A 55518-nucleotide genomic window follows, 5' to 3' on the forward strand; every position below is an offset into this window, starting at 1 on the left:
GATGTTTATTTACTCCCAAAAATGCGCTCAGGAGTGTGGCTCCTCCAGAACTCTCGGCCAAAACAGCAGCCACTCAATTAGTCTATGGGATCATTTCTACACCAACATAATCCAGCAACAGTATTTTTTGGACAGCAGAGACAATGTGCTGTGTCTTCCACACAGAAATGACTAGCACACTATGACTCCCCAGAAAACTGTTATTGGGGGATTCTATTCCTGATTTATAAACTTTCACGCACTCCCTCCCTCCCGATTCTCTCCTCTAACACAATGTAGAGAGGCTTCTCACCAAACTGAAGACGTTCCCTTCTACACCTGCTGTTTGTTTTGGAGGACTGGTGGTTAAGTGGTCCAACGCTAACTACAAGGTCAGCAGTTCAAACCTACTCACTACTCCAGAAGAGGAGGCAGTGATTTGCTGCCCTAATGAGGACAGCCTTCGGGACCCGGCAGGCTCGGTCCACTCGGTCCTACTGGGCCCTGCGACTGAGGAACTGACTTGACAGTGATGAGTTTCATATAGTTTTCTTTCGGATGTGACACATGATTCTTTGTGTGTATTTTTTAATTTGACTCGGGTAGGATTTTTGGTATCTATGTTCATACAAATTTTCTTTTTTGTTAACTTTTCTTTTTTGTTTCTGTCTGGTTTTATTAAAAGACAACACTGTCCTCAGAAAATGAGTTGAAAGTGCTCCGTCCTCTTCTGTTTTCTAGAAGGGGCATGTAGAATTGGTGTCATTTCTTTGAAAGATTCAGAGAATTCTGCAGTGAACTGTCTCAGTCTGGAGATTTAACACCAATTCCAAACAGTCTCTTTGAAAAACACATACTGCACTGAAACAGATGAGGGACTGAATAATTTAAAAGCTATGTATGATGGGGTATTACGGTTATCATAAGAGTCCACAATTAAGGTTGCATAGGGGAATGTACTTGGGGCGGTGGGAGGGGTGCGGGGGGATTGTGTACCAGGGAGGGAGTCTTTCTTCTACTTTTGAAAGAGAGGAGTGAACTGGGGGGCGAGGGGAGAGGGTTGGGAGGGTAGAGAAGTGCAGCAATGAATGAATGGAAATCCAAATTCTCTGTAAATGTTTATTAAAATTATCAAAAAAGAAAAACACAAGCTGGAAAAAAAATTCCAAGTATTCGATAGGAAGTGCAACCAAGACGCTCTTTAGAGGCCAGGAGGGTGAAACTAGGTCTCACACATTGTATGTTATTAGAAGGGGTCAGTCCCTGGAAGGGGACATCATGCGAGGAAAGAAAGAGGACCTGAGATAGACAGAAGACAGTAAGAGGGACAGATCCAGTGACTGTAACAGAAAGCGTATCAGAGATGACGAGGGAGAGGTCTAGAGCTGCTGTTCACAGAGTAACTATGAGTCGCAGTCGACACAAGGGCACCTAGCAACTCACATTATATAAGGAGCCCTGGTAGCAGAGTGGATAATGTGCTGGCCTATCAACCAAATGGTCAGCAATTCAAAGCCACCATCACCTCCTAGAGAGAAAGATGGGCAATCCCTTGTGGTAAACATTTACAACGTCAAAAAACCTACTGGAAGGTTCCAGGAAGTCAGAAGTGACTGAGGACATGATGTGCGTGGGTACAGGTTATTTAGAAAAAAGAACAGAAAGATAAAAAAAAAGTCTTAACCATATAACTGCATCAATGTACTAGAAAAAACTCTATCAGGGAGTTGGGTATCCTCATGTGCATGTATCATGGGTGGGTTTTATAGCACGTGAAGCACACCTTAATAGAACGTTCCTTCTCTAAAACAACATAAGCATATTGGAACTGGAACTCTCCAGAAGCTTCCTGAAGCTCTCTTACCTGAGACTCCTTCAGGGCTTGCTTTCCCCACCAAATGGGGTTGGTATCAACTATGATGACGAGAAGATTCAATTCATCTTCTGAAATTAGGAACAACACAGAAAGAACTAACTTAGAGCTTATAAAAGCAAATCAAGGCTAACATTCCCAATTAGTAGTACAACATATCCAGAGCAAGCACCAATATATGCCTTTATGTGTCTTATCAACCTGCAACTAGAAACTACAATTAGAAAGGTCATTTCTTTTTAAGATTAAAAGCAGTTAAGTGCCTAGAAGCAGTACTGAACTGCCGACCCACAGGGGCTCTCTCCTCCAGCCACACGCCCTCATCTTTAGCCTTATATCTGATCAAGCCTCACCTCACAAATATGAGGACCACTGGCTGGTTCATGAGCCACTACAAAGATGCTGAGAAAAAGCACAGAAGCTTGTGTGGAAAGCTCTATGATTGGCACATCTGAAATGTCTGTGTAACTGTCCTTGAAAAGACTTTATAAAATAAACTCTCCCCCCAGATAAATAAGTCAGATGTCACTTCTTTGCTTTAATCTGTAGCTTGAGCTACAAGCTTCCAGTTCCTCCTCTGTCCACAGGGACAAGTTTAGAGAAGCGTGGGCAACTTTTACAGCTTCACGAAGGTTCTCTTGCTCCCACTGTTCATTTACACAGTAGCCAAAATGATCACTGATAAAACCTTCAAGACTATAGTCATTAACCAAAACTCATCCCCCTGGTGCTGTGATCAGTCCACACATACAAGCCTGTAACATGATCAACCACACCAGGGAGGGGATGAGTCCTTGGACTAGCCAGCCACATTGAGCAAAGGGCAGCATCTGCACAAGGATAAAGCCCTGAAGGAAAGAGGGGATAGGACTGAAACTGGGTAAAGGGTACTGAAGGTATTAAAGTTATTAAACAAAAGGAGTACAAAAGGATTGAATGAAAAAACACTGTTTTGTGAACTTTCCTGAAAATCACTTTAAGGGGCGTGTGTTAATCTTGGAGACACCTGTTTCCATAACCAGTCCCAACCCACCACTATCACTAGGTTTCTCCCTTCTGTCTTCGCTGTGTAACTTGGTGGTTCAACCTTCAACAGGCCCTTTGAAACTACGATACACTCACTCCCCCCACCCCAGTAACTTCGCAGTAGAGTTACCAAGTCTTGTTTAAACATCAATCCTCCCTGGACTAGTTCCTGTTGGCTCACCAGCTAGGTACAATCTACCACACAATATTTTCTTGAAAACCTTTGCATTTACTTATTTATTGCCTATTTCGTTCACTAGAGTACAGCACCCTGAGAGCTGGGATCATGCTCCCTTCTGTATGCAGAGCATATAAAATAATGTCTGGCACGCAGCAGGTAGTCAATATTTACTCAGAGAACGAATGAATGAATGAATGAAGCAATTCTCTACTCCTCTAAAGACCAAATACATTCTTCAAAGCAAAATAAAAAAACAAGCACGCAAAATACAAAAGGCCCTTCATCGGGTTTCTGAGGCTGTAAACCTGCACAGGTGACTGAATGCCTAGCTTTGTCCTGCGGAACCGCCGACCTGGGTGCAGCGGTGCAACACCTAACGCACCAGGGCTCCTGAGGGTCATCCTCCCCAGCCCCAAAGCTACACTCCATCTGACCGGTCCTGAGCTGACAGCTCGGCTCAATGCTCACCGTCAGAGACCATGGCGACCACAGAACCTTCCGCAGCGAGAGACAGTACCCGCAGTCTAGCGAGAGCTCAAGCCGCTCAAGACCACTTCCGGCGCCACCTAATGACGTAGGGCTGGTGGGGCCCGGGCGGCGCGCCGTACCGGAGATCCCGCCCCTGTGCGCCGGAAGTGGAGTGTGGGCGAGCAAGAGGCGCTAGTCAAGCGAGAGAGAGCTGTCTGCGCGCGCCAACTTCCGGCACCACCTAGTGATGTAGCGGCATCATACAGGAAGTCCCGCCCTTAGGCGCCGGAAGTGGGGTGTTTAAGCGCACCGGGCGCTGTGCGTCTTGGTGACTCGCAGCCCACACTTTGCAACCATCCACCGGGACATCGCAGGCTGCTCTGGGCTTCTCGGGCCCTCAGTCCACAGCGCACCATGGACGACAAGGGTAAAGCGGGCGGAGCGGGGCTGCTGGGCCTGAAGCGAGCGGTTCACTTCTTACGCCCGATCTGAGTGTAGCATAGTTCATGCAGTGTACTCCTGTAATGTTTTTCGAGATGGTTTATTAAGTGAAAACAAATAGCACGCTCAAATACATAGCTCATTTCATGTTAAAAACAAAGAATTAGTGGTGGAATCCTGCATACTCGTGTATAGAGACAGTCCTCGGATTACGAAGGAGTGCGATTCCTAAATCGGCCATTAATTTACATCAGTTACAGTTCATGGCTGTCATTTCTTAGTCTGATTTTTTTGTTTATATTATACCCTTGCATATACAGAAAAGACATTAAAGAAATATTTCCGTATACACCAAATCATCTTTAACGTAATAGTACAATGCTAATGTATTTGATGCAAATCCAAAAAGTAGCACCTATTATCTAATTAGGATCTGTTGGATAGATAGATACACTTTTTAATATAGGTTGTACAAGGGTTACTTTGTAACTACAAGTTGCAAACAGCACCTATGTAACCCAGTGGCTGCCTACCTATGTATATATGTATGTTTGATTGTTTCTAGAAGAATAGAAGAGAAAACAGACAATTATAGTTGACCCACAGTCCTCACCAGATTGGGGGTCAAGCATAGAAGAGAGAATGATGTTTTGCAATATGATCAGCGCTTACGTTTTACACCACTGAACGTGGACAGGGAGGAAAGGCTGCAAGCCGTAGAGGAGCCTTTCTGTTTCCATTTTCATACCTTCTGTCCTCCAAAGTTTGCTTTTAGCCAAAACCTTGGAAAGAAAGTATTGTTTTATTTCCTAAGGTGATTGCTGTTGGATGCCTCAAGTGGATGTCCATCCACACTGACATTGTGACAGAACTGAATTGCTCCAGAGGGCTTCCTAAGGTGTCCTCCACACAGAAGTAGATGGGCAGGCTTTCTTCACGGAGCCGCTGGCTGAGTCTGAAATACTAGCTCTTGACTTTGAGCACTCAGCTCTGCACCAGCGCACCACTTAGGTTAATGATCGTTAATAACCCTCTGGCCTTACAGCCTCCAGAATGAGTTTGATGCATCTCCCCCCACCTTTTTTTTTATCCTCCCTTGCCAGAGTTAATTGGATACTTTAAGTCACAGATGAAAGAAGACCCAGATGTGGCCTCAGCAGTGGCTGCCATCCGGACCTTGCTGGAGTTCTTGAAGAGAGATACAGGTAAAGAGAGAGCATCGCCAAGCACACTGGTCCCGAGGGGAGCCCTCTGAGAACTGTTGGGAGGGGGCAGAAGTGAGAGGGGCGTATGTGCCTGCAGGCTGGGTAGCTCCAAGCTCACCTTTTTCCTTCATTGATGCTTTCCTTTTAATCCTGAGAACTTCCTCACTCTGTCATCAAAGGCCTTTCCACAATTTCCCCTTATTGTTCATCTCTGAATATTGGCAGTGTTCTTTCTTTCCAGTTCTTTTTTTATTTACTTCCATTATTTTGAGAATATACACAGCGAAATGTACCCGAGGTCACCAGATTCTACATGGGTGGTTCAGGGACACTGATTATATTCAAGTTTTGTTGCTTCTGTTGTTCCTCACGCTTCACCATGTATTTCCTGGCAGAGGAGCTCCTTTTATAAGGACAACAACCTCCCAGTCAAAACAACCATCTTATCGTATAGTCAATCAGAAAGTGGAAAATGTAGCAGTAGCTCAGTATTACACATTTTTAAAAAAAAAAATCTTTATTATGATTTTAATGAGTTTACAGAAAAGTTGGGATTTTCATTCATTCATTGTTCCTCCCTCTCCCCCAGTTTACTTTTTTTATTTATCATTTGTTGTTTTTGTTGCCCGTTTTCTCCTCTCCCTCCCCTCCCCCTTCCCCATCTCACCCAGCAGTGCACCTCTTGTTCCAGGTTGATGTTATATGAATACTGTACATTTTTTAATATTCACCCTACGGCAGATTCTGCCCAGTGAGGAAATTAATTCTGGTGCTAAGGTCAGGTATTAATGTCATGGCCTGTGAGCTATTCAGGAATCCTAATGTAAGCTCTTGGGTGTGACGTGACATCTTGTGCCAGCCAGAAAATATAAAATTTTTTTTTTGCCAGCCAGAATTTTTTAAAAAGCTCTCCAGTAAGCTGACCTCAAGACATGCATGGCGAACACGACCCTGAGTTGCCTTCTTCACTGTACAGTCACAGACAGACCCCCGAGCCTCCTCTCTTCCGCCTTGTGTACCTCCTCTGCCTCTGGACTAACACCCTCCCACACGTCCCCCACTGAACTGTGCTTCAGCCAGGCCGGCCGCTCTCTATTTCTTGGACCGAGTGTATTCCCATCTCTGAGACTTTGCATTAATTACAATCTAAAACTCGCAGCCTGTCTCACTACATCCTGATTGCACGGGTTCGTCTCTTTGTCTGGGCTCAGATCAAATGCAGCCCCTTCCGGGAGGCCTCCCCTCTTCACTGTCTAAAGCGGCCCCTCTTTTCTCATCATTCTGCTTTTTCCGGGCCCCATCACAGTCTGTAATTAACTGACCTATTGATGTACACGCTTGTTCATTTCCTGCTCCCTCCGTCAGGCAGGGAGTCCCGTGGGAGCAGGGCGCCCCGTGTCTCATTGGCTGATCCGTCCTCAGGGTATAGGGTATAGAATTCTCGCTGTGTGCATGAATGCATCTCAGTCCCACCCGGGGCTAAAATGCACGTGTGACCATTCCAGGGGAGACAATCCAGGGTCTGCGAGCAAATCTCACCAGCGCCATAGAAACCCTGGGCGGCGTGGACTCCTCCGTGGCCGTGTCCTCGGGCGGGGAGCTCTTCCTTCGCTTCATCACGCTGACCTCCCTGGAGTATTCTGTAAGCCCTGCCCCCACCCACCCGTCTGTGTGTGCGCACGTGCATGCACTGCCAAGCTCACAAGAACACGTTGTTGTTGTTGTAGTTGTGTGCCATCGCATCAGAACCAACCCATAGCTGACTCTCCAGTGGGCTTTCAGAGATAGTAAGTCGCATGGGAGGAGACTGCCCCACTGCAGAGAAATTGCCAGAATGACCAAAGCGTGGCTCAGGGACACAAAATGGGCACGTGCTGTTAATAATCTGGGTCCAGTGGATTTGTGTAATGCAGGTGTCCACACATCTTCTGTTTAAAAAGTAGACTAACCCGAATCTGTGAGCAAAACGTGGTTCGCGTGGGTTTTCTCGCCCAGCTGAGCCCTCGCCTCTGCGTGGGCTCGCCTGCCCCTGCTCTCAGTTTGTTCTTCTGTCCCCAGGATTACTCCAAATGTAAAAAAATAATGATCGAGCGAGGAGAACTGTTTCTCAGGAGGATATCGCTGTCGAGAACGAAGATCGCGGACCTGTGCCACAGCTTCATCAAGGACGGGGCTGTGAGTAGACGTCTGACCCTTGCTGTGTGGCCTGGGCGAGCTCGCACCGTCAGATCGAGGAGCCCAGCGCCAGGCTGTGAGGCTTCAGTGAGAACGTGTCTGGAAAGGGCTTGGGAAGGAGCCAGGCGCGTCCTAAGACTCCATAAGTGTAGGTGTTTGTCATCGACGGCAGGAGCCCGAGTGGTGCGGGAGGTACGGACTCAGCTGTTAACTGAATGTTAGCAATCTGAACTCCGTTCCCAAGTCTGAGAGAGGAAGCTGCGGCCGGCCGCTTCCACGCCCACACGCAGCCTTGGGCGCTCAGGGACGGTTCCCTCCTGTTCTGCGAGTTCACTGTGAGTCACAACCACGTCAGCAGCGATTTTGCTCTTGACACGCAGGCTGCCAGAGTTCTGGGCCACAACAGGGCTGCTGCTTGACTTAGTCAGGTCAGAACTGACGCACGGCTGACCTTCCAGGGAGTTTACAGTTAATGACGGGAGTAGAGTGTCCGTATTTCTCCCAAGGAGCAGCTGGTGGATTCGAACCTTGGACCTTTGGGTTGGCAGTGTAACTTTCTACCCACTAAGCCATCCAAGCTCCCTTTTACTAAAGCTTCTTTATTCTTGGACCCACATTCCATGATCTGTGTGGAGTCAGCCCCTGCAGCTCCTGTACCTGGTTGATGCTGGACATCCCCCTGGGGAAGTGACGGGGTTGAGGCTTGCTTTTTCCTCTCCTGTCACATTTTACTGCAGAGACGCAGAGCTGCGAGCCAAGCTGGTCGTGAGCCAGGCCAATAAAGCTTTAATCACACCTCTCCCACGGGCAGACGCCCTGCTGGCCGCCCAGGCCTCCCTGACCACAAATCACTGGTTTGCATTTGATGCTTATGCCCTGTCTTCTGATTTATTACCCTTGTCCCAGCCTTTGAAGTAGAGTTTTAAGTCAGTGATGTGGGTGACATGAGTGGAACGCATACAAAACACAGTGGCGAACAGAGCTGCTTTTGCCTGGGTGGGGACTGCTCTGCGGGCTCCCCAGCAGCCCCCCTGCACCGTCCACCGGGCGGCTGGCGCTCACCGGCCTCCTGGAGGCCACTGTACTAGTACTGACTTAGGCTGTTTAAGGAGTCCTGCTGGTGCAGCAGGTTACATGTTGGAGTGTTAAATCCAGCAGACACTCATAGAAGAAGGATGAAAGACTGATTTCACGGCCAAGTGGGAAGTGTACACATGAAAGATTGATTTAATAGATAAAAGCAGTCTATGCTGCATGAAAAAGAAATTTAAAAAAAAAAAAATAGTGCAAATTTTTAAAACCCCCAGTCCGTGTTAACACTTTGCTGATCAGAAAGTACAATGATGGTGATGTCATTAAGGCAGCCCAATTATTTGTTAAAAAAACCCCGATTCATGGCCTTGAAAGCCCATGGAGGGTGGCTGTGGGTCAGAACTGACTTGACGGCAGTGGGTCTTGGTTTCCAGATCGGGTTGTATTTACAGCAGAGCCTGAATTCCTGGGTAGTGCAGACAGCTACAAACCAAAAGGCTGGAGGTTCAAGGCCTGATGATGGACTTGCAGAACACTCAGCCCTTGAAGCCCTGAGAACACAGTCCTGTTGCAACATGGGGGGGTCGCCGGGAGGGCTGGGTCAGTGTTTAAAACTTGACCGTGCAGGTGAATCATCTGGGGACGTTGTGAATGCCGAGTCTGGGGCAGTGGGTCCAGGGCAAAGCCCGAGAAGCTGTGTTTCTGACCAGCTATCAGGTGGACGCTCACATCTGTCCCATGTGGCGTTACACACAGCTGTTCTCCGTCCTTGGGAGCGAGGGTGTGCGTTAATCCACTGCAGGTCACCTGATGGCACAGATGTTGGGTTGGGTTTATCCCAGTTTATAAAACTCATAAAAATGAGTTGTCAGATGCCATCACACTGTCTCATGTCTGTGACTCTGGACTCCCGAAATCTTACCTGTTCTCAGTCATTGCCGTTGGGGTTCAGGGGGGTAGCCCCTCTGGCAGTCTGTCCCATCAAGGGCCTGCCCCTTCTCTCTAGTCTGGCCCTTCCTGGACACACGTCCAAAGTCCCAGAGACAAAGGCTCCCTGTCCTGGCAGAGCCCTGGCTTCCAGGGGGTCTCCCTGCTCAGATTCCAGCCCAGAGGAGTTTGTTCCGGCAGCCCAGGGTGTGTGTGGTGGAATCCCTGCTCCCCGAGAAGGCAGACTCTCGGGCTCATCGTGAAACTGCTGTCAGTGAGGCTCTTAGCATAGTTGTGGTTGTTGTGTGTCGGAACCATCTCACAGCTGATACTCCAGCAGGTTTTTAGAGGTGGTCAGCTGCAAGACAGGACACTGCCCATCTTTTTCCCACGGAGCAGCTGGTGGATTTGAACCGCATGCCTTTGGGATGTCAGCTCCGCTTCTTGCTACGAGGCCCCCTCCTTAGCAGAGGAATCCTGAGTTTCTGGCTTCTCCCTGCCCTCTGCAGCCCACCCCTCCTGCCTCACTTCGCACATCAGTGTTACCTGCCTGTCGCCTGCCCACCAAGATTAGCTGTGTCTTAAGCTGTGTCAAATCCCGCCCTCAGGAATGGGGAGGCCCCCCCCCCCGCTACAAAGGCCCTGGGGTCTTGTGAGCCTCGCTTAGCGGAGGGTCCACGTGTGCACCTGCAGTGAGGGGGGCAGGCCCCAGGAGGGTCATTTGGCAGAAGCTTTGTCCACTTGTCTGTGACTTGGACAGGAAGCTGGTGGGGAGAAGCCTCGCCCCGGGAACCGACACGGCCGAGGCCGATGGTGAGGGCAGGGACTGGGAAGCCGCCTTCTGACACCCTGTCCCTTCACAGAGGATCCTGACTCACGCCTACTCCAGGGTGGTCCTCAGAGTCCTGGAGGCGGCTGTGGCGGCCAAGAAGCGCTTCAGTGTGTACGTCACGGAGTCACAGCCGGATCTGTCTGGGCAAGTACCTTTCAGCTCTGTTAATGTGCCCAGTAGACACCTCAGAGGGTAAACTGAGGGTTAGAGCCCATCGTAAAAGGTGCAAGAGAGGGCCTCCCCGTGCCAGGCCGCCAGCACCGCCGTGGACCCCTCCCTGCCCAGGGAGGAACAGTCACTGTGAATTCATTCTAGATCCAAGTCGTTAAATTGAATGGAAGAGTGTTTGGAAGGTTATTTTTATCAAGGGTTCCTTTAACTCACAACTCCATCGACCCAGAATAAAAGTAGAACCTTCTTGTGCAACAATGAATGAATGGAAATCCAAAGTCTCTCTAAATTTTCATTGAAATTAATAATAATAAAAAAAAATAGAACCTTCTTTATCCACAATTCTGTTTCTTCTCTGGAGACTCCAAGGATATTTTCCTAAAATACCCACTGCCTTGTGATGAACCCAAATTCTTATTTTCCTAGTCCAAAGTCTTGGCGTTCACCCCTCTACTCATCAGTACAAAGTTAAATTTCAGCCTGTCATCGCGGTCCAGATTAAGTGACTTGCTCAAATTAAATGTCACTGTGGGACTGGGCGAGTTTGTCTAACGCCCTTAATGTCGTCTCCAGCAAGAAAATGGCCAAGGCGCTGTGCCACCTCAACGTCCCTGTCACCGTGGTCCTGGACGCCGCTGTGGGGTAAGTGCCAGGCCTTCCCTCCAAGTCCCCTTTCCGAGACAGGGATGAACCACATTGCTAGAGCTGCACCCACGGCGTCCTTCATGGGTGGGGTAAGGCCACAGGCCTGTCCTAACTTACACCCTGATAACACGCAGACAGGGCTGCAGGAGGGAGAACAGGTGTGGCAGGCACCAGGAGTAAAGGGGCTCCTGCATTTTAAAAGCAAGAGGCTATGGTCACCCTAGGATCCAGAGGCATGGGTGGCACTTGCTCTGCATCCAGAAGCAAGAGCTGACCCGAGGCCACCAGCGGTTGTTTATTTGCCCAGCCTCTTTTCTGAGACCAAGGTCAGCCCGTCTCTGGATGGCCAGTGCATCTCACAGGGAAGCTGGGACAGCGTTCCAGCCGACAGGCTTGAGGAATTCCATGAATTGTCCTTTGTAAAAGGCAAATCTGACTTTGCCCCGCTAGCAGGGCTCTAAAATTGCAAGATAAGCTTTTTAACTTCTATGTGAGAATATGTGAGCACTTTGTAGTGTGTCAAATAGAAAACAAACCACGCCACACCTGGTGAGGGTGAATACACCTGCTTCTCGCTCAGCTACTGTCTCGTTTTCCACATTTGTATTTATGGCCTTGGTGAAAACTTTACTTTCTGACCAGTTTGCACATTAACAACATCCCGCTGGCTGTAACCAGTGCCGGGGTGCGAAGGGAGGGTCAGTGGCCGTCACAGTCCTGGGTCAGCTTGGCCATGCCTCTCTGTGGTTTGGCAGGGATGTAACATGCCCTGTGGCATTTATGTGATGACGGAGGCATCCTCTACAGACAGTCCTCCTTTTAGCATAACCACCACCTCGTTGGAACCTTTGTGGATAAATCGACAGGTGTCCCGCTTCAGTTACGCACATACGCAGGCGTTGACGTGTAACACTGATAGGCACCGTACTGTACTGTGCTCTTTTGAAAAACGGTTCTCAGGAGTTCAGCATGATGGATACTGTAATTTCAGTGATGGTGTGAACAAGAACCAAGATAAAAGAACATCAACCTTTTTTCCACTTTCCTTAGCTATATCATGGAAAAGGCAGATCTTGTCATCGTTGGTGCTGAAGGAGTTGTTGAAAACGGAGGAATTATTAACAAGGTAGGAGTGTGTGCGTTTGGGTAATTTTTGCTCAAACGTGGCAATGCTGTACGGATGTGGGCTGACCAAACGGGGTCCCACACTGATGTCACAGCCCGTCCCCTGCCTTGGCCAGCTTCAGGGCCTGATGTGGGTGGGATGCACTGTCTTCCAGCTCCTATAAGCCAGGACAATGGCCAATCGAGAGAAACTTCATTTTTGTTTCTTTCCTTCTGCATTAGAGGCTGCTCTGTGGACGTCACAGAAGTAGTTTGTATCTCCTCAGAACAAGCATCTGTTTGGAGCTGGAGTGTTGTTTTCAGTTTGGGGGGGATTTGGTGAACATAGCTGATCTAAAGCACGCTTATTCTTTCATTTTCTCCATCCAGTGCTTATGTTGGTTAGGTTTTGTGCAGCCTGTTGTCAGTTGTCTGAAAGGGTCTCTAATTCCACATCTGGTGTGTTCATTGATCACATCCTTGCCCGTTTGGGTGTTTTTCTTCCCCCAACTTCCCAGATTGGAACCAACCAGATGGCCGTGTGCGCCAAAGCGCAGAACAAGCCCTTCTATGTGGTTGCCGAGAGTTTCAAGTTTGTCCGGCTCTTCCCACTGAACCAGCAAGATGTCCCAGATAAGTTTAAGGTAAGAGCTGTGCACACGTGAGTAGAGCCTTTGAGAAGATGCGCCCCAAAGACGGCCCAGGACGCTGTTCCCTTCGCCCTGCGGTGCCCCCAGAACTGGGTGCTGGAGACAAGCTGCCAGCTGCTCACGTTTCTTACTTTACGACGTGATCCTGGTGCTGGAAGGCGGCACAGAAAGTTGGTGATGGCCGGAGCTCAAATTCTGGAGCCAGAGGGTCTGGTTTCAGCCCCCGCTCCTCACTTCCTGCCGCATGGTCCTGGGCGCGTCTCTTAACCTCCCTGGGCCTCCATCTCTCTATGTGTAGACATTTGCTGTGTCCAGCAAGGCGATGCGGATTTTCCAGGTAACCCAGAGAGCAGAGCAGGGACACGGCTGAAAGCAAACCGCGCAGACCCCATTGTTTCTTGTGCTGTCTTGGCAGGAACAGACGGCCTGAGCTTTCTCCCAGGCAGTGGCTGGTGGGTCTCCACTGCTCTTCAGCCTGTGCCATCACAGATGTAGTGAGCTCTTTACAGAAACCTCCTCCTGGGAGGCTCCAGGAGCCCACCCCGCACACGAGCGAGGGGAACCGTGCTCTGGGCTTCCACTCGGGCCCCTGGCCTACACTCCATGACCCCAGTGCCACCTGCCCCTCCTAGACCCTGGGCCATACTGTTACCCTCCTCTGTCCCAAGAGCATTCACCAGCGCTGGTGCCCTGACCGCTCCACACCTGGCCTTTCTGCCATGACCCCAACGCTACCTGGCCCTCCTGTTTCCCGACAGCACCCACCAGCACCGGTGCCCTGACCACTCTGGCCACACCTGGTCAGCACAGAGCCTTGCCCATGACTGACACTCGCTCTCCTCTCCCTCAGTACAAAGCGGACACACTGAGGTCAGCGCAGACGGGGAAGGACCTCAAGGAGGAGCACCCGTGGGTGGACTACACGTCCCCATCCCTGATCACGCTGCTCTTCACGGACCTGGGCGTCCTCACGCCCTCGGCAGTCAGTGACGAACTCATTAAGCTCTACCTCTGATGCCGAGCCTCCTGCCGCGTCTGCCGGTCAGGCACGGAGCTGCGAGCCAGGCCAACACGGGAGCTTTATCAGAGACCTACAGATGCGGGATCTAAAATCAGCCAATCTGTTACTCATTCTGGTCCCATCTCAGGTGTGTTGGTGGTTCTCTGAAGACTCAGCCTGAATTGGACTTGAGGTTTTGAGAGACTTCATTCTCAATTCTGAGACTCAAATTCATTACTGGCTGCTGAACAGATTGGCAGAAGACACTGTGCATCCCTTATAGACAGGCAGGCCTGCCTGGAAGCAGCGGTCCAGCTACACCTGGCCACCATGCTGGCCAGGAACAGCTATGGATGGTTCCTCACCAAAAGGCAGGCACGCTAACTGAACGTGAATTGTTCAAGCACAGTGCACGCTCACGAGGCCCCGCGCCACTCCCGCCCACAGGAGTGCCTTCTGGGAGTCCCTGAAATTACCTTCTCTCAGCTTGAAAAGACACCAGTCTTTTTTCAACATGTTCAGGCCCTGAGAGCTTTTAAACTTTGCAGTGAGAACAAACATAGCATCTCGTCAAATAAATCTTATGAAAGACCTGGATATGTTGTTGTATCACTGCCCTGAGCCTTGGTGTGAACACGGGTTCAGGCACGTTCACACCCTCGGGCTGGTGTGGTCTGTCCCTTTTCACAAACGGCCCGAGTGTTTCCTTTCCTGGATTTGCTTCCTTGGTTTCGCATGCAGCTGTTGCTGGGTGCCATCATCCTTCAGTGACCCTGTGACCAGATGTGAACCCTGTCCTGTCCTGTGCCTTCCTCAGCATCTGACAACACTGGAGCCCAGTGCTACGGTCACTGTGTCAATCCATGTAGTTGAGGGTCTCCTTCTCCCACGGCCTTTCCAAGCATCAGCCTCTCCCGACAACACGCCCAAAGTATGTGACAGTTTCACCATCCTTGCCTCTGGAGTTGGGCTTTTTTCCAAGGCCTATCTGTCTGTTCTTTTGGTAGTCTGGGGGGTATCCAGCACTCTTCTCCAGCACCACCCCCCCAAAGGCACCAGTTCTTCTGTCATCTTTATTTATTGTTCAGCTGTCAGATGCCCAGTACGTGAGTGAAAAGCCCAGTACATGGAAAGAAAATGGCCAGAAGTTCAAGCTGGGCTTCAAAGAGATGGTGGCATCAGGGATCTCATTGCTTACGTTTTAGGAAAATGAAAAACAAGGAGGAAGAAGGAGCTGAAGCTGCTTCTTATGTTTTCTGTGTCTAGAATTGTCTTTTCTGTCCTCACCGTCCCATATATACTCTGGAATGTTTCCTGCTCTCACCCTCTGTTCTGTCACCCTCCACCCCTTTGTCCCTGGTTTACAGGCCCAAACACAGCTCTCTGTTCCTCATGCTCTAACAGTCCTCTATGGGAGATGTGACGGGGTACCTATGTTTTTACATCTGACTGGTGTCCCTCGTGTGGAACACTGAAGCCTTCCAGACAGTAGTGATGGGACCCACACGTGAACATTGATTTTTACTCTTCCTGTCTGCCTTTATGCAGTAATAACAACAATACTGAATTGAGTATTAGGTCTGTACTAAGCAATGGGAAGTGACAGGTATAAAAAGCAGATGGACCCAGTTCTGAGGTGTAAATGGTGGAGCCCCTGAGCCATTTTACAGCACTGGGGTGAACAGTCTGATGAGGACACCCCCAGGGGATGTGGGAGCCCAGAAGAAAAGCCTCAAGTCCAGAAAAGAGGATTGAGAGAGGTTTCTATCAAAAGGTGCTCACAATAATTCTCCTTTATACACAGAGAGAGGTACACCTAATCCAGGCCATGGTCTTCTCTTTACTTGTTACGCTACAGAGAGTTGGGCAGTGACCAAGGAGAACAGAAGAAGAATCGATGCCTTCGAGTCATGGTGCTGGAGAAGAGTCTTAAACATACCATGGACCGCCAAAGAAACAAATAGGTCTGTCTGGGAGAGGGTGAAGCCAAGTCTCTCCTAGGAGGTGAGGATTTTGAAGCTCCGCCTCACTTACTTTGGACACGTGGCCAGGAGATCAGTCCTTGAAGGACATCATGCTCACAAGGGTGGATGGACAGCACAGGAGAGGGAGACCCCGGATGAGATGGATTGATAACGTAACTGAGGTGATGGGGGTTGGTGTGTCAGAATTAGTGAGACTGGCTCAGGACAGGGCAGGGTTCAGAGCTGCTGTACACAGGGTCGCAATACATTGCAAGAAACTCTATGGCACATAACAACAATAACATACTGACAGGTTTGGAAGTGGAGTGACATCCACTTCTAAACCACATGCCTCCAGAAACTCCATGAACTTTGATCAATGTTGACAGTTGTAGAGGGGCTTCGGGCCTTTTGTTCAGAGGGTCGCTGTGAGTCGTGCTGAACTCGAAGGCCATCAACACCACTGATGTAGCCTTCAAGGTCCTGGAACTGTAAGTGTTCACCTGTCCCTGATTTCCCATGTGCCATCCATCTGTGTGGTAATATAACTAGAACTCCAGCACAGTTTAAATCTTAACTCCCTAAATTCACCCAACCACTGGAAAATTATTCCTATCTCGGATCTCCATTTCCTCATCTGCAAATAGTAACTGCAAAATCCTCACATGTGGTTTTCATCCTCAAAAATACGGTTTTCATAAAAACGCTGTAACATCTTGCAAAAATAATTTATTTTAAAATGACTTAACACCAATCTAGTGATGCCAAGCAGGGGTTAAAGTGTCTCAAATGTCCACCTGTCCACGCTGCAGGACTGTTCCAGTATCCCCAACAGCAGTTACTTCCCTTCCATCTCTGGTTCCTTGTTCTTCATTATAACGCCTTCTAGAACTCACGCACACAGTCGTGGAGACTGGAAAGGCCCAAATCCTTGGCTGCGGCGCCATTCTGGAGGATTCTCTTGACTTCCGTAGTCTCGGGTTGAGGAGCCCACATCAGGAGCTGGGGCAGGAGGCTGCCGGCTCACATGGCTGTGGAAGCTGGTGAATCAGGTCAGATGATGGGCAGCTGGCTCAAGTGCCAAGAACCAGAGGTCAGATGAAGAGCCAGATGCAGGATACACAGTAAACTACGGGTGCTGACTTGGGCCACATCAGTGGGTGAGGCTGTGCCTCGTTAACAGCTACACCACTGCCCTAGAGAAGCTACCTCCTACAGACCAAGAAGAAACCTGCGTCAGGTCAAGGAAAGAGCAGTCAGGTTCAAAACCCAGGAAGAGGCAAAACAAGCCGCCTGAAGAAACAGACCAGCGTGAGAACACGAGTATCCCGGAGGCAGGAAGGCACAAGGGATTCCACTCTCCACTCTCACGGAGCCCCAAGGATTGGTGTGGAAGACGTCACAAATGATGGAAGAAATGAAAACATGAGTAAAAGAAGAATTTAAAAAATCAATACAAGGGAGCTCTGGTGGCCTAGTGGCAAGAAGCTGCACTGCAATCCCAGAGGTGCGCGGTTTGAATCCATCAGATGCTCCGCTGGAGGAGGGGCAATCTCCTCCTGTACCAGTCAGCTCCGATTTGACAGTACACACATACATAAAAATAATAAAAATTTTAAAAAAAATCAATACAAGACACAGAGGGTACAACCAACACAGTTCTAAATCGAATCAACAGAAAAATGTAAAAATCCAAACTGGAATAAGACGACCAATGTTGAAGAAATCTTCAACATGTCCCAGGGACAGAAAAGCAGGACAGAGATGGAGCAGAGCCTCAGTGAACTAGAAGGCAAGGACCTCCATGAGAACTTCCAAAAAGGAAAAGCAGAGAAGACAGGAGGAACATAGGATCACACGGGTAACAGCAAACAGCCTATGTGTGACTGAAATTCCAGAACAGGGAGAAAAGAGAGAGAAAAAAACACCCGAGAAAACTGGAAGACGTACTCAGACAAACCCTCCCAGGAATCAGGAAAAACGAGGGTGTTCACATTCAGCTCAGAGACAACAGACTAGACCCCAGAAGACGAACATGAAGACACGTCATAGTCAAAGTCTCCAAAGTCAAAGACAAGGACAGAATACTGAAACTGCACCAAAAAAATTCACCTACGAAGGGGAACCAATTAGATTACGCTCTCACTTCTCAGTGGAAACTCTGGAAGTCAGAGGGCTGGCAGGCCAGGAGCTCGCTCCAGCTTGAAGGCGCTGGGCTGAGTCTTCCGCCGTGTCCTGATATAGATAGATGGGCTATTTCTGATAACACGGTCCCACATAGGAAACCCCTCACTTGGCCCAGGCTGCAGGATGGCCTGTGGAGAGGGGCTGTTACGTCCCCATGCAGGAAAGCAGAGGTCAGGCCGAGTCAGTCCCCGTATGCCCTGCAGGTCCCCAGTCGCGTGCTCGAGCACCTTGCATCGGAGGCTCTGGGATCAGCTGTCATCTTCCAGATCCGACATCCCGAAGTCTGCATTCACTGTCCTTTTACTACTTGTCAACAAGCCCTTCTCAAATTCTTGCTCAGTGATTTTGCCCTTTTTGAGCTTTTTCAAGAGTCTTGTGTCATTAAGAAGTTCCTCCATGTCCTCGTCTTCCATGTCAGAGCCCTACGAGCAAAAGAAACCAACAGATGCCTGAACTGCTCAGAAATCGGGCCAGCTGGGAAATGAGCAGCTTTTCACCGGGAGCCGCTTAGCCTGCGTCCTGGGAGCACGGGGGGCCCCGCGGTGGTTAAGGAGGTGCACTGCCAACTCAAATGCAGGCTCCTCCCGGGTGACTGCCTGCCTTTTAAGACCCCTGGACGGTACTCAACGACACTGAGCACGCCCCACTACCCTCCCCGCCCCCGGCAGAAGGTAATACAGAGATCTGAGAGCCACTATGGAGCTCCAATCCCTATGAGAGATCCTGTCCCCTCGGCTCACAAACAACACTCCCCTCCGGGATTCCACAAGACATACTGACGGGAACAACACTGTTACCTCTTGCCGTTTCCGTTTCTCGTTCACCTTCTTCTTCTTTTCCTTCTTGGCCTTCTGCTTGGACCAAGCTTTGTTCTTTGTGAACTTTCTTCTGCCTTCGTGTTCGGCATTCTCTTTCCTTTTCTCCTCCAGCAGCTTCTGCCTCTGCTTTTCTCTGACTTTGTCTTTGAACGGGATCGTGTCTGTGTTCACGTCCACGGGCACGAAGTCAGGAAACTGCTTCCCTCTCAGCTCAGGCATTCTGGGCATCTTGAGGAGGGCAAAGCCGCGAGCCAGGCCGGCAAAATCGAGGTCTAGTTGAACCAGAACATCATTGTTAGGGCGGCCAAACTCCAACAAGAACCGACTACGCAAGGCTCCTCACAGGACCCTCTTTTTACGCAAAGGACTTAAAGGGTATGTTTCCATTAGAATGAATACGAGAATGACTGTAAAGTGAAGAGAAAGTGGCCAGTTTGCTCTCTTGCAGCCCAGAAAGAGAAGAGGGGGAAAAAAGAAAAAGGAATGGTATCTGTGAAGCACAACATGCATCTGTATGCCTGGACTTAGAGGTATGAGGACGGAGACCCACACGCGTTGGGATTCCGGGGGAGACAGTTCTCGGGGAAGCCCACTCACCTTTGAGCCTGAAGATGAGGCTGCACTCGTGCTTGGCGTAGGCCTGCACGCAGGACACGAAGGCCTTCATGCCCTTTTCGAACATGGCCCTGTCGGCCAGCGCCATGGCCTTCAGCTTGGGGAGCACGTCCGCTGTGTTCTTCTGGAGCCCCATCTCCTGCAAGGGGCACTGCACACACAGCACGCATTCAACCCCAGGCCGGGACCGCCCCACCGAGGCTCCCCCCACGAACCCAAGGTCACAACCATTCAGTTCCCTCAGTACTCAATTTAAAAAAAAATTTTTTTAAAGGAAGTCTTAAGATGGCATTTTACATCTCTGATGACAGATGTGGGAGTACCAGGTCCGAGGGCCTGAGCACTGCCCCTCGGCTGGGCCGAGCACTGGTCACCACCCTGGATGGTGCCTCAGAAGACCTCTGGCCCTCAGACCCAGCCCTGCTGAGCTGCCGCCTCGGCCCCAAGTCTGCCCGCTTGCTGATGACCCCTTCCTAGGCTGCCCGTCCCAGCGCTCACCTTCTGGTTAATGGCGAGGAAATTGACGTAGGACTCTTCCATGGGAAGAAGGAACACCAGGGCGCTGCCCCCGTGGCCGATGCGGGCAGTGCGGCCACAGCGATGCACAAAGGCACTGTGGACAGAGTGGACGTGGGTCAGCCACTGCGACAAGAGGGGATGCTTCTAAAAGGGGGGGAGTTGCCAGACTCGCCACAGCTCTGTCCCCCTCAGGCCCCTCACTGCTCTCAGAAGAGCCGGCGGTTACGCACATACAGACAAACCCAGAGACCACGGAGTAAACACCGCAGTAAAGAAGTCACGAGCATTCCTCGGTCTCCTGGTGCGTCTCACATACAAGTTAGTGGACACACTACTGACACCTAACAGGTGTGTGGGGACATCAGGGAAAAGTGTGAACGACGTGAGAACGCCTGACCCATCACGGGAGGGCGTGCAACTGGAAAAGGGCACAAACAGACTGGTGACACAGGCCTTCACGTCGCACAAAGAAAACTCAGTGCCGGCCAATCGCAATAAAGAAAAGCTCAGTAAAGTGAGATGTGGCTGCACCACAGACCAGGCACGATGCTCTACAAGATCCTGAATGTGAACTTGTCAGAGTGACCCCTTCTACCTGACCAGTCGTCTGGGCCATGCTCCTAAGCAGGGACCGACACAAATAATGAAATGGGTGAGGCACAGACTGAAGCCTGAAAGCCTGTCACCCAGAACTGAATGGTCTCATCACTCGAAAGTTTGTGCTTACGGATATTTTCCCGTTTGGAAGCATATGTTGTGAATGCACACGTTTATATGTATATAAAAGATATACAGCACACACTAGAAAAATGTATTACGCTTCCATATCTGACTTTGCCCATTTGAATATGCATTTCTTCAAGAACTTAAGAAAACAGCGTAAACGTATTTGGAAGCATGTCTAGTGGCTGCACAGGCCTTCAGAACAGAATCATCCCATGCACTGCTCACCTGCTGGAGGCTTAAAATAAAGCTGGGCTAAGCATCACTCTGTTTACCTTCCTCCGGACTCGCCCATCTGCAGTTCAGGCTCCTCACTGCAGGGCAAGGTCTTACCAAGGGGGGACGTACCTTGCATTGCTGGGGGGGTCGTACTGCAAAACCCAGTTCACTTCGGGAATATCGATTCCGCGGGCCATGACGTCCGTGCACACCAGGATGCCACTGGGAGACGAGAATAGCCGGCTGAGCAGGTCGCCGGCTCATGGGTGCCGGCCTGTCCTTACAGATGTGGATGGCTGGCTGCAGCCCAGATGCATGGCTTCCCCGCCCAGAACTGAGTGTCTACTAACAACAAGGTCCATCCCCAGGGCTCCGCACACCTGCCCCAGGTCCCCAGGGCATGGCTCCCACCTGCTGTTTACAGGGTCCCACAAAACCACTCAGTGGCCCCTACCAGCCACCACCACCACCACCATCACAAACCCCCAGAGAAATGGTGCAAATACACCGAGGGCATTTTAAAAATGAGAACATTTCTGTTAAAAGTGGAGTTGGATCCACTTGTAGCCATTTCAAAACCCAAGTGCAGTTTTCCTCTGGTGGTTCAGTGGGCTGAGCACTGGGCTGCTGAGAGAACGGGTGGCAGTCGGCTCCGGTACTGATCACGGCCTCGGAAACCCTACGGGGCTCCTGCAAGGCCCACGGCACCACCGTGAGATGGGACCCACGAGAGGAGGCAGGTGCCTGGGTTTTGTCTCCATTTATGTTACAGTAGACTGTCTCCCAAGACAGTCTTTAAGTGGAGCTTTAAATAGAGCTCATGGTCAGCGGCTGGGAGAGACGAATGATGACTGACTCAACCGTCACCGAAGGCCAGCCTGGAAATCTGGAGACCTCCCACCCCAACGAGACTGCTGCGTTCCATGTGCTCTGCTCTGGGTACATATACAACACCCAGTGCCCAAGGCCCCACTGGACCCAGCACTGTGAATCTAGGGGGAACCACAGCCCTCTGTGCCCATGCAGCTCACGGCTTAGCAGGAAGGTGCACTAACTAGGCGTTCATCAGAGTCACAGGAAGGAAGGGTTAGGACAGTGGATGAAGGCTTGTATCATCATGTGCTGTTACATGAGAAGTCAGGCAAAGTGACCCCAGCACCGCCCCACTGGTTCCAACTCCCGACGGCCGACAGACCAGAGCAGAACGGCCCCCAGCAAACCCAGCGCCACGAGCTGGTTCCAACTCCCAGCTGCTGAGAGACAGGAGCAGAAGGGCCACAGGCTGGGCACCGTCACGCGAGCAGCCTGCCTGCCTCCTCTCTCCCGGTTTAACCCAGGGAAGCGGCTAAGTGGGTGCCGGTCAGGAGCTGCACTCTCCCAGGCTGGCTCACCTCTGCAGCTTGCGGAAGTCCATGAAGATCCTGTTGCGCTTGAACTTCATCTTGCCATGAATGCACATGACCGTCACGCCCTTGACCAGGGCCTCCAGGGCCTTCCCGTAGTACTCCACGCAGGCGCAGGTGCTGTGAGAGTGGAAGGGACACGGGGTCACCTGGACCCTTCACGACAGGAGGAAGGGTCTAGGGACAGAGAGAGGCAGAGCTGGCTGCCACCACACTGGCCTCCATCAAGGTGACCCCGTACTTTTGTGGTCATGAGGTTGTAGTGGCAGATTTCCACCAGGCCTTTCTTCCTAGTCTCAGTTCAGAAGCTTCTAAACTGAATGTTGTTCCACTTCAGAGCCACCGGCCAGCATCCATGACATGTCTGGTGGCAGTGCATGAGATCACCGCCAGGGATCATACGGATACACTGGCCTTGGCACGGCGAGGCCTGAACCAGACCAGGACGGCCCACCGCTGGACCTTTAACAGGAGAATCGACTCACGGCCGACCCTCTAGGGGGTTGCCAGAGGCTGCAAACTGCACAGGAGGAAACTGTTCATCTTTCTCCCACAGAGAAGCTGGTGGATAGGAACCACTCACCTTTGAGTTGGCAGTGCAACTCTCTACCCCCTAGGCCACCAGAGCTTTCTGAGTTAAAACAAGCTGGGTGTCTAACCCAAACGTCAGAGGTCTTGAGTTCACTGAGGGGAGCCTGACAGACAGACCTGCTAATTAACTTCTGAAAAACCTGACAGACGTCCCTTTCCAGGCAAACAACAGGCAGGCCCGTTAGCTCAGTAACTGCAGGGAGGTAGTCCTCAGCATAACCAACCGCGTGAGATCAAAGAGCTGCACCAGCTCAGGAAGAAGGCCAGAGGAGGGATGGAAACGCCAAACACAGGGGGGGAGTGGGACGAGCGATGCTATCGATATCAAGGGCTTGTGTGCAAACTGCTAAATGGAAAATCATAATTTACTCAATTTTTGCTTAAATCATAATGAAAATTTGGAAGAAAAGAAACCCCTTTGGTGCACAGCTTTGACACATGACGTTGCCAGGAGCTGGAATCACAGTAACTAGATGAGTTACGAGACAAGGGTTGAGCTTAATGCGATTTGCAGTCAGATGATTTCTGACAGGCTCGCTCCAAGGAGAGTCGAAGTCCAGTGGCCCCTGATCCACCTGAACCCCCCCCCCCTGCACCCAGGGGCTTACCTGAAGAACACCAGGTGTTTTTCATGCTTATGATTTCGGAGAAAATGTATGAGCTGGTTAAATTTCTCATCGGCCTTACATACCTACAAAATGAGGGGCAAACTAATCAGGTATGAGCACGCAAATGGACCACGATGCCGAGAAACCCTTGTCATTTTCAGTCTTCGCTGGGAAGGCACCTGATTTTCAGCCTAAGTGGGCCAGGCTTTAGGCAAACGCCCATCAGCTGCACAGAGCCCACACGTCAAAGGGCACTGCTGCCTCTAGAGTTCATTTTCGTCACACAATCACGTAGCAGGGAAGAACAGTCATCTACCGTAACCGTCAGACAAGTACTATCACAGCCACAACATGTCAACCTCCAGGGTAGATGGGGTTATTTGTAAATGAAGTCTTTTATTTGTTTTTTTTAAAATTGTGGTAAAATGCTTATCAGAAAACTTGACCGTTTTCTCCCTCGGAGTAGCTGGTGGATTCAAACGGCCAGCCTTTTGTTTAAGATTTACAGCTCTGAAAACTCACTGCAGGATTCACAGGTGTTGGAATGAGGTCAAGGGCAGAGGGATCCTATGAAGGAGCTGTGGTGGCATGGTGAGTTAAACACTGGTCTACTAAGACTAGTGGCTTCAATCTACCAGCCACCCTGCAGGAGACGGGCTTCCATAAAGGTTCACAACCTCAGAAATCCTATGGGACAGTTCTGATCTCCACTATAGGGACACTACGAGTCGGGACAATTGATGGCAATGGCTTTTATCCTACATACGTCCTGTAAGTGGAATCTACGGTATCTGTCCTTTTCATCTGGCCGGTTCACACAGCACAGCGAATTCAAGGCTCACTTGGACCACAGTCCATATTACAACTTCACTTCACTGTTTATCTCAACGACACTTCATTGTACTATCACCACAGTTCATTTACTCAGCTCTTTCTACTTTTCAACTATTATAAAAAATGCTGATGTACAAGTATGTCCAGGACCAATTTTTAAAAAGCCGGTTCTCCGGCAGCGTAGATTCTAATTCAGCAGGTCTGGGACTGGTCCCCAGAACCCACATCACTGAGAGGTCCCCTGGAGCCTCTCGTCAATGGTCGTGGTCAGGTTCCTTGGCAAAGCCAGCTCCAGAGAGGAAGGTACACAGTCGTGTAAGAGACCTCTAAGGCAAGACACTGGTCTCTCACCCAATTAAGTGCTCCTGTCAGTCCCCAACTGCCCCACAGGGAGTTCTGGTGACCAACTAGTAAGGAGCTGTGATGACAACCCAAAGGCACATGGTTTGAATCCACAAGCCGCTCCAAGGGGAAAAGATAGGCAACCTCCTCCCATGAGACTTACCGTCTCTGAAACCCGCTCAAAGGTCAGCTATGGGTCAATTTCAATTCTATAAACTAAAACAATAAAAATCTCACTCACAAGGGAGAAAACTAGGGCACTCTGCTTCCATAAAAAGTTGCAGCCTGGGAAACACTGTGAGGCAGTTCTCTGTCCTCTAGGGTCATTCTGTTGCCACAGACGCCAGGGAACCTGACAAGAGTCTGTCAGCATAAAATCAGGCGTTCCCAGACGGAGACCAAGATACAGGCAAGCTGGGGCAGACAGCTGACCAATCAGCAGTCTTCCCCCACAGCACTTCTCGCCCGAGATTCTCCTTCCCCACATGTGCAGCGGTGCCCCTCTGTGATTCAGGACAGAATACATCTGCCGGGCCTGGGGCCTTGCGAGAAACCGCGGCTGCTACCTGACACACTGGGTGTTTGACAACATGAGGCCAAGAGAAGCGTCCTTGGTGCCCACGCTGACTTATTCATTCAACAAGTCAGGCCGTACGCCCAGGCTCTGCCCCAGATGCGTATTAAACCACGTCACAGGTCAGCCTTCCAGCGCTGTGCTTCCCAGAACCCAGGCGGCCTAGGCATGTGCACTGCCCCCTGCAGCCCCGGCCGGCGGGGATCGCCGTGAAGGACAGCTGGTACTCACCATGTAGTAGTTCTCCAGGCGGGACGGGGTTTTCTGGGTGCTGCTGGCAGCCACGCCCTTCTCCTTCACGGAGATGCGCACGGGGTTCCGAAGGCCAGCGCGCACCAAGTTCTCCACTTCCTGCGTCTGAGTGGCCGAGAAGAGGCCTGTTCTCCTCTGCTTTGGCAACAACTCCAGGATGGTGTTGATGCTGGAAAGAGAAGGCTCCAGCTTAGCCCTTGGCTGGTGGACCAAACAGCAGGGCAGCCCCACCAGCCGGGCGCCCCCACCAGTGGGGAGCACACTGTGGACACCACTGCCTGCCTACTGGCCACTTCTCAGAAAGGCTGCCAGGCTGCCCTTCTCGGGCACCTCCGTCTGGAAGCTAAGGAGAGCTGTGTAGCTTCACACTCGGTCTCCCCTACGGAAAGTGAGCTAGGGGCTCTCCTGCAGGGAAAGCAGGCATCCCACCACTGACGGCCCTCACAGACTGCCAAACAGATGTCAGAAAGGCTGGACGGGACACCAGTGACGGTCAGTGGTTCGATGACTTGTCATTCCTTGGGCAAACAGCGAGCTTCTTCAGATGAAGATTAAAACCAAAATCCAGACCTGCTGCTCCTGAGCCAATCCCAATGCGTGGCTCCTTCCATCAGGTTCCCAATGCTGAGATTCTTTACAGAGGAGACTGCCTGCCCATTTTCTGCCTCGGAGCAGCTGTTGGCTTCAAACCACTGACCTTCTGGTTAGCAGCCCCACACAACAGGCACTGAGTCCCAGGGGCTCTGAGATTATAGCTCTGAAGCCATGGGCAAGGTCTGCTGTATCCCACAGGGGCGCCGGGAGCCAGGTCACCTCGAGAGCGGTGAGACCTGAGCGAGGGCAGCGTTCACTTCCAGTTTCCTCCTCCACCACTCTCCCCACCCTCCCCAAGCCAGGGACGCCAAAGTCACGTACCTTGCCTCAAAGCCCATGTCCAGAAGGCGGTCGGCTTCGTCCAGCACCAGGACGTCCAGACTCTTCACACAGCTGACCAAGTCCAGCCCCTCGGCCTTCCTGCGGAACATGTCCTCCAGGCGGCCCGGGGTCGCCACGATGATGTTCCCACTTTGGAGGGAAAGGGACATGGCTGCACGCTCTGGACGGCGAGCGCATGGGCAATGCTGACCGACAGTGCCACGTGCATATCCGCCCCCCCCCATCATCCACGTCCTTTCAGAGAGCTGTCCCACACCTGGGCCGAGGGGGCTGCCAAGGACACAGATCTGGGCTCTCCCGTTGTCAGTAGGGACCGTCCAGTCGGTTCGGCCTCACGGCAAGCCGAGTATAACAGAATCGAACAGTGCCCTGCCCTGCGATCTCCTCACAGGGTGCCAGGCTTGAGCCCCTGTTGTAACCACTCCGTCAATCCATCAGGGGAGGGTCTGCTTCTCTCTCACTGACCTTCTACCAGCCATGAGGTCCTTCTCCAGGGACTTTCCTCCCACCCCCCGATCACCTGAGGGATGGAAAGGGAAGACTCCCCAGGATCTGGGTTCTAGGCTGGGACTGAAAGGCCCTGGTCCAAATCCTGCCCTTGTAGGGACATTTACTGGAAACAAACCATATCCACTCAGTTGTTTGTTTGCTATGGGTCCTTTTAGGAGACAACTGCAAGGCTGAGAAGTTCAGCTTGGCCTTAAGGCCCACACACAGTCACCCCCAAACTTCCCCTCTGCCAGGGACACGAGTCAGCCAACGGTGTATGTTCATTAAGGCACTTATGGGAAGGAACAGGCACATCAACAGGAGAGGCTGGTCTGCAGAGAAGCCATTGTGGGGAGGAGAGGATGGTTACTAGCCCCTGAGGGGTGCAAACACTTCAGCTGTGAGCTACGAACTGGAGCCCTGGCAGTTCCAGTCCACCAGAGGTCCCTCAGAAGAAAGGCCTGGCAACCCTGCTTCTAAGCAACCACTGAAACACTGAAAACACTCCAGGGCTTGGTTCCACCCTGACACGCACAGCGTGCAGGAGTCGGAACTGATCCAGTGATGGCTAGCTGTGAAAGTCTACGTGGGTTACTGGGAGGCCCAGCTGATGCGTTAATGCCTCTTGGATTCAACAGTAAGAGTGAAAAGCCCTGGTGCCACAGTGATTAAACCACTCAGATGTCACAAGAGCAGGAACTCAAAACCACCCACCACTCTTTGGGGGAAAGACGGGACCAGCCGCTTCCATGAAGATTTACAGTCTGAGAGTAGCCACAGGGCACTGAGAGGGCCACTGAGAGTCAGAATTATGGGCCACCATGAAGCAGGTCAGCTCTGTCCTACAGGGTGAAGTCAGAATTGTAAGCCACCACGTAGTAGGTCTGCTCTGCCTTAAAGGACCACTGAGAGTCAGAATTACTTGGTCAGTAGCTTCGGTTTTGATTGGCATTGAGAGCAGACATAGACGAGAGGGCAAGAGCTACCAGACATACATACCCTTGTGCCTTGAACCTCTCGACATCTTCTCCAGGGTTCCTGCCTCCGATCCAAAGAATCTGGCTGAAACAAACACAGGTCCTTGAGTAGATCAATGAAAGCAACACTCCAGCTCAGCAGGGCGACGGCACTCCACTTACCTAAACTGAGGGAAGTGCTTTGTGAAGTGCAACAGGACCTCGTCTATCTGAACAGCCAGCTCCCGGGTGGGTGTGATGATTATGGCTCCAACCTGCCCAAGGAGGGGAATGACAAGATGCGTGGGGCCCAGCTGCAGAGCTGACCACGCACCTCTCCGCTCCTCCCCTCCTGTCCCAGGCCACCACGGAGTCCAGACTCCAGTGAAGCCGCAGCACTCCCAGGGCGTGCTCCCCACTGCCGGGTCCCATCACTCACAAATTCCATCCAAGAACTCGCCTGACAACACAACTACTGTGTTTGAAACCCCAAAATCAGTACTTCCATATTAATTTGTAGATGTGCCCGGAGCAGTGAAAAATTGGTCAACAGACATCTGTATTTCCAGCCTCCTTGGTTCAGCTCTCTGACGGTGAACAAATGTCCTTCTCTCTATGAACTTCATGCCATGCTTGTGGCATTTCTGTGGCTTTTGTTGGTGATTTCACTGTCTATGATGGCCCCACAGGCATAGTGCTTAAATGCTATCTAGTTTCCTAAATGCAAGAAGTCTGTGATGTGTCTTAAAGATGAAAAAGCAGAGCTCACGTACACTCAACTTAGAGCACTACTGGCCACGGGTTTACGGTAAATGAATCAACGTATGCTGAACGCAGAATTCATGAGCTGGAGACACCAAGGGAAAGCAGGAGGACTGCGGCTCACAGGAATCCAGCCTGGTTCATTTCCACTGGGCCAAGTCAATTCCAAACCACAGTGACCCTGCAGGTCAGGGTAGGACTGCTCTAGAAGTTTCCAGGGACGTTACCTACAGAAGTCACTGCCTCCTCTTTGCCCCCCTCAAAGCAGTGGGTGGGTCAGCTCACTGAGCTTCGGTTCATAGTCAAGTGTTTTAACCAATGCACCACTAAAGCAAGCTAGTTTCAGCTGGTGGATTCAAATAGCCAACCCTGCAGTCAACAACAAAGTGATTTAAACCATTGTCCCTAAGACTTCCTCTGTGCCTCTGGGCCTCCACCAATTCCCAGCCTGTAAGAACTGCACAGAGCCTAACTGTCACAAACAATTCGAGCTGCCTGGACATACACTTTGCCCCAGTTTTCTCTGCTTTCTTACTCACCTCCCCATTCCATATGATACATGAATAAAATAAATCAAAATCTCTAGGTTACTCACTTGACTCTTCTTTAACTTCTCCTCCCTTCTCAGGAGAATTTCCAGGATGGGAATGACAAACGCCAGGGTCTTCCCACTGCCCGTGACCTACAGTGCAGGGGAAACAGTTTGGGTCTTATTTTTCCCGAAGATCATTTTGGCAGGGTGCACGCGGGGAGGCCCGCTTCCACCAGATACTCACCGCTTCTGCGGCTACATCTTTGTTTCTCATGAACAGAGGGATCGTCGCAGACTAGAGGGGGATTGCAAATCAGCTGGTTAGAGAACGTTGTGAACCCACAGGTAAGGCTAAAGGAACTCAGTGGAGGAGACATCTGTGGGCCCCAGGGACATGTGGTAAACTCTGGAGACAATTTCTTTCAGCCTTACAATTTTGGTCTACTTGTTCTTTACAGGGAGCTCTCACGGCCTGGTGGGTACGGACTTGCATGGCCAAGCAAAGGCTGTTGTTATGTGCCGTCGAGTCGCTTGCGACTCATAGCGACCCTATGTACAACAGCCCTAAACTCTGCTCTGTCTTGTGCCTGTCTCACTGCCTCTGACACACCCATCTCGATTACCCCAGTCACTGAATCAATCCACCTCATAGAAGGTCTTCCTCTCCTGCACTGTCCCTCCACCCTACCAAGCATGATGTCCTTCTCCAAGGACCTGTCTCTCCTTACAACATGTCCAAAGTATGTCAGACGAAGCCCCAGAATCCTTGCCTCCAAGGAGCAGCCTGGTTTAACCCTCTCCAGGATGAACCTGTTCTCCTAGCAGTCCATGGTACATTCAATACTCTTCTCCAGCACCACAGCTCAAAGGCACCAATTTTCCTTGGCAAAGCTCACTTTCAGCCTTAGGGTATTTGCTCTAGCCAGCACATGCTGCCCCACAATTTCATGGGGGTCTGGGCTCCACGACGCTTCCTTGGAGTGAGCTTCCCTGCAACACTCTACCGTTCCTCTTACCCCGTACCTCCTCATCCCCGCTCTCCCATCAGCTCCTTCCTCACTCTTCACCAGCTGACACTCTGACCCTTTAATCCTTGCTCTTTCCCACACTAGGAATATAATGTTCATGAATGGAGACCATTCGCGGTCAAATCAAAACAGAGCCATCTAATCCACCTAGCTCACAGCGACCCTACAGAGCAGATTCCATACGAGCTGAGGCCGCAGATCTCTTAAGAGCAAGCTGCCTAGTTTTTCTCCCATGAAGACGCCGAGGGGTATGAAACACCACTTTTTGGCTGGCTGCTAAATCCTTTAATCTGTGTATCAGCAGCTAGAAAAGTACCAGCGGACACAGACTATTTCTTAACTAAAGGAAGAAACTGAGTTAACTCCGACGGCCTGGACCGGAGGGAGCTTTGATGGTAACAGCTCAGAGGAGGTGTCACCTGTCAATTGGCATCCATCAGCTGCTACACGGGAAAAGGGTGGGCGATCTCCTCCCCGTCTGGAAAAGCTGCTAAAGGGTCAGCTTTTGTGGGTCGGTTCGGGCTGGACAGTACTGTGAGTGAGTGAGGGCGTTTCATTTAACCCACAGACTAACGTGAAATCTAATCTAATCCCTGCGAGAAATCTGGGAGGCAGGTGACATTATTTTCATCACAGAAAGAAAATTAAGCAGAGAGAGAAAGTCATTTGCCCAAGGTCTCAAAGCTAGAAGACGCGACAAGGCCAGGACCGGAGGGAGGACAGTGGGTCCCCATCACCTGCCGGCTGTACCCGTAACAGAGGCACCCGCTCGCTCCCTCCGCCCGCGGGGAAAGGCGGGCCCCGTGCCCGGCCGGCTCCGGTACCTGCACCGGCGTCATGCACGCGAAGCCCAGCTCCCGCAGCGCGCCCAGCACCCGCGGGTGCAGCGGCACCGGCAGCGACTCCCAGGAACCCTCCGTCACGTGCTCCATGATGCGCCCCGCAGCCGCCGCCGCTCCCGAGCCTCCGCTTCCCAGCCGCGCGCAGAGCACTTCCGCTTCCGTCGCCCCAGGGGCCGGCCGGAAATGGTGCTCGCGCAGAAATGTTCCGGAGGACTAGAAGGGCCCTGGCTTCCGGCGGGGTTTCCGGCGGGAGTCGCACAACCGGCGAGGCGTGGCCGCTGACTTCCGGCGCCTTCCCACACCGGGCGGGAGTGTCGGCTGCGCTGCGTCCACGTTCTGCGCCCATCGGTGGCGGGTGGCAGCGCTACACCGCGTCCTGGCCGAAGGGCAGTGTGGCTGCAGTGGCCAGCACGTGGACACTTCCACAATGGGCAAAGGAGAGTCGATGGTCCAAACCCAGTGCCTGGTGCATCGCAAATGCGGCTTAATTCCGACTCACAGGGTCAGTCCTAAAGCGGAGCAGTATTTTTAGGAAACCAGTGAAGATAAAAATTTTATTTTTAAAAAAAAAAGAGCAACATCTTCAATGACTGGAGCCTTTCATTGGTCCGTGCACACACTCATTCGTGCAAACAGTGCTCCGAGAACGTCTCAGCCACAGTTAAGTGCCCAACGCGCACCTGCACATGTACCAGGACTTGCCAAGTCTTTTCGTTAATAATCCCTTTTTCCTAACCACGAACACTTCTAATCCTGCTTTATTTTTTAACCTTTTAATAGCACTTCCTTTAACATAGAGGCAAAGTCAGCAGTTGGCATCCATCAGTTAGTGCAGAGGAGAAAAATGGGCAGTCCCGTCCTGAACGGATTTACAGCCTTGGAAACCGATGGGCTGGGTTGGGGGGGTGTCACTACGAGTCCGAATGCCCTGAAGGCAGTGGCTTGGGGTTGCTTTGGGGGGACGAGGGGGTAGTTTAGCATTAATGTTGGTAAATTATCTGGTATCTGATGGCTTAGTGGTAAGAAGTTGCACTGCCAATCCTAAGGCAGGCGGTTGAAATTCACCAGCTGATGTGCAGCAAAAAGATGGGCCGTATCGTCCTGTGTGATTTGCTGCCTCTGAATATCTACAAGCCACACACGCCTCCGTTATCAATGGCATATAACAATCACAACGACGTATATGATTAAGTATCCATACAGATTTTTTAAATCTATGGGGGAAATAAGCCTATGTTCATCCTTGATAATGTTTATTTAAAAAGTATATATATATATACACACACACGCACCCTTTTGAGCTCTTTGGCCTAATGTCTAAGGAATTGCACTGCCAAACCAAAGGCAGGTGATTCAAATCCACTAGCTGCCCTGGGGGTGAAGGATGGACAGTCTGCACCAGTGCAGTTTACAATCTCTAAAAACCCGCTGGAGGGTCAGCTATGAATTGGTTCCAACTGGACAGCAATCAATCAGTTCTGGAAACTCAAACAAAAACAGTAACTGAAAGAATACATGTCTATTTCGGTGCCCCATCAGGCTTAAATCATTAGCAGGCTTAAATATCTCCCTACCACCACAGTAAAAGATCATTTCCATAACGATGCATATTTCTTTCTAATTTGTCTCAATGACTAGAACTATAGCACAGAACAATTGCTCAAAGCTTTACATGGCTCTTTCTCCCTTCCGAGTACTAACCAGGACCCACCCTGCATAGCTTCCAAGAGCAGACGAGATCAGGCACGTTCAGGGTGGTATGGCCATAGACTAAACGTCTCTTTCCACCCCGTTGTTGTGTGTTAGTTGGAACTAACCTTTAGCAAACTGTCTGCCAGGTTTTCCCAGGCAATAAATTACATGCGAGAGAGCCCATTCTCCTGCTGAGGAGTCGGTAGATTCAAACCATCCGCCTTTGGGATTACAGTATATCTCCCTAGATATTTTTCATTAGAATCTGTATTTCAAAAACATGATCCTTAAGAATTACCTGAGGATTTTGTTAAACTGTAGATTCTGGATCCATTTCTCGGGGATAAAAATGCACATTCTCTGCAAAAGGTTGAACAGAATGAACCAATTCGGAGCCCTGGCTGCTCAGATGTTTAAAGCCTAAGTGACTGAGGCTAAGAGAGGTTACATAATACACCTAAAGAATATACTAGAGATAAGGGAGCTCTGGTGGCCTAGTGGCAAGAAGCTGCACTGCAATCCCAGAGTATGCGGGTCAAATCCACCAGATGCTCTGCTGGAGAAGGAAGAGCAATCTCCTCCTGTACCAGTCAGATCTGATTTGACGGTACACGCACAAAATATAGCTAGCTATAGATAGCTGAGCTGGACTTAAGTTTGTGTCACTGTATGCATAACCACATGCTTGACTTGTTATTGCTGTTCACTGCCTGAGTCAAGCACAACGAACGAAAGGCCTGAAGCCCCTCCACAACCATCGACATTTTTCAAAATTCACAGGGTTTCCGGAGGCACGTTATTTAGGAAGTGGATGTCACCCCCGCTTAATTAAAAAACCAAATCAAACAAGTTCCTAAATAAAAGAATCCTCTCCTTTGAGAGATTCTAATTTCTAATTGATTTTCCAAAATAACCTGCCAACTGTGGGTGGAGGTAAGTAATTTAAGATTATTATTTACAAAGGAGTTTTTATTGATCACCCCAGGATAATTTCTGCAATAAAAATGTAAAATACTATTTGCAATGATAGTGATACTCACACTTTGTAAACATTCTTCTGGGCTAAGTTATTTAAATCATTATTAGTAGCACACTATGTTCCAACTCAAAAGAAATGTATTATGCAGTATATTTTAAAAAATAAATAAATGGATAAGCAAACGGAAGGATACTCCTGTTCTGTCAGGATTCAAACATGAAAGCAAGATTTTCTGCTAGGGGCCCCTTTGACAGCTGTCTCCTACAACAGGAGCAGCAGAGTCCAGGGAGAAAGCAGGGTGAACACCTCTGGTCCCTTTCCAACGTCTCCTCACTGCACCATGAGGCTGATGGGGATGCCAAGGGGAGGGAAATGAGGCCCCATAAAGCACCGGGAACCACATTAGAACATCGCAGCACCTTGTGGACAGCGGTGACATTAGCTGCCGTGGAGTCAGCTCCCACCAGCAGCGAACCCACGGACCACAGAACACTGCCCAGTTCTGGGTCATCCTCCAATGTCTGGTGTCTTTGAGCTCACGGCTGCAGTCATTGTCTGCTGATCCATCTTGTTGAGGGTCTTCCCACATCCACCAGCCAGGAGACTGAGTGCAACGTTTCTCTTCCCAGTTGAAATGTGCCTTTGGGTTGGCAGCACAACTGCTTACTCACTAGGCCACAGCAGATCTCATCCTCAGTTGGAGAGATACACAAAGTACAGACATGTTTCCTGGGCATGCTTTCTCCAAGGAGCACTAGCATGTCTGTCAAATATGAACTGAAAGCTGGTGTGTAACAACACAGATACAGAAGACACAGAACACAAAAACGGTTTTTAAAAATAATTGTTTATTTACCGAACCTGGGGCATAGTAGATACACAACCAATTTTAAATTTGTATCAGTTAATTCAATTTTGAAATGTTTTCACAAACAAAATAATGTGGCATGCAACAGTTGTCTCGAGGTGAAACACGGTCACCCTTAGCAAAAAACTGCTGCAAGTATTTCCACCCAAGGTTGAAAAAACTGTTTATCCTGAACATGAAAACCTTTAACAAATTTAAATTAATTATATAAAACGCGTTACTTGTCGTTTTCCCCTTGCAAAGATCAAAAAAAAATGTACAAGTAACTAACAGACATCAGTCACAACATAATCCTGGATCAGCCCGCACCAAAGCCAGATGTGCCTTTAATTTTGAACCCATCATCAGAGAGCAAGAGAAACCACTGCATTGTATACAAAACAAAATCCTCATGTGCCGAAAATGAAAGAGCCCAGAGGAACAAAAGCACAAACCCTCGAACTGACACTGACGTCCAGTACCCTAATTAAACAGCGTCCTGAAATGCCACTGACAAGATGAAAATAGTGGCTGTTTACCAAGAAATCCAAGGGGCTTGAACCCTTTGGCATCAGAAATCTAGGTTATTCCAATTACATGAGAGCACACTTCCTGCGTATAGGAGTAGAGAAGGTGACATGCCAACAGAGAAAGAAACAAGAAAGCCACCGTTCGCTGAAACACTCAGAGCATGGGCTCAGAGAACAGAGACTGACAGAGCAGGCAGAGCCCAGAGTGGTGAGCCAGCAGCTGGTCATCAATTTCAGTGAAAGGTGACTGAATCCTAAGGCTGAATGGAAAAACTCGGGGGCAGAGGGTTGGCGTGTGTTTGGGCAAATCTTTAAATAAAGTCAGATCACAAGGCTAAGAAAGTCCCGCCTCACGGTGGCGCGGTGCACAGCCGTAGAGCCCTGTCACTGGCCTGGATGAACACAGTAACATTCAGACTGTTGTCTGCTCTACGAAATCAACAGAAGGAACCTATCCTGACCTTGTCGCAGGAAGGGGTTCCAGAGGGGGTCATCTTAGAAAGGTCCTGTCAGGCTTTGTGCCCATTTCTGGAACAAACTGCCTCTTATTATAAAAACAATGAAGAGATTAAAAGGACTACATTGCTATCTTTCATTTCTAGAGTCAGCTTTCTAACAAGGATCTGTATCAGGGAGGCAGGATTCAAAAGAAAAAAAAAAGTGACGCCCATCAGATGCCCACTTTCCTACAACGGTGTCTTCCCCCAACATCTACGAGTCACCAACAAACAGAAGCTGTGAAGGTAAAAGTTCAGAAAATAAACATGTGGAAACTAGTGACATTACTGTGACCAGGAGGTTTGGTAAACAGTGAGTTATGAGTTTGGGATCATCAGAAAAGGCTTCTTTAAACAACCCTCCGGACTTCAAAAAATCTCTTCAGGTAGTAGATCTGTCCCAAGGTCATGGCAACAAGAACCAGAGCTTCAAAGAAGGACCAGAGGACCACTCTGCTGTTTGTGTTGTCGTTGACTGTGGAGGAAAAGCAAACACATTTTAACAACTGGAAAAAACAGCACTGCATCCTGAGTTAGCCCCTCGGGACTGGCGGGTGAAATCCCTCTTCTAAGCCACCACTCGGTGTACTCACGTACCCAGCAACTCAACACACCTCACAGGGTACTTCAGATCTGGAATGGATCCTACAGACTGACATCCATGAGGTGTGCATGTGGGGCCAGACAAGGAAAGGCATGCACGCTCCAACTGAGGGGTAAACCCCAGTTCAAATCTCCTCTGTCCCCACCACCAAAATGCTCCTGCATTATAACTATCTCTACTCAATCTGAAAAGGGCCTGAAACACACAGTTAGGGGATTGTTCTGAGATCAGAGAGATCAAAAAAGCCCTGCAGACAAGGTCAGGACATGTCTAAGGGTCCTGTCCCTCAGCAGCTGGTCAGCACTGTGTAGGACCTCCTGGCACCTGCTCTGAGGGGCAGCCGACTTTTTAGTTCCTATCAGACAATCCAACACAGACCGTGAACTGCTCTCTCCACTGAGCTCACCCTCAAGCTAAGAATTTCATTCTTCACTCGAGAGCCTTTCATTTACTGTTCAATCAAGTCCCACTGCCTTTGCATTTGAACTTTGGCAGTGGCTAGCAGCAGTGACAATGTTAACCAGGTATGAGACTAACTAGAACTGTACATCCACAGGACTCTGTCACTCAATAACAAGTGACAAGCAATTACAATGTTTCCAAAAGGACAGCACAGAGTTTACTCTAAGGCTGTGCCTTTTTCCATAAGCCCAAGAACATTAACTACAACTCCAAAATTTACCACAACCATGATGTTCTAGCACCAATCCCGCAGCACCAAGTGGTGCTGAAAATGTACTAGCCAATTTTAAGCATGTTCGTACATGTCTATCATTTTAAAATTATGTCTCAAAGGTTAGGTAATAAATACTTTAAAATATTAAGCAAGCAATAAAAGGTGCTTTAAACTATTCTGTTCTTAGTCACTTGAGAAAGACCAGATATACAATACGATACACATTACTACTCAGTTATATAAAAAAGTCCTAACAACTAAAAGCAGTGGGGGCAGGGAGACAGATTAAAACCTAACACTGATTACTTTACATGGTGGATTAACATTGACTTTTACTTCTTTCCTCATACTTTCTGGTCTCTCCCAAATTTTCTAACTGACCATGTGTTAATTCTTCCCCTTCAATTATAGAAGATTATAGCTAAGAACTATCACATGCCACATAATCTCTTCTTTTTTAATGTAAAAAGAAGTGTTTCTCACTTTAAAAAAAAGGCATCTTAAACACAACGTACTGAACTGTGCCTTTAAGACAAGATATCTAGCCCTGTAGGAAACAAAGACCTCACTCTGTCCATCCCTGCAGGATGAGTGCTGGAGGAAGACGGCGTAAAACGACAACAGCACTGAGGGCACCATCTGATGTGCACAATGAAACTGAGCAAGAGATCACTGCATTCTGTAAATAGCCAAGACTTTTTACCCAAGTCCTAAGCCCCTACCTGTGAAACAGATGAATACAGGAGCTCTCGGGGCAAACTGAAGGTGGGAGTAAAAGGCCAGCCCCCTAGACGAGAAGACAGGGAGGCAGGGGCTTCCACTGGCCACTGCTGTGCCCAGGTCCCAACCAGTGGCATCACGCAATGACCGCCCTTGGCCCCCAAGCTTGGTTCTGTGCTCTTCTCACAGGTCAAGAGGAGAAGGGGACAGAGAATCTCCGCAGGTGAGGAGAGGCTGCAGAGCAGGAGACACACAAGTCTCCCCTTAAGCCACATTCCCTGTGGCCCCACAAAGGTAGGGCAGACATGTCCTTCTGTGCAAGAGAAGTGAGGTCTTGCCCCAAAACCCAGGGTGGGAGAGAGCCAAAACCGCAACCTAAAGGAAGTGAAGCCCAGCATGTGTCCTTGAGTCACTCCTGTAACACAGCTTCAGAGCACACTCTTGATTCACCAAAACTCCTGCTCTAGGTACCTCTTAATTAGAAGCATGTAACATGGATTCCAGGTACTCACATTCCAAGTTAGCCAAACGGACTGGAGGAGCAACACTGAAACTAATATGCATGTTTTGGTGTTTTCCATCCCAAACAGCCTGAGACTTCTGACTTAAAGAAAATAAAGAATGTTTCATCTCTTACTAATTTCACTGGCATGTTTTAGTATGTTATTAAAAAAAACCCCACAAACCCCATTTTGTTGCCCCCTACTGCTTTAGGAAAACTATCAGCTTCCTCTATGCGCTGATCACACATTTTTAAAACTCTTAAAGCTTGCTCTGAATCTTCATAGCATTTTTTGGGTTTCGATGGAATTTTAGAGTAATTAGCTGGTCTACTACAAAGCAACACAGACATTCATGAAGTCAAAGGACAGCTCTGCCAAGTCCTTCCTTTCAGCTCAGGATTATCACGGTTTCCTCTACTGCTGCGAAACCACACAATTCAACGGTCTTCAAGCACGCAAAGTCAGTGACGTCCACACAGAAACCAGGCCCCACCAATGCCTTGTCCAGTTTTCCATCAGGCTTTGCTGGCTTTTTTAACACATTGCCGCTGCCGCACACTTTTACATTGACGATCGTGCTTAGAAACACGTTTTTTTGCCATCATTTGCAACAGCATGTTAAGATTCATGCTTTCAACGTTTGCACAATTTCCAGATGTAAGCAATACAACACGCTCTTGGGTAACAGAACCCTGGGCACTCCGTGGCCACCAGAGCGCCCCAAGGTCATGGCTTATACTCACTTGCTCTGTGTATCCTCTCCCGAACTTCCATGTACTCCTGTTCATGCTTTACAGCTGTCATCGCCACTGCTAGCTCGTTAATCATTTCTTCTAGCTTGTTCTGGTGAGCTACAGGAGAGTCGGAAAACAGATCAGCATGTGTTCAGCAGTTGTTTTGTGGAAAACATCTACAAAATTAAATCTGTGCCTCAGAGGAGGCAGGCAAAACCCCCTTTCAGAAATGGCATTTTGGACCACGGATGACAGCAGAGAAACATCTTTATAAACTCAGTAACGAAAAGAAAACTAACTGTGTGTCCTAAGACACATCTACTGCACTGCTGCTGAGTGACGGCCACCACCCTGATGGCTACGCAGAGAAAAGGGGCGGCCTGAGGGAGCAGGAGGGGAGAAAAGACTGGGTGGAAGTGAGATCTGGTAAATAGCAACATTTAAGCAAAACTAAAATTGATCCTTAAAACTCCTCTAACTCTTCAGTTAATCTAAAAGCTGCCCCAAATAGAGCTGGAATCTCAGTGAGGCCTGAGAGCTAAGAGCCCGGAGCCTCCACACAGGCAAAGCCATCCGCAGGCCCCAGGCAAGTGGACAGAAGAGGAAGGAAACAGGAGAGGGGAAGCTCCCACTGAAGGGGCGAGGAGTCCTCACTAGAGCCTGAAACTGCGACGTGGCTGGATTCTAGATGGCTAAAGACAATCCACAACTTCTTCAAGGAAGCCACTCCTGCCGAGTCAATTCTGACTCACAGAGATTCTACAGGACAGAGGACTGTCCCACAAGGTTCCCAGGCTGGCCGTCTTCACTAGAATAATGCTCTACATTCTTCTCGAGTGCCTGGTGGACTCAAACCACTGACCTTTTAGTCAGTAGACAAATGCTTAGTGCTTTGTCACCAGGCTCCTTCTGGAGAGGTCACAAACAACCCAGGCTTTAAGGCTGGAAGGCAAAACGCAAACCCCCGAGGGCAGGGTTTCTCAGGAGTGAGCCCACTGCAGGCACTTTGGACTAGATCCCACTCTGTTGGGAGCTGTCCAGCGCCTCGTGGGATGTTGGACAGCATCCCTGCCTCCACCCACCAGATGCCAGCAGCAAACTCCCCAGCCCTGTCCTGAGCATGCTAAATATAACCGCCCCCAGATGAGAACCAGTTTTAGAGGAAAGCTGGATTTGACAGCGGCCAGCCAATGACATCGACAAGAAAAGCAAGTATTTTAGATACTGTGTTAAAGGATTAAGAGTTCAAGAGTCAAGTTTATGAGCCAACATTTTCTAACTAGATAAGGCCAATTCCCACAAAACAAACACAAAGCCTTTCAGGACTCCTGGAGCGCCTGTAGTTAGAGCTCTTTTAAGTGGGCACTGGATGCTTTCTCCTCACACACTTATTATATATGCAGAGGTTAAAGGAGGATTTTTAAAACAATATAAAAATTAAAAAGAAAGGATTCCCAACTCTCCTTGAAAACGGGCACATCCTATGATGTAAGAGCCTTGAGAAGTGAGCACAGTAGCTACTAAATCCTGTGAGTCTCTGAATTCCATCCAGATTTCACAACTCAGCAAACCAGTCTCCTGTCTCTACACTCTGAGGAGGTTTCTAGGCAGTGCAGTTACGACGCTCACCTCAAGTCAAAAGGTTGTAGGTTCAAGTGTACCCAGTGTCACCTCAGCAGAAGGGCCTGGGGGTCGGCTTGGTGGAAATTCAGCCCATGAACACCCTATGAGCCTGGTGTCAGACTCACTCTGATTTCACGGATGCTGTTAGTACACTAAACTGCTCATCTCTGGAACAAATGCTACTAACGCAAAGTGGTGAACAAATGCTCAGAAACCCAACTCATCATGGGCAGCCGGAGGCATGCACAGCCAGGTTTCTCGGGCTGTAAACGGCACAGGAGGAGACTTCTCTCCTTTCTCCATGGGGCCGCTGGTGGGTTCTAACCCCAAAGGCGGCACAGCCAGTGGGTCAGCAGCGTAACTACCTGTGGACGGGACCACCAGATGTCCCCTAACAAAGGCTCACTTCCAACATTCCTGCCATGCACAGCAGCGAATGGGCTGTGCGGGCTCCGGGGACATAATCTGCTCAGAAGATAAAATATCAGGCTCACCAGCTGAGCAATAAAATTTACTCTCACCGCAACATATGGCTGAAAGTACTTTTATCACCATAGCTCCTACAACTACAAGTTCAAACACTTTTATAACAGTAACGCAAGCCTACCAAATAGGGTACAATGTCTATAGCTTATTATTTCTACAAGCTTTGTGTAACGTTTCTGTTTGTCCATTGATAGTTGATGTTTTCTACATTTTAAAGAAACAAATTAATACCCTACTTCTAAAAGGCCAATCACCAGGTGCCCAGCACTATTATCTAATTACCTGTCTCTTGTCTACCGATTAAAAATACCTCAAAGGTAACCAGTCTTAATTAGTTCTAGGGTTTGGCGTTTTTGTCTTTTCAAGAGGAAAATCATTCTCATGCTAACAAAAGGTTAGGAAAAAAGAAAAGCAGAAATTAGACATTAGTCCAGAAACACAGGCAAAAAAAGGCAAATGCAGTCAAAAAATTGTCCACATACCATCCCAGCTGTCTCCACCACCTAAAGAAATGTTTAAGATATAAACACACACACAAAAAAGAAACCAACAAAAAGTTTAGCAAAACTAATGTAGTCTACGTTCGAAAGAATCAAGTTAAGAAGCCACCATCCTAACACATGTAACCTATGTGCCAGCCAAGAGGAGGAGCGGCCAGAGGGGCAGGCATCGGAATGAGAAGATAAACATCCAGTTAAGGAAAGTTTTGTTGCTGTTAATGACAAGATTTGGACAAATACAAAGGACATTTCAAAATGGCTTTTTGGTTTTAAGTTCTGTGAATAAACCTGGGAATAAGAAATCAAAGTAAGAAGAGCGAACTGGGGGGGAAGGGGTGAGCAGGGAGAAAAGTGCAACAATGAATGAATGGAAACCCAAAGTCTCTGTAAACTTTCATTAAAATCAAAAATAAAATTTAAAAAAAGAAATCAAAGTAAGTCTTTCATCCAGATGGATTTTTACAAAATGGTCGAATTTAAACTGGAATGAGAAACTAAAATAAATAGTTCATTGAGATGGATCTTTTAAAAGTACAGATGGAAATGAGCTCGGGGACTGTGATCAATCTTCTCAATTCGCCTCACCTTCTGTTTCCATGTCTTGTCCTTTGGGCGCCTCCCCAATATCAATGGTGAACATCACTATCTTTGGAGTCATGGTGGACATCCGGTTGCTAAAACAAAACTTGTACACTCCATCCATGTGAGCGGCAAAGGTGTACTTCCCACTGGACTCTCGGTCGCCTTTATAGATCCCTTTATTGTCAGGCCCTGTGATCTGGGGGCAGGACAGAAACAGATGAGGTGCCACCAACCTATTCCAATCCACAGCGTCCTGCACAGTGTCTACCAGAGTGGGGAAACGACGCAATGTTCACTTCAAACCACCGCAGGAAGTGACGGTTACTTCTGAGGGCTGCAGGAAGCAAAGGTGGGCTCCAACCAGTCACAGTACTAAAAAGCAAACCCCTCTGGAAAAATGTCACCCGTTACCCGTGGTACCAACTACAACACACAAGCAGACAAGTGATTGACAATTATCAAAACAAAGACGTCTCCCTAAAGCCTATCGTTTCCATCTAGTACATTTTTGTGGTTTTTGTTGGGTTTTTTTGGGGTGGTTTTTTTTTTTTTTTCAGTGTCAGTGATGGAATCTGGATTTCTGAAGTTAGGAGTTCGCATCCCTGGCCTGACAGTCAGCTGAGAGGTCATTTTCTGTCCTAAAGCGACTGCAAGAGCGGGCTCTCTGAGATCTAAAGGGAGCTTCGGGGACCCAGTGCATTGCGGCGATGCTCGCCTAACCCATAAGCTTAAAAGTTGGGGGTTCGAACCCACCAGTGGACCCCAGACAGACAGATGGGCCAACCCTGCCCTGCGACCTACAGCCGTGGACACCCGCCCAAGGGTCAGCTGTGCGTCGGATCTGACTCCATGGGGACTCATCGCAACTAATTCTAACACAGGGGCGCTGGTGGCGCGGCGGTGAAGGCGTTCTGCTGCCCACCACGACACTGCAGGTTCGAAGTCAGCCGCCGGGGCCCGATTTACGGCGGCGGCCTGACTTACGGCAGCCTGATTGACGGCCTCCCGATGTAGACTCGGGGGCGCTCGCGGGGATCGCACGGGAGCGAGGGCTCCCTCGTCCTCGCCGGGCCGGGGGGACAGGCGTGGGGCTCCCCGGCCACTCCCGCCACCTCCCACCCTCCGTGGGAGGCCGGCGATCGCCACGAGCGGACACGCGGCCGGCAGAGAGTGGACGGGCAGCGGACGTCCGGGGAAGGGGACGTTAGGGGCGCCCGGCGCGCGCCCCTCCCAGGACCGGACAGCGGCCTCGGGGCGCCGATCGCCCCCCACCCGCAGGCCCCGGCCGAGCCCCGACCACCCCACCCCCCCACGCGGCCTGCGGAATCCCGCCGGGGCCGCGCGCCCGCACCTCCACGTCGATGTCCAGGAAGCCGCCCTCGGCCACCTCGAAGATGAGGCCCATCTTGGTGCCCGAGGTGACCCGCTCGTAGAAGCACTCCTCCGCGTGCGCGTCGATGCTGACGAAATAGCCCGAGGCCGTGGCCAGCAGCGCGGCCAGAAGCACCAGCAGCTCGGCGAGGGTCACCATGGTGGGGCCGGGGCCGAGGCCACAACCGGGAGTGCGGCCTCCTGAGCCGCCGCCGCCGCCACAGCTGCCGCCCCAGCCGCCGCCGTCTCGGCTCCGCCCCTTCCGGCTGCGCCACCCGCGGGGGCTGATGCGGGCAGCGCGGATTGGCCGGCGCTCGCGGCTGCCACGTAACGGATGCACGGCGGCCGCCGAGGGACAAGACAGCTCCGCACCGCCCGGCCCCGGACGGCGGCTCCGAAGGACCAAAACCCGCCATCCCCGTCTTTTAAACTATCGCGGGGGACGCACGAGATTACATGGTGCTGACAAGCCTTCCCTGCACCCTGCGGTGTCCCTGTAAGATGATGCAAAGCATAATTAATAATAATAATATAAAATAATAAATCACGAGATGTATAGAGGTGGCAGTAGGCGTAGAGAGAATAGAAAGTGAGATTGAGATTGAGACCAAGGGCTTTGAGGTTTTTTTTTGGGGGGGGGGGGTTTTTTTTGTTTTTTTTTTAATTTTATTATTTTTTTGAGTGTACCGTCAAATCAGATCTGACTGGTACAGGAGGAGATCGCCCCTCCTTCTCCAGCAGAGCATTTGGTAGATTTGAACCCCATACCTCCGGGATTGCAGGACTTTGAGGTTTTATATTGCAAACCTCTCATTCCCCACAAATTGTTTTCTCTGCGGTGAGGGGAGGTTAAAGGCAGGTACAGACTGGAAACCTCTTGGTTTTCTGGAAACAGTTTATAAATTCAACTGGGTGGTAGGTACATGTATATTTATACGTGTCAGCGAAAAATGCTTCAGTCTGTATGCTGAGCAAGTAATCTGAGACTATATGAAGAACATGGCATCAGAATTTGAGAAAAAGACTCGTTATCAACCAGCGGCATGCAGGTGACACAACTTTGCTTGTTGTAAGGAAAAGTTGAAGCATTTAATGCTGCAGCTCCCAGGCAGCCTTCAGTAAGGTTTACACTACAACATAAAGAAAACAAAAAGTAGCCCACACGGGCTAGTAAACAGCATCATGATAAAAGCAGAAGAGTGATGTTATCCAAGATTTCCTTTTACTTGGAACAATCAGCATCCATGGGAATGGCAGCCAAGAGATCAAACGATGTGATGTCTCACTTGGGCCAAATGTGTTGCAAAGAACCTCTTGAAAGGTCTTTGATTAGTTTTTTTTTAAAAAGTCACTTTGTGGACTAAGCTACACCTGACCCACCCTGTAGTGTTTTCTGTTACTTCATCTGTATGCAAACTCTGGGCAATGAATTAGGGAGACCACAGAAGAATTGATGTTTTTTTCTTAATTACGGAGTTAGTAAAGAATGCCAAATACATCCTAAAGTGCAAAATCATGAATATATGCTTTGGAAGAAGTGACACTGTGCTCATTAGAAGAAAGGAAGATATTTCATCTTCTGTACTGTGGGCATGTTACCACAAGGGGCCAGTCTTCGGGGAAGGACATCGTGCTTGGATAATAGAGGAGCAATAAGGAGCAAGCCCCTCACTGAGATGACTTTGCACTGTCCCCAACAATGGACTTAAACATAACAGTCATTGTGAGGATGACCCGGGCCCAGCAGAGTTCCACCGTGTTGTGTATATTTGAAGCCAACTCAGTGGCACCTAACAACACACTTAACACTAATGGCCTTTATCTTACTGTGTGTACATAATACCACATCTGAAAAATCCTTAACCAAATCCATCAAAATGAGAACCCTCCTGACTCTCAGGAGGCTTACTGCCTGATGAGACCCTGTCAGCATTTACCAGGTGCTAGGATAGCCTTTTCCTCCATTTGTCTCCTGGCAGACTCCTCCCCACCCCTCAAATCTCAACTCCTCCCTGAAAAAGGTCTTCACATCCTTCTGCCCACAAGCAGCCCCTTCTTCTGTGCTCCCAACGCAGGTTAGTTCCTACATGGCCTAGAGCCTTAATCCTCGTGAAGTACGGTTAGAGCTTTGGGATTGCAGTGCAGCTTCTTGCCACTAGGCCACTAGAGTTCAAGTACAGTTAGTTCTTGAGCGAGTCCTCACAAGGCTCCCATCTTGGTGTGTGAACGCTGTACCCTCAGGCTTGAGCACAAGACCACCAAAGCCTGACTCAAGTTCCCAGCTCCTGACAAGTCATTTTTAGTCTTGATGACTCCCCCTGTGCCAGAGCAGAACTGTGTTCCATCGGCTTCTCAAGGGCAGACTTTGAGGATGTGGATTGCCAGGACTTTCTTCCAAGGCACTTCTAGGTAGACTGTATCTGCGCCAACCTTTCAGGGAGCAGACACATATGTTAATCCTCTGTCCCACCTGAACTGAACTTGCTAGCCCACTTTTGCACCCAGCCCTGTAGCCTTAATTATCCTTCACCTCTCCAAGCTTTGATTTCCTTAGCTGTAAAAGGGGGATGATGCCTTGCTTAGCTCTTGAGCTTGTCAGAATCAAATCACAACACATCTGGTGAAAGCTCTGGGCAAGAGAAAGGAATTCTTTCTTCCAAGATCAATAGGCAATAGGGGGCAGTGGTGGTCCAGGATTCGGCAGTCAACTGCAGGTGTTAAGAATAGGCGCCCTGCAGGGAAGCCGCTGCCTGCCTCTGAGGGTGTAATAGTCTCAGTCTAGTCCTGGCCCCGGTGTCCCCATAGAGCAGTGTGATTCTAGGAGCCATCACTACACAAAGGCCTATCCTGGGTCTCCAGTCTTACCAACACATGCATAAATAAGTCTCTATTGCTTTGTAACATCAGCCTGGTGGCAGAGGGTGCTGGGCTGCTACACACACACACACACACACACACAAAGTCTTCCCATCTCCAGCAGTTTGAATCCACCCGGCTCCTAGAGAAAAAGGTGGACAGTCTCTTTGTATTTATAGTAAGATGTGCGTCCTCAGAAGCCCAGGTCACTGGGCTGAAACAAATTCGACAAGAGACAGTTTGCTATTGCTATAAGGAGCCCTGGTGGTGCCGTGGCTAAACATTCAGCTACTCATACTAATCAAAAGGTCAGCAGTTCTAATCCACCAGGTTAGAAAGAAAAAAAAAAAGAGGGGAAAAAAAAAAGAGAAATGCAGCCAGTCGCCTTCCATAAAGATCTCTGCCTGAGGAACCGTAGGGACAGTTCTGTTCTGCTGTTGTTAACTCTTGTTGTCAGGTGCCATTCTGTTCAGTAGGACTGACAGCGACCCTATGAAAACCAGATCTGAACGAACCCTGTTCCATCTTGTGCTATCCTCATGTCTGACACACGTGCTGCGAGCCCACTGCTGCAGTCACCATATCAGTCCATCTTGCTGTGAGTCTTCCCTTCTTTCACTGACCCTCCACCTGTCCAAGCATGATAGCTCTCCAAGGAATAGCCTCTCCTAGCAACATGCCCCAAGTTAGAAAGAGAAATCGTGCTGTAATTTCCCCAGACATGTCTGGGGTTTTGGCAGTCCATATTTGAAGACTGTCCTGTGAAGAGAGTAATTAAGCGTCATGAATCATAGTTTCAACTACTTAATTGTTAGTTGTGAAGAAACAATAAAAGAACACTTTTTTAGCATTTAACGAAAACTCGAATGTAAGTTGTGTATCAGAGGGTTTTCTCAGAAAGGAGAAAAGTCATCTGAAGCTCAAAGGATCAGCTAAAGCTCAACAGGGCGTCAGGACAGTGCAATGGATAGAAAAAGACATACTGTTTGTTAGGAGAGAAGGTTAGCAAAAAAATTACGGGAAGTTTTGGAAGACTGCCTGACACAAGAGCTGCCACCAGGGGCTCAGACTCTCAAAGGGGCTCGGGGGATGTGCAGAATCTGCAGCTGTGTCCTGGGGGAAAGGGAGGAGAGTGGGGAAGAGGAACCCTCAGACAGAGGGAAGGAGAGCCCAAGGTGAGAAGGACATTGGTGGTAAGAGTGACAGGACGCCTTTGTTGTTACGATTACAGGCAAGCTCTGCTCAGCCGCACTTGACTTCAGTGCACTTTGCAGATACTGTCTCTTCCACTGAATGAGGGTCTTTGGCAACCAGACATCAGGCCAGTGGATCAGCGCCATTTTTACGCCAGCGTGTACTCACTTCCCATCTCTGTGCCACATTTTGGTCATTCTCATAACATTTCAAAATTTTCCCATGTTGTAATTACATACATAGCACACGACCCCCCAAAAATCAAACCCACTGTGTCTGTCATTACTCCTAGAGACCTTCTGCTGGGTTTCCACGACTGTACATCTAAGAGGAGCTCTGGTGGCCTAGTGGCAAGAAGCTGCACTGTAATCCCAGAGATATGCGGCTCGAATCCACCAGGTGCTCTGCCGGAGAAGGAGGGGCAATCTCCTCCTGTACCAGTCAGATCTGATTTGACGGTACACACACAAAATAATAAAATAAAATAAAACTTAAAAAAAGAAGAATATTGGCGAGCTCTGGTAGCCTAGTGGCAGGAAGCTGCACTGCAATCCCAGAGATGTGAGGTTCGAATCCACCAGATGCTCTGCTGGAGAAGGAGGGACAATCTCCTCCTGTACCAGTCAGATCTGATTTGATGGTACACACATTTAAAAAAACAAACAAACAAAAAAAAAACCAAAGAGGAGCCTGCTTAGCTTTCTCCCTCAGAGCAGCTGGTGCATTAGAAGTGCGTCTTTTCAGTCGCAGCCCGATGCGTTACGCAGGATGCCACTAGGCCTTCCTTAATATGCTGTAGTATAGCATACACATCATTGTTGCTTGCACTAGGAAATAGGGGGGAAGTGGTGTGATTCCCTTGAGGGTGATAATCGCCTTATGTTGGTAGTCAGGAAATGAATCCGCAATCTCCCCAGCTAGGACTGTATTGTTCCTTATCTTTTGCTTTTCAGGAGCCATAGCGTAGAGGCAATGAAGTGCACGCATCTTCAGGAATGTTTACATATGCTCACATCCACTTACCCATCTCTCAGACCAAGATACGAAAGATTTCTGGAACCCAAGAAGGCTGGACCGCTCCCCTCATTCTCAATTGCCATTTCCTACCTAAAGTACCTCACCAGTACCAGTAGGCAACATCATCACAAGAGGAGAAAAGACTGGCGTAGTCAACAACTTCATTTTCCTTGGATCTACACCCATGGCAGCAGCAGGCAAGAAATCAGAAGACGTGTGGCATTGGGAAAATCTGCCATCAAAAACAGCACTCTCCAAAGTGCTGAAGAGCAGCGAGGTCACTTTAAAGACCAAAACGCACCTAATCTAAGTGGTGATGTTGTCAGTTGCTTTCTATGTATCTGAAAGTTGGGCAGGGAATAAGTAAGACAATGCCTTTGAACTGTGGTGTTGGGGAAGAAGATTGAATCTCCCAGGGGCTGGCAAAAGAACACAGCCGTCTGCTGTGAAAGAAGTGTGGCGTGCTCCTTGGAGGCAAGGATGGTGAATGAAACTGCCTCACATACTCTGAGCATATTGTTCGGAGGGACCAGCCTTTTGGAAAACACATTATGCTGGGAAGGTTGAGAGTCAGAGAGAGGAAGGCTCTTAACAAGAAAGTAGAAAACAAAGATTCTCACCACTGGGCCAATTGGCAGCATCAGTATGGATGGTGAAGAGATTGAGATAGTTAACGGTTTTATTTTACTTGGCTCCACAGTCAACACTCTTGGTACCAGCAGCCAGGAAATCAAGAGACAAATTGTTTTGGGAAAGTCAGCTGTGAGGGATCTCTCAAGAGTACTGAAGAGCAATGACATCAGGCTGGAGACTTAAGGTGTGCCTGATCCAGGCTACAGTCTTTGCAATTATGTGCTATGCATCAGAGAGTTGGACAGTGGATAGGGATGATAGAAAGATAATTGATGCCTTTGAGCTGTGGTGCTGGGGAAGAGAGTTGAATATACCATGGACTGCTAGGAGAAAACAGGTTTGTCCTGGAGAGGATGAAGCCAGAATATTCCCTGGAGTCAAGGATTCTGAAGCTTCATCTGACATACTTTGGGCATGTTGCAAGCAGGGACTGGTCCTTGGAGAAGGACATCGTGTGTGTTTATACATAAATATGTACATAGTGATTACATCTGTTTCTCTTAATTGATCTTTTGATTATAAATCAGAGAGGGGAAAATTATATGTGAATATACATTGTCAACATTTGTGTGTTGAGTGAAAAAGGAAAATGCTGCATTTTTATGTGCTCCTCAGAAGTATGCATATTGTGATAACTTGCAAAAAAGGTCAGTTGTAAGGGACAGGATCAGAATTATTTAAAAAAAAAATAAAAAAAAATTAAAAAAAAACAAAAAAAATAAAAAAAAAAAGAATTATTTTGACATGGAAGGTACACTGTGTTAAATGTTCAAGTTGAGAAATTTAACCAGAAAAGAAAAACTTAATCTAAAAAAACAAAACAAATAAAAAGATTGTCGTGAGGTGGAGAAAGGGTCAGAGGCAGCCGCAGCCTTGGACACAGGCCCGGCTCTGCCCTCTCAGTTCAGTGAGCTGAGCCCCCGTTCACAGAGACAGTGGCGCCAGGCACACGAGGGTGTCACATGCTTGGGCCACTCTGGACAAGGCTGACAGAACTCGACTCAAGTGTCCGTTCGCACAGCTGCATTCCCGAGAAGAGGCAAACTGAGGGCAGATTTTTCACAGGGCCTGCACCAAACTGAAAGTTCCATGACCACGAAGAGAACGAGGGGGTGTGGAAACCAAAAAAGTGGGCCTATGGACGCTAAACAGACAGTGGGGAAGGATGACAGAAGAACTGACACCTTTGAGCTGTGGTGCTGGAGAGTACTGAACTTCCCGTGGACCCCCACAAGAACAAACAGGTATGGCTCAGAGAAGGTGCAGCCAGAGTGCTCCTTGGAGGCAGAGATGGTAAAGCTTCGTCTCATATACTTTGGGAACATTGTTAGGAGAGGATATACTTTGGGAACATTGTTAGGAGAGGCTACTCCTTGGAGAAGGACGTCATGCTTCCAAAGGTGGAAGGTCGGCAGAAGAGATGGCCCCCCAATGGGATGGACTGACATATAGTGACTGCAGCAGTGGGCTCAGGTGTGTCAGAGACGCTGAGGATGGCACGGGTTAGGACAGGGTTCTGATCTGTTGTTGACCGAGTTGCTGTGAATTGTGTGCTTGACTCGATGGCACCAAACAACAAAAACATAGGTGCTAAAATGGAATGACAGGCATCGATTGTTAATAGGTAATTCCTAATTACTACTAAGTAATGCTGCCATTTAAAAAGAAAACGTACATAGGGTGGCTACGAGTCCCAGGTGACTCAACGGCACATAACAACAATAAAGTTGAATGACAACAATCTGGAGCAAGACTTTCATTGCAAAGTGGACTTGGGGGGATGAAAGGGGAAGGGAGGAGAGTGTGCAACAATGAATTAACAAAAAAAAGAAAAGAAAACCTAAGTTTAGACCTAAAAGTATGCAGATAAACATACATATTCTTGGGGGCGGGGGTGGGGGGAATTCTGGGAAAACATCAACCAGTCTGTTCATGGAAGTCCTAGGAAGGAGACCAAGTGGCAGACTGGGTTAAGTGCTGGACTGCTGCCCAAAACTTCAGCAGTTCAAACTCAGCCACTGCCTGCTTGGGAGGAAGAGGAGGCTGTCCGCTCCTGTGGGATTCACAGCCTTGGAAACCTGAAGGAGCAGTTCTCCTCTGTCCTGCGGGCTGGGATTCACAATGAGTCACAATGGACGTGACGGTTGTTAAGTCTAGTTTGGTTTTAAGTTACCTGGGAAAGGAACGGACTGGGAGGAATTTCTTTTAATTCCATGGTTTTTTAACCGAACTTGGCTGAGCAGAGAGGGTCAGTGAGAAAGGAAAAGGCCATGGTCGAGATGGCTTGACGCCGTGGCTGCCACACTGGGCTCAGGGACAGCAGTGATCCGGACAGCTCAGGGTCAGGCAGGACTTTGTTCAGCTGTACAGGGGACACTGTGTGCTGGACTCAGCAGCACCTACCAACAACAGATTGGGCACCAAGCACAAATCTGGACACATTCAATAGTTTTTAAAAAGACCCCAACCGGGAGGATTTTAGGCACTTGGAGGGGTGGCAGGTTGAAGGGGATCTGGGTGGGGTCGGCACCAGGTCTGGAGGCAGGTAAAGCCAAGTGAGGCTGGGGCAGTTCAGACCCCAGGAATGAGTCAGTTCCTGCGCCCGCCCAGCGCCCAAGGCCGCGTGTGGCCCCAGTGTGGTTTCTCGGGGCCTGTGGCCAATTTTCCAGGAAGCAGTGACTTCTCCCTGCGTACAATCTCTGCTTCTCTCTGCCACATGCCTGGCTTGACGAGCTTGCAGCGGGGTCTGTCATCTGCAGGGCAGCTCTTCCTCCTGGACCTGATTCAGATGGGCATGGGGTACCTCAACATCCAACTTCTTCCTCCTGGCCCTGACTTTGGGGGTCCCTGGAACCTGAGAACCCTATTCCTATCATCTTCCCCAACTCTTCCTGTTTGCTGGCAACATATTGACCTCTTTTATCCTGAGCCAGCACTCAGTGAGACACGCTTGATTCTTCCAGACCTCTATACTGATGTTGTTAGGTGCCATCGAGTCAACCAGGACTCTTAGCGACCCTGTGAACAACAGCTCAGAACCCTGCTCTATCCTGAGCCCACCTCATCATCTCTGCCGCCCCTGACCCCTCTGGCACAGTCACTGTACCAATCCATCTCATCCAAGGCCTTCCTCTCCTGTGCTGACCCTCTATCCTTCTGAGCATGATGCCCTTCTCTGAGGACCGGTCCCTCCTGGCCACATGCCTAAAGTACGTGAGACAAAGCTTCAAAATCCTTGCCCCTAAGGAGCAAACTGGTTTGACCCTCTCCAGGACAGACCTGTTTGTTCTCTTGTCAGCCCATGGCATGTGCAATACTTTCCTCTAGCACCACAACTCAAAGGGTAGTGTTTGTTGTTTTTCTTTTTCAAGTAAGTTTTTTATTTGGAAAAAAAAAGTTGAAGTACTCGGGTCGTTATGAGTCCTACTCGACTCGAAGACAATCAACAACAACATCAACAACAACAACAACCACAATAGGAGGGAGAATGTCCCGATGTTGAAGAAATAAGTCAGATGACTTCTGTTCTTGATCTTTAACATCCCACTAGCATCCGGTTATAACCCTGTAGGACAGAGGGTACCTGCCCCATAGGGTTTCCAAGGCCATACCTCACTGTGGGCACAGACTGACCCACCTTTCTCCCAAGGAACAAGCAGCTGGTGGGTTTGAACCAATGACCTTTTGGTAAGCCACCCCAGCATTCAACCCTCCACACAAGCAGGGCACAGGTGGTCGATTTCTTTGTAGCAGGCTGGGCCCAGTAGCCCCCAAATCTCGCTGATGCCAAACTTTTAGCTCGCACAGATCCAGATGTTTCAACAACTACCCGAACAAGCAGACTTTCTGCCACTTAGAGGCATGCCTGGGTGATGTAACTAGTCAATCTTGCCACAAGTTTGGTGGTTCAAGCCCAACTCAAGCACCTCAGAAACCAAACCTGGACGTCTGCTCCCAGAAAGTCAAAGTCCGGAAGGTGATGTGGAATCAGCCTACCGTATTTCATGCAAATAATGTGTATGCTGTAATTTTTTTTTGCAAACTGCACAACCCCCTCATTGAGTTTGCTTTGAATGAGTGCTCTGTGTGTTATATGTGTGTACACTACTTGTGAAAATAAGGCACTCTGTACACGCAGGGTTGCCAGGAATCACAATAAACTCAGGGCAACTAACAACAATAAATTTCTTCATAGACGCTAGGAAACTGCACCCAACACTCACCAGCCACAGACAAAATAAAACAGGTTGGCACAAGAAGCCAAAATGCTGCCACCCTTCAATGTTCCCCAGGAGAGTCTCAGTAGTTTAAGAACTGGATTGGTAACTGAAGGGTTGGTGGTTCAAATATACCAGCTGCTTCATAGAAGACAGAAAGCAGTACTAGATAGCTAGTTAACTCTTCTTCAGCACCGCCCAACCCATGTCCACATGCATAGAAGGAGGAAGCTGCCTGTTCCTATAAAGAGTTACAGCCTTGAAATCCCCGCAGGGAGGAATCCATGGTCCTGCTGCTATTAGGCGCTATGGAGCCAAGGATGAGTCACAGCGATCCTATGAACAACACATCCAAACTCTGTCCTATCCCGTGACATCCTCTCAGTCTCTTACATACTTGAGCCCATAGCTGCAGTCACCGTGTCACGCTGTCTCATTGAAGGTCTTCCTCTCTTTTGCTGACCATCCACCTCTCCATGGAATAGCCTTGCCTAGCAACGTGCCCAAAGGATGTGAGACAAGGCTCTGTCATCTTTGCCTCCAAGGAGCACTCTGGTGGCACTTTATCCAAGACATATTGTTTGTTCTTTTGTTGGTCCGGGGGATAGTAATTGTCCTACAGGGTGCAAACTTTCCAAAAAGCTGATTCAGACTCCTAGAGGCCCCATGTGTTTCAGAGCACAGCTGTACTCCTCAGTGTTTCCAGGGCTGCCTTTCAGAAGCAGGTCACCAGGTCTTCCTCCCTACGTGGACTTGAACCACTAGCCTTCTGTTAACAGCCTCATCAGCGTGTTAACCCATTGCCCTCCCCAAGGACTGCTATCAGAGATGAGTTTCTTTTATTTTCTTTTTCTGACTTCTTTGGAAGTTATATCTCAGAGTAGAAGTACTTGTTATAAATTCGATTGTATCCTCCCAAAAATATGTATCATCGTGGCAAGGCCATGGTTCTCAATATTAGGGAATTATCCCCTATTCTGTGATCTGATGTAATTATCCTCTGTATTGTACATTCCAACTTCTGTGGTGTTAATGAGGCAGGCTTTGAGGTTAAAGTTAACTTTGGACACACTGTTAGGAGTGGCCAGTTCTTGGAAAAAGATATTATGTTCCAAAAAGACGGAGAGAAAGAACCTCCAGGAGATGGACTGACACAATAGTGATAGCCACAATAGGGTCAGCACCGCCGAGAGCATGTGGACAGTACAGGAGAGTGCCTATTTCCAATCTGTTGTCCATAGGATTGTCACGATTGGAAGTAGCCTCAACAGCACCTAACAACAACAACATGTGAATGAGACAGATGCAGTCTACAGGATTAGGTAGTATTTTGAGTCGATCTCTTTTGAGATATAAAAGAGATCAAACATTCCGACCCCTAAGCAGAAATGAGAACTTCATTCCCACCAAGAAGAGCCAAGTGCAGAATGCATATTTTGGACCCAATGACTCTTGGCTGAGGAACACCTGGAGTGGAGCCGGAAGATGACAGGAAATTCTCCCAGAGCCGTCTTCTGTAGCTGGGACCCTGATTTTGGATTTTCAGTCTTCTGAATAGGAATAGATTTCTGTTTGTTAAAGTTCTCCCCTTGTGGTATCTCTTGGTTAGAGCAGCAGTAGAGAATTGAGACCTTACTCCTGCCCCTCGTGTACACTATTATTTCCCACAAAGGCAACATAATTCCTGGGGAACTTCAGGGACTGTTTATTAAAAGGATTTCTGGCAGTGTGGGCGTTATCATATCGTCTAGTTCTGAACTCCAAGCCCCTATTTCTGGTGGTCAAGCAGACATCTCCATTTCCATTTATATAAAAAACATCCAGAGGGAGTTCTGGTGGCCTGGTGGCAAGAAGCTACACTGCAATCCCAGAAGCGCACGGTTCAAATCCACCAGATGCTCTGCGGGAGAAAGGAGAGGCATTCTCCTCCTGTACCAGTCAGATCTGATTTGACAGAGCACACACACACAAAAATAATACCATTTTTTAGAAAAAGAAACACCCAGGCTTCCTCAACAATAAGAGCCACACCAACTGACTCCTCTACAGTACTTTGTGGGTTGGCACATGTTGTTGTTGTTGTTAGGTGCCGTCGAGTTGTAGACGACTCATAGCGACCCTATGAATGGAAGACCTGAGCACTGTTCATAGAGTTTCCAAAGGCAAGCCATTTGGGAAGTGGACGCCACTCCAGCTTCCAAGCTTGTTTTAATCGGGGAGCTCCACCAAACACTGTCCACCATGGGTAACCATTATCGCACTTGGCACATCAGTGTCACAGTGTTCAGCATCACAGCAACCACGAGTTACCTCTGTACAGCAATGCACAGACCACTTAGAAGAATGTTTCACAC

At 49.2% G+C, this 55518-nt stretch overlaps 4 protein-coding genes across 5 annotated transcripts in view; 1 reads left to right on the forward strand and 3 right to left on the reverse strand.

Annotated features, from left to right (window-relative positions):
• The window catches only part of GTF2H3 (general transcription factor IIH, polypeptide 3, 34kDa), a 16280-nt gene extending 12740 nt beyond the window's left edge, over positions 1-3540 (reverse strand). For both annotated transcript variants that reach the window (XM_006894630.1, XM_006894629.1), the window contains exons 1-2: positions 3528-3540; positions 1844-1923 (exon numbers count right to left, since the gene is read on the reverse strand). In XM_006894630.1, the coding sequence (XP_006894692.1) occupies positions 1844-1923; positions 3528-3540 (93 nt within the window). The remainder of the gene's footprint in view (positions 1-1843; positions 1924-3527) is intronic.
• Positions 3541-3941: 401 nt separating this feature from the next.
• On the forward strand, positions 3942-13724 carry EIF2B1 (eukaryotic translation initiation factor 2B, subunit 1 alpha, 26kDa). The gene is made up of 9 exons (XM_006894631.1): positions 3942-3954; positions 5072-5173; positions 6679-6815; positions 7232-7348; positions 10171-10287; positions 10888-10952; positions 12006-12081; positions 12578-12703; positions 13560-13724. Exons 1-9 carry the CDS (start codon positions 3942-3944, stop codon positions 13722-13724), a joined length of 918 nt encoding a protein of 305 aa, XP_006894693.1.
• Positions 13725-18108: 4384 nt separating this feature from the next.
• DDX55 (DEAD (Asp-Glu-Ala-Asp) box polypeptide 55) lies at positions 18109-30993 on the reverse strand. The gene is made up of 14 exons (XM_006894632.1): positions 30886-30993; positions 29278-29328; positions 29097-29183; positions 27923-28014; positions 27783-27845; positions 26274-26423; positions 25338-25527; positions 23357-23439; positions 22146-22277; positions 20884-20976; positions 19792-19906; positions 19276-19444; positions 18658-18950; positions 18109-18282 (listed from the first exon to the last, which is right to left on the reverse strand). Exons 1-14 carry the CDS (start codon positions 30991-30993, stop codon positions 18109-18111), a joined length of 1800 nt encoding a protein of 599 aa, XP_006894694.1.
• Positions 30994-35650: 4657 nt separating this feature from the next.
• On the reverse strand, positions 35651-43490 carry TMED2 (transmembrane emp24 domain trafficking protein 2). Its single transcript, XM_006894633.1, has 4 exons — positions 43228-43490; positions 41880-42072; positions 38695-38802; positions 35651-35923 (listed from the first exon to the last, which is right to left on the reverse strand). The coding sequence occupies exons 1-4, from the start codon at positions 43405-43407 to the stop codon at positions 35799-35801; spliced, it is 606 nt and encodes a 201-aa protein (XP_006894695.1). The 5' UTR covers positions 43408-43490; the 3' UTR covers positions 35651-35798.
• Positions 43491-55518: the final 12028 nt, after the last annotated feature.

Source organism: Elephantulus edwardii, unplaced genomic scaffold, assembly GCF_000299155.1.
Source record: "Elephantulus edwardii isolate Elephantulus edwardi_28Jun2011 unplaced genomic scaffold, EleEdw1.0 scaffold00148, whole genome shotgun sequence".
NCBI classification, from domain to species: domain Eukaryota; kingdom Metazoa; phylum Chordata; class Mammalia; order Macroscelidea; family Macroscelididae; genus Elephantulus; species Elephantulus edwardii.

Coding starts and splice junctions, on each gene's coding strand:
- EIF2B1 (XM_006894631.1), top strand. Junction 7,349..10,170: donor GCTTCATCAAGGACGGGGCT/GTGAGTAGACGT, acceptor GTCCCTTCACAG/AGGATCCTGACTCACGCCTA. Junction 10,288..10,887: donor AGCCGGATCTGTCTGGGCAA/GTACCTTTCAGC, acceptor GTCTCCAGCAAG/AAAATGGCCAAGGCGCTGTG.
- DDX55 (XM_006894632.1), bottom strand. CDS start 30,993: ATGGAGCACGTGACGGAGGGTTCCTGGGAGTCGCTGCCGGTGCCGCTG. Junction 27,846..27,922: donor AAGCACTTCCCTCAGTTTAG/GTAAGTGGAGTG, acceptor TGTTTGTTTCAG/CCAGATTCTTTGGATCGGAG. Junction 25,528..26,273: donor GACATGGGCTTTGAGGCAAG/GTACGTGACTTT, acceptor TTCTCTTTCCAG/CATCAACACCATCCTGGAGT.
- TMED2 (XM_006894633.1), bottom strand. CDS start 43,407: ATGGTGACCCTCGCCGAGCTGCTGGTGCTTCTGGCCGCGCTGCTGGCC. Junction 42,073..43,227: donor TCCTGGACATCGACGTGGAG/GTGCGGGCGCGC, acceptor TCCTGCCCCCAG/ATCACAGGGCCTGACAATAA. Junction 38,803..41,879: donor ACAAGACATGGAAACAGAAG/GTGAGGCGAATT, acceptor ACTCTCCTGTAG/CTCACCAGAACAAGCTAGAA.